The sequence below is a fragment of the Dermacentor variabilis genome, chromosome 1 (genome assembly GCF_050947875.1).
Source record: "Dermacentor variabilis isolate Ectoservices chromosome 1, ASM5094787v1, whole genome shotgun sequence".
In the NCBI taxonomy this organism is placed as follows: Eukaryota; Metazoa; Arthropoda; class Arachnida; order Ixodida; family Ixodidae; genus Dermacentor; species Dermacentor variabilis.
Genome location: NC_134568.1, coordinates 115,377,870 through 115,449,958, shown reverse-complemented (window position 1 = coordinate 115,449,958; position 72,089 = coordinate 115,377,870). Strand labels below are relative to the sequence as shown.

The following is a 72,089-nucleotide window of genomic DNA, read 5'->3' as shown; positions in this document are numbered from 1 at the left end:
AAAGTTCTGTTGTCTGCTTATGCTTTTCTGTTCCCCTGTACAGAAGTGTTACATGTAAAGACAATTTTTTATCCTGATGAATAACGGGCGAACCAGGAATGCCGCTGAAGAGCATTTCTCTTCGTGAGGGCAGATGCCGCCCTCACGAAGAGAATTTTTTTTTTGTAGAAACGTTGACTGCAGCCGATATTCCTTGTTCGACCACTGTTTATCACTTCTAGCCTCCATCTGCATGTGAAATTCTCTCATGTTGGAGTATTACTATCGCGCGTCACATAATAATTGTAAAATAAATATCACGTAAATATGCAGCTGGTCTCAAAACGAAAGTTAGGCTCTGTGCCCAAAGCTGAAAATGTTCAACTGCCGCGCAAGAAGACAAAGTTCACACGTAGCGCTCGTGTGTGTCTCCATTTAAACTTTACTCAGTTTTCTTGAGCTGCTGTTATACATGGTCAACACTTTTTCTCTCAGTAGCTTTAAGAAATAAATGGTAATTTAGGACATTGTAAAAGAAAATGAAATTTTGTTTTATTTTACACCGTAAGGTAACTGGACAGATAAATATAAAGAAAGAATAATAATAGAACTGCTTATGCGCACTAGCTTCAGAAAACAAGCAGCATCGGTATTTTTTTTTCCTCCAGGTGTTATAACAGCTTCAAAGTAAATTTCCCAGGCTATAGACGAGCTTTCGCTTGCCATGGATCGCACACGTACGCAGAGAAGGAAGAACAGAGAAAAGTACATGCCCTCTCAAAGCTAGGTAATCGAAGTAAATAAATGCGCATATCTTTGCGTATAATAAGCACTGATGGGCAAGTTACGGAACTCCCCCGACCCTGTCCGTAAATTTGTTTTGAATTAGTCACGGCATGTATTCAAGCACAAATTTGCGGCACAAAATAGCATCAAGATGGGCGCGCAGTGTGTATGAGGCATCATGGTAGGTGGTTACTGATGTCACAGTGTCCAGATATTGTGAAGTGCACATTGAAGAGATCTGAGTGTTTTCAAAATGCAGATACAATCGAATGCTTGTTTGCTGTAAAAAGTAACTGCTGCGTAAAGTCAGATATTGGTTTATATTGCAAAATAGTTCTCACTTGATAATTGTTTCACTGTAACGCTTGTCTTTTTTCTGTGAACGAATGATGGGGTGTTATGGGCCGAAACCACGATTTCATTATGAGGCACCCCGTAGTGGGGGACTCCGGGTTAATTTTGACCACCAGGAGATTTTTAACGTGCCCCTAATGCTGGGACACGCGAGTTTTTGCAGTTTTTGCACCGCGACAAGTGTTTTTTTTTTTTCTCGATCAACCGAGGAACCAGATATTTCATGGAGTCATGCGTGACAAAGAGCACGTGGCAGCAGTAACACTGTGATAAATGATGCTACAAAGAAGAACCAGGCTACAGTTTGTGCCCTACAAAAAAAAAGAAAAATGTGTTATTTTAAAGCAAGAAAAACGGACAGCAATATAGGCCACGTGAAAACAAAACACAAACAGCGAACTTCTTACTACAGTGCAAGGGAACCAGCTTTTGTATCAAACCGAATTGGTGCTGAAAAAGAACGCTCAAAGTGGTCTCAGCATTACTTCAACGAAGGCTTTTGCTTTAAAACTCAATCATGAAGACACTTGATTATGGAGAAAGCTATTGGTGCAAGGCCATGCTGCTTGCTTGGGTGCTGGTCCTTGGTTCCTCTCTCAGGGTGTCATGCTGCGACTGACCTGAAAACAACAGTGGCGCCTTAATATACATATGGCAGTAGCATCATTCTACAGAACTCAGTAAAGCAGAATACCTTTTTTTTGGAAGAGTGGTCAACAAATCCCTGCAGTTTGTGCGTATGTGAGTACCGTGTGGGAGGCCACTTCGAAATTATGTTTATTCCAGCCAGACGACTATTTCGTTTCAGGTAACTGCAGAATATTAGTACGTGGCCAGCCAGTGGCACCGCATACACTTTGAAACAAAGAACACTCACCATGGGACATATTGTACACACCCTCCCCCCCATTCCCGCACACAACACGTACGCAACACACACATGCACACGCTCACGCACGCAACACACAAACACACAACGCACACAATTCCATGTTGGCGGTCGCTGTTTGTTTCAAAAATATAGAAGCCTACACAGAACATTGCACTGACAAGCTTCATTTTATTATTGCCAATATGCACTAAGCTAGTGGAGTGTGTGAACCTCAGGTTAATGAGGAGTCTGTGGTTTTCTTTTTTGAGTACACTGAATCATATGAAAGGCGACAGATTCATAATGGCTGTTGCTTCATTTTAAAGGAACAACAGTCAATGAAGACAAAGAAAGGAAAAATATCTCAGGTTGGTCTCCCCCGGTTCCGCCACTAGAGATTACCACCCTACCACTGTCTTGGTCGCTTTGTTGGTTGTTTTCATGCGTGTCACCTGCTCATGACAATATTAACATACCGTTTATGCAACTAGGGTTCAAACATTTTTTAAACCATGCAGCCAGTTAAACGCGATATCAAAAACGAATGTGCACATTCGCTCATGACTTCCTCTTTTATAACTCTTCTAAACTAATCTTCTAAACTTTCTAAGGCAGATGTTGAAATGGCGGAATTGAAGCCGATCAGTGGAGAAGTGATGCGACGACTTGATTACTTCTTGGCCTCAATTTCGGAATCTGTACATATGCTTCAAATATAATACTTGTGAAGTTATTCAGCGAATCCTTTTAACTAGCAACCTGAACACTGCAATCTGTCGCTCATGTCCTCTTCATGTAATCCATATCAATAGGCTGGATTGTGCTATATGCTCCATACGCTTCTTTACTTTTTGAACTAAACAAAAAAGTGGCACTTTCGCGGGAAAGGCGAAGCATCGATTGCGATAGCAAATTAGTAGACAGCTATACGAAGTAAGGATACTAGTTTTATCGGCAGTATAAATTTGGAAGCATTCGCTTGCTGAACGAATTAACAAGCACGGTGTCCGCGCGCAAGCAAACACGAACACATGACACTCGATGAGCGCGGACACTCGCTGTCAAAACCCTGGTGCGAGCAAGCGCGGCAGCAGCAGCGAGCGAAGTGGCCTTCGTGCGATCTATGGCTTCAACGCAAGAGCGGCGAGAACACAGCGCGTATAAAGGCACGAGCCGTCTGCAGGTCACTCTCAAGATACGGCGCGGGGTCGCGCGCGCAAAGTACGCACTTGTTGGCAGAGTCGATGTCCCTCTCGCGCTGCCTCCGTCAGGTCCCCTTGCTCCCGGACGCGAAATGCGCAGTCGCAAACAAATTACACGTCAGCTATTTTCGTAACAATGTCTAGCAGAATGGGACGACGTAGAAGATAGTCCTGATAATTCAAAGCGTTAGACCCCCCCCCCCACATTACGTTAACGCTATACTCTATAGTATTAGTTACGTCAAACAATGACACATATTGCTTTATTCCTTTTTTTAATGAATGTGTTGCTGCAGTTCAATTTATGCAAATTTTCACCGTTTGTTTCTAATTTGTGCAGTCTACCATTCATGCGTTTTCTTATTCATCAGAGTCAGGAAGTGAGGCTAGCAGACAACGTGCGAGCAATTCTTCGTGGCCACAAGCGTGGCGACAGCATATCTTCGCGGCTCAGGTATTCGCCCCTTCCGCGATGTGCTTTTAAAATGCGCAGAGAGTACACAAAGCCACGTAGTCTAGTGTTCCAGCTAATTATATTGAAAATGAAGCGACTTAGTCAGTGGCCAGGCAAAATCATTTCCCGACGGTAACGCACTAAAGCCCTCGAACCGCAGCTAACGAAGCAACAAAATCAATGCTGAATACCATGTGCCCTCATAGGCGGCGGGTTCATAAGCCAGCATCAAAGCAAATAAAATATTACGCAACAGAAAAAAAAAGTCGCACTTTGCGTTCACTCCAACAAACTGAACACTTGATAATAGCTGAGAGCTAACGTCACTTAGTGAGCTTTGTTGAGAGCTGACGCATGCTTTTTTTCTCACAGTCACAGCAAAAACAAGTACATTTCGAAAAGGCAAAAATAGACAATATTAAATTTGTCATGCCCACTGGCTAGCCCTTACATGTGCTATCACAAAACACTAAAGCTAATTTGAATACCCAGATCCGACGTTACTTCACAAAGCGCAGGATACGCTGAAATGCGTAGCTGCTAAGTTTTGTGAAAAAATGTTCCAAAAGCCAGGGGAACTCATACTTCATGCTTTTGGTTGAAATTTTGAAGCCACTTGCGGAAGGGAGCACGTTCACGGTCAAGAATTCTAAAGAATTTGTTACCGTGGTACATCAGCAGCAGCTTCGGGATGACGATGTTATGGTATCTTACGATGTCGTGTCCTTGTTCACGAATGCGCTGATAGCATTGGCTACGGATATTATTGAGAAACGCCTGCAGGATGACTGTACGTTAGAAAGCCGCACTTCCCTGACTGTCGACGACATCATGGTTCTGCTTAGGTTCTGCTCGAAGCAAACATATTTCACGTTTGCCGGAACCATATATCACCAGATAAAAGGCGTCCCGATGGGCAGTCCTGTTTCTGTAATCGTGGCTGATCTGTTAATACAACACGTGGAAACGGCTGTGATGACGTCCTTGCCCTTGCCTGTCAAAATGTACTGTCGCTATGTAGATGGCACTTTTGTGATTGTCGAAAAGAAAAACCTGCATGCCATGCCTGAGGCGCTTAATGCTGTCCATCATGCCATCCAATTTACATGCGAGACGGAGAACAGTAGCAGCCTAGCCTTTCTAGACGTGCTGGTACGACGGAGCGACGGAGGTTCAGTGGAGACAGCTGTATATCGCAAATCTTGCGATAGCGGGAGTCTGCTGAGTTTTGACTCTCACCACCCTATAGAACACAAACATGCCATGGCACGTACGCTCCTGTCCCGTTGCGATGCGCTCTCGTCAACGCAAACTTTGAGGGAGCAAGAATTAATAAATGTTGCCGCTCTTTTGCATAAACGGAGTTACCCTGAGCGCTTTGTCAATGATACGCGGCGCCGCAAGGACAGACCCAGCGAGAGCAAGGCCGAAAGGCCAGCTTCCTTTGTGTGCATTCCGTATGTCCGCGGTGTATCAGACGCAGTGCGCAGGGCTTTGCGGCCTTTGGGTGTTCGATCTGTGTTCAAACCCTCGTACACATTGGCAAACGTGTTCCCGAAGCCAAAGGACCGCCCACCTCCGGACGGACAAAGTGGTGTCGTCTACAAGGTCGACTGCTCGGACGGTGGTGCCAGCTACATCGGCGAGACGGGGCGGCGACGTCGCACTCGACTCAAGGAACACTTAAGGGATGCTACGAAAGCTACCCATGCCACACGTGCCAACACGGAATTGGTGGATCATTGTTTAACAAAGGGACACATGTTCGATTTTGATAATGTAACCACGTTAGCCCGGGAACACCGATGGGGCCCAAGAAAATTTGTGGAATCATGGTTCATCCGTCGCAATCAATCTTCATGCAATTCTAACCGTGGCCCCCTGCCGGATGTTTACGGCAGTATCATACATAAATAGGATGTATTTCTCATTAGTTGCCATTTGTGTACTGACGATGCCACCCGCATAGGTGGCGAAACGTCTACGTTATTGTTATTTTATTGTTGAGTAAAGCCAGTGAAAACAACACGTTGAAGTATGCTAAGTTTTGTCACTGTCCGTCTGAATTTTCTTTGTGGGCTACATTGTAGTCCTCTTCTATGTCATGAACACGCGGAAAATATAGCCTAACAGAATACGCCGTGCACTGTGTGTAATGTACTTGAAAACCCCTAACATCTTACGATTTTTGAAAACAGAAACGGAGCAGTACCGACATGCGTTGACTCGAAAAGCAGCCATCTTGATTATGACACGGGGCGTCATAGCAGTACCGAAAACAGCGCGTCGTGCGTGGTATATATGCAAAAAAACGGCGTGTATGAAGAGAAAAAAAGCTCCTAAATTTAATTTTACATTTTTTAAGCAGTTACAATAAATTAAAACGGCTACAGTTTAGTTTTGACTCGATTTATAGGCTAGAGATCAAGAAGAACTGAAAATGCCTGTTTTGTTTTCTTTTAATAGGTTTCTGTCATAGAGCATTCAAAGAAAATTTCTGTAAATTTTCTTTAAATTAATAGCTTTTTTTACATTGTAGCCGGCCAACTTAGAGGCCCGTGCCTGCGAATACATTGTGCCTGAAAAGTTGCATCCAACTAGTTTCGTGCTCCGCTGCTCCGGTGTGCTGGCGCCAGATATTGTTGGTACCATAGAAATGGAAGAAGTGACAGCGGGATTTCTCTGGCAAGCTCATCCACCACTCCTTCAAGGATTTATTGCACGTAACGCTGTCCAGTCAGTGTGTGATCGAAGATGATGGGACCAACTATAGCACCTGCGTAAATTCCGCATCACGCATTGAGCGACCACTGGTACAAGTGACGAGCGCGCTTTTCCCAGTGTGAATTGAAGTCACTCGAATAGTGTGTTTTATGCAAATTTCCCTCGGCGTTTCGGCAAAAATTTACTCCATCTGTCCATAGGATGTCACTCAAAAGTCTAGTGACTCATCGGCTTTTGTATGGACCCCCAATTCGAGAAATGTAGACTATTTTGCAGGTGCCAGTCTTTCAAGCATTAGTTTAGGTTAAGGTGGTACGGGTGAAAGGCCGAGCCACGCTCCAAACTGATGATTTGGAAATTGGTACCTGGGCGGCCACGTCCCCCACACGCTAACATAAGGGTTTGAGGCCATAAATGCTAGAACATCCGTGCGTAGACTATAAGACTCAAAGATGGAGTCCTCCTCCGCTGTTTCTTGAAGCTGCAGTTTTGTCTCGGGTTTTATAATTTCTAATGATCGTCGATGCGTTTGGCGTACTGTTTCCATGGCAGATATATCAAGCAGCCTTCCTCTTGTTGCCATTAGAACTACAGATGGCCAAAATTAACCCGGAGTCACTCATTACGGTGTGCCTCATAATGAAATTGCGGCATTGGCACGTAAAAGCAAAAAATTTAATTTGAAACATGGGACGTAGTAAAAAAAAAACTTCAGCGCAAGCTAAGCGCCGTGGCACAAGTGAGAGAGCGGGAAAGTACAGGCGCAACGCTAATAGACAGGAAGACAGTGGCGTGGACAGCCAATGCGGGTTGCCGCGGGTTGCCGATATTATGTTTGAGATGAAGAGGGAGAATTCGAGTTGGGCAGGTCAGGTACAGAGCAAGATAACCGGAGGTCTGTCCGAGTAACAAAGGTGGGTGCGAATTGGTGCCATATGCACTCGATCAGAGCAGATAGTCATGAGGTCGAATGGGATTAGCAAATTTGCAGGTGGTGTCGGCTGGCGCAAAACTGTGGGATGCTTTCGTACGTAAAACAAGACGATGTTTATTGTGATGATGTAAAAGAAGGCGAGGTCCGCTTCAAGAAGTGCACCACATGCTTTGCCTTCGCACACCGAGTCGCCTTAGTTGTGTGGCGTTTTACCCAAGGGACATCGACAGACGGCTCCGTGTAGGCCACACCAAACGTATCCGTGATAGAACACAGCAAGGCTATAACCGCTCGTGCTGTATTGACGCAGCACGATAGTGCGTGAAACTGAATAAAAGCAACGCCGTTAATTGAGAAGTTGTCTGCTATAGCGTATGTACGTTGGCGACAAAAGTGAAAAGGAAAAACCACCTTTGAGGACTAGAATAAACTCGGCAACAAGTGGGCATGCCGCGAATAAACAAAACGAAGTAGCAGATTACGTTAAGCAGAACTTGCACGGGGATTTCAGCTCTTGCGGCGAACAAGAGCGATTGCGCCAACCTGCTTGTAAAGGGGGAAAAATACACGCAGAAAGACGTTAGTGTTGCACAAGTTAAATGACGCAACCACTAAGAAAAGTTACATAAGACTACAACTGGTTCATCACTGATATGGTGGAGCAGGAATACAGCAGTTTAGCAAAGTATCCATACAACAGCATAACAAGAAGTGAAAAATGATTCACCCATCTCTCCGCACGGGATGACCGCGAAAGTAGCAAAGCTGCCTAATAATTCCTTGTTTTCTTTGCTTTTTTATTTTTTTTCGTTTTACGAACGAATAAAACTTACTACTCCATAGCGCCTTCGGTGATCGCGTGGCCTCGATGGCGGTTTTATTTATGTGCTAATTAGAGAAATTATAAAGCGCCCCCGCAATATAAAAAAGGAAATTTAAAAAAACGTCTTTAGTATTTTCCCTTTTATTTGATGATGACAACGCTAATGCTTTATACACATGCCTGTTCATCGGGTGTATGCGACTTTCTTGTTACGAGGCCGCGCACACGTTACCTTTCGTACTTCTCATGGCGAGTATGGAACTCGACCCCTTTCTCTTCGTTTTTCTTCTCACTTGTCATTGCGATAGTTTGAGAAGTTATACAACTGGAACTGAAGTGTATCATCTTAGCAAAATCAAATCAAACTGCACTTTATCAAATCCAGCCAAACACCGATCATTAAAGAAATCGAGCAGCCACAATTACCGTCGTTTTCTCAATATTGCATGTTCGTAATTTCCTCTTATATCGTTTGCTCTTAAATGTAGAAAGACCAGCCTTCTGAAAGTAAGCACAGTGTAGCGTTACCGCTGAACATACGAAAGTTGGCCTGCGTAGTCTGAGCGAAGCACCGCGCAGTTCTAACATTTTTGCTACGAGTTCGGCTGGATCAGAGTTTCACCACTGGACTATAGGCTAAGCGGGAATAAATCGTACACAAATATCGCAAGTGTGTCCAATAATTTGTGCATCATTTTTACATATGTCTTCTTCACATTTGAAGAAGTAAGTGCTGTAGCGTGGTTCTGCACCCGACGGCGGTAAGGCCAATTGAATTAAACTTGTTCAGCAGTTTTCGCCTTTTTTTTATTTTTTTGATGCGAAAGCGTCAAATGGGAGCTAAAAAAGCCAGCGTCTGTAGTCTGTAGCACCAATACGGCACCGAGATTTCCATTGGCTGCGAAGCCACGTCGCGAGCGCGCCGTGACGGAGCAAAGCGGGCCACAGGGGACACCTGCTGGCCCAGTATAGCACGCCAGGGGTTACGCGAGGGGAGAGGGCATCGCCGCGACGTACGTCACCCTCGCTCTCCTTTCGGAAGCCAGCACGTGGTTTGTATCTCTCTCTCTTTCTCTCTCAGCCCCACTGGACTGAGCTGCTGCGCGCACCTGCCGGCTTTGGTGGTCACTGCTGCTTCCTCGGACTCTCATCGCGCAGGACATCGGTGCCATGCGGCGTCGGCATCGCAGGCTGCTGCTACTTGGGGGTTCGGGCAACACGTACCTCTATGGTACATTACTAGCGCCGGAAAACTCGAAGGAGCGGAGTTAAATTGGACATTCATGCTTTCGCATTCACAACTCGTGAGAAGTGCTTCGGTGTCCACGGATCTTTCGCTTTGTTTTTTTTTTCTTCTATTTTTCGTGTTGGGACAAATCTCACCACGCCTGCTACGCATGCGCGCGCTTTCCGGAAGTTTTCCTGCCAACATAATACTTATAGTTCTCGAGAGATATTCGACCATGGCGTGAAGCCACTACGCGATGGTTCACTTCGCATCTTCGCCAACTAGAGCTTTTATGGAAGCAGTGGTGGACAATCCTTAAAAGAGTGCATATCGAACTATTAATCTTTTCGCCAGGTTTAGAGGCTGGGGGCGTGAAAAAGTTTATTCTCTCGACGTGAACGCCGTGTTTTCCAATACTTGCAGTTGTTAACACACACCAGCTATTTGAATCACCGTTACGCATTCTTTTTGAGTGCGGCGCGGTGGACAACATGTAAGGGCCCATATTGCTGCTCTCCGAAGGCGCTCCGCATTAATATTGAGAATATTGTGCACTAGAGAATTAATAAAGTTGAAGTTGAAGTTGAATATTCGAGCTTGGCATTCCCAATTTACGATATCTTGGGTGTAGAGGCGGTGGTGCTGACGAGTTCACATTTCAGTAGCGCCTTGACCGAGGATAATCTGGGCTCGTATTGCAATACGATATGCCACCATGTGTTGACATTTACTTAACGAAGTTCATTTGCCCGAAGTAACATGTTTTCTGACGATGGCCAATATCACAAACGGTACGCGGCACTTTAGAAGTGCCGTGCTTTATCGTTGTGGTATGTTCGACTGGTGTTTCCGAGCTCTCTGATAGTTGTGTGAGACAACAAAGCTTTGTTTTCACGGTTCTTGCTACAACGTGCTTGTTGTCGCAATAAAGCTTAGCCGGTCTGATAAACGACCTTAAAAATGCGCAAGAATTCACGGAAATGACCCGTCGAATGTGCATTTTATAGGAATGTCAGATTTATACGCGTCCTCCGACCAAGTGAAGCATTGATGATGCTTCTATGCTTTTCTTTCGCTGCAGTAAACGTAGAAATTCTTAAGTGAATTAATTAATTGTTTCGTTCATTGAAATACGAGCACAAATTTAATTATTTATTGTGTAAGACAGCTTGCAATGCTTCATGACGTGAGACGTGCTCGCGAAACTGCACCCGCGGTTCACGATCGTGCAGTCAAAACACTATTAACAACTCCAGGAGCTCAAGAGAACCACGTGCCTTGCCTTGCCATTAAGACCTTTGTAGTATATTTTGTATGGCCAGAAACGGGGCTAGCGCTCTTACGCAGCAAATGGCCGAGATCCGGCCGAGACCGACTGGGCGAGCATCACTTCAGACGGAACACTCGCGTGTCTTGAATGTCTGGACATTGTCTGGTACTGCTGCATTTCGTCATCATCTCTCTCGCAGATACCTTTAAGGCTTCGCTGCACACAACTCATCCAGAGTAGCGAGCACATCACTCAGACCAATACTACCTGTCGCGTCGTTTCTTTGCACCTTTTCACGTCTTTCGCAATATAACTGCGTCCGCTGTAGCACAAATGCATCAGTGCTACGTCCCATACCTTGTTATATTTCGGTGAATTTTCGCAAGGCGCTCAGGAGCCGCAGCATTCTTTCAGGAAATCAAATAAGCCTAGAAAACAATTTACTCTACATATACTTTTCTGCTGGGCCCGTTTACTGGTCCTTAACCATGCAATTCAGCGACCAGCTCTTGTCTTTTCGAAATACATGAACACTTCAATATTGTTGTTTTAAAGCATTAAATGCTTTTAGCCCTCGTTGTCGGCGACGTCCAACTGACCTTGAGCCAAAAGCCAGAAACATTATCCGGGTAAGTTACGAGAACAATACGAGATCATCCGGGCAACCAGTGACAACTTAACAAAATGCGACCTCTGGCCCCCAACCCTTGGTACAGGATCACATTACATGCGCTAGTTACTGCCTAAAGAAGTTACAAAAGTTATTGCATCCAAGCTCTTTCCTAATGTTTATTCTACTATCACTCAAGCTGTAAGTTCTAGTACGCTGAAGTTTTATTTGTCATTTCCAATAGCGACGTTCAACATGCAGATACAGGGTACTATACCCTCCATTGTAATATTTTGCCGCTGAGACAGGGTTCCCTGTGCTCTGTTAAACGCCAGCGGTTCGTGAGTTCCGCGGCTCGTGTTTTGCATCACCTCGAGAGATGGCGCCGCGCTGCGTGGCCCCGCCTTTGGGCGATTTTCTTCTGCTGGCGGGGCAGTGCACTCTGTCTCCCTGGCGTCTTTCGCTGGCTGTCGTGCCGCCGGCTTTCGTCTTCTGGCTGGGCAGCGTCTATATGGCGTGATGTATGGCGCACAGTATGGCGTGACGCGGTGTGGTGGGGTGTGCTGTTGCGAACATGCACTACGCCCATTTCAAGATTGTGGCGAGTAACATCTCCAAGCAATCTGCTTTGCAGGTTGCCATTTCATGCTTGCATCTACTCTTGATTACGGAAGAACCAGCAATTTTTTTTCTTCGCTGTCTTCTGCACCACACAGGCACGGAACAGTTCATTTCTTCTGCGCACGGTCATGAAGCACCGATGAACAAATCTAGGGCCATTCCACTCTGTGAAGGTGTATGACCAGCTTCTGGTTTTCTTTCAAGGATACATTCTGAAAAGGTTGTTTTGATAACTTCACTTGGAGAACTACAAGCGGCAGCTCTGCACCTTTTGGAACGCAGACGGACCCCTCAAACGGGCTACCCAAGGAGGGGATCTATAGCCCTGCAGTAACTCCGCAAAATGTGGCACCTAAAGTAACATGCTCCAAAGCGAATTAATTAATTTCGTTCAAAAGCAATACGGTGGCGCAACGCGTGGCTCGAGAGCTTACGGACTGAGCCTCAGTTAGCCCCGCCTCACCGATTACCAACGAGTGGGAGTTTGAAGATTGAATGACCAGATTTTACGAAATTACACACCATAGATTGCAGAGGCGCACATTCCCGCCGCCGCTCACAAAATTAAGCAAAAATCAGTCCGTCGAATGATGGCAGTCACAAACCAGACCCTATCCGAGTCCAGCTATCATGCACCTAATACACCCAGATTTATACACGATTGAAAAGTGCAGGCATTGTTATTCTGGAGCCCCCTGTAGAGTATACAATGGTAATGTACGGCTATAATACACAATGACGGTGATGCAACCTCAAACAGCGACAGCCTCCGCGCGCGCTCGGAGTCAGCGTTGCTCAGCTCGGACCTGCAGCACCAACTCTGGGCCGTCCAACGAGCCGAGGAAGCCGCCAAGGGCCAGCAACCCTTGGCCGAAACCTAGGCAGAGTCCAACTCGCACCAAATCCAGGCCACTCGCACCAAATCGCAGTCCACTCAATAAAGTTAATTGAATGAATGAATGAATGAATGAATGAATGAATGAATGAATGAATGAATGAATGAATGAATGAATGAATGAATGAATGGCATGCCTTTCTTTTCATTTCGCTCGACTATTTTGCCAAATTCCTCCCAAACATGCTATTGTCCGGCAATTCAGCAAAAAAATGTAGCCGGTGCCTTTATCATACTTACCTCTTTCATACTTTTCTTTCTTTTCTGTTCGGGCAGCTTGCATACTTGCGAATATATGCAGAAATGCATATAAACGGCAGTCATAAGCAAGAGTTCTTCATCTACTTCGCCGGAACAGCGAACGTTGAATTGTCTCAATGATGCGGCTTTCAGGGCGTCTCAAGCAAATGGTGTAATTGTGTTGCCTTAGGTCACTGGCATACCGCAGATGAACGTACGTTCCCTTTCAGATGAACAAACACGCATTTCTGACAACTGAATGGCATTACCTACTATCCTTGCGTTCGTAAAACATGGGCGAATAAGCGTAGCGCTGCAATTACCGGGCGCTCTCCGCTACACCTCATTGCACACGCAAATCAATCTTTCCAAGACGCGAAGTCCTTGCAGAGCGCTCATAGCACTAGTGTTTCCAAGAAAAGGCTGCCGCCACCACACTTGACCATGTAGTGGGCATGGTGTGATCGTGCCCAATAACAGAACTCACGGCGAAGCTCGGTTTGTGACCTCATCCTGTCTAAAAGTACGGTGGCTCCATAGCCTCGTCTATGCGTAATTGTCTACACCTTATTTTGTCTATTCAGATTCCGAACCGGCTTTCACTTTCTGCTTTCCGACCGGGATTTAACCTTCCAGAGCAGGCGACCGGCGCGAGGGAGTCAACAAATGGGCCTGCGGAAAACACAGGGTCTCCGAAGGACACGCATGCAACGACGCCGAAAGAAAAAACAAGCCGCGCTAGCATCTACCCCCCAACCCCCCCCTTTTTTTTCTTTCGTCTATTTGCTCGAACAGCCGCTCGCCACTTTTCGCGCCGGCGAATAATATAGATGGTGCGCTCTTTGCGAGCCCCTTTATCAGTCCCGAATAGCCCTTTCTCTTTTCTGACTATAAGCTGAACCTTGCAGGGGAGAGTGAATAGCGAGCGAATCAGGTTGGCTTACTCTAATGAGAAAGATCGAACGAGGTGCCCTGGCTGATAACGCACGCCGCAGTGGACATTGAAAGGCAAAGTAACCCCGTGTTCGATGCTCACGCCTGGCTGTCATCGGAGAGGAGAGATTCGCGAGAGTCGCGACAGCGGAGTAACAACAACGGAGCTTTCGTGGGCTCTCCTTTGAATCTAGAAATTGTGGAATAGGTTGCGGCGGGTCTCTCGTCTAACGATGCTACTCATCGTCTACGCGTTCATCGGGGCGTTATTGCTCGTGGTGACTGCAGTTTTGGCAGCGCACGTGGCCCGGTACAAGACTTGGAAATACGTGAAGCACATGCCGGGGCCTGACGAGACGATCCCGATGAGCACGGTGCTCCAGGTGCAGCTTAAGGCGTCGGCGATGAAAGACGTGCTACCTCCAACTGTTGGTGAGTGTTGTCGCTCAAAACTGTACCGTTTCTGAGTGTGCTCGTTTGTGCGCTTTTTCCTATCCACCGAGTGGAAAGAAAGGTAACGGCGGAAAGTTTTCGTTAGATGAGAGAACGAGAATTCGCCGCCGCCTGCGACGAAGGTTCACCACTGTATTGTCTGCTGACTGCGTGGTCCGTCTTTGTCGCGCTGTTTGTTAACAATGAAGAGCAATCAAGCCGAAATGCTGACTGCTAATATTTTTTCTATTAGTACAGCCTTCTACTGTGCCATTTTCTTATGGTGCACAGGTTCTTAGCACATCGAGTTTCTTGATACCAAATGAATCATGACGAGTACGATGATTCAAGTACGCAGCCAGAGCTTTAGATGAAAGTTCAAATGGAAGCTGCTGGATTGCAGTGTTCTAATAACGTTCACTCCTACTGCTCCGAATGACTCTTGAGCTCATCCAACAACTCCAGTTTCAGCAGGACTTCCTATTTAGTTGCACCCAAAGGGCGACGATGAAAAGAGTACGATTAGAATCACGCATGGGGTGTAAGGTTATTATACCATTTAACTTGTTCGAAAACAAAAATGTAGTTCGTTGTCTCTGGCATAGTGGCAAATGAAAATACGAAATTAAAACCCCTTGTAGGTTTCTATACACCCTCGAGCAACGTACGTATGCTAGTCTACACGTCACGTTTGCTATACAACTCCAAATGTTGACAACGAAGATCCAACACACAGCGAGAGAAAAATTAATGCAATTCTACTCAACCCACATTTTTTGCACTCGTTTGCGCATTAGAAGCCAGAGTAAGAACGAACGTATGCTACGCCTAATATGAATGCACTAATGTGTATACTAGCAGCACAATATAGTGGCACAGAACAGTGGTGCAGCCAGTAATATTTCTCGTGAAGAGGGGGAACGCGCTTCACCGAAGACCGTGGGGAGACGATAATACTAAGGAATTTTGGGGGAGGGGGCAAGTGGCCGGTGTGACCCCCTTGCACCCCCCTCCCCTCGGCTAGGCCTCTGCCACAGAAGCTAGCGTCGATGATTCCGGCGGACTCTTCAGTAGCATGAGAAAGGTCTCCAAAGTACGTCGACACGTGTTGCGATACTGCTGATGGCGCCATCGGACAAAGGCGACATCAGTTCCACAAAGATTATCAGCGCTATTATATTCTTTGCACGGCTACCGAGCGATAGTGACTCACACAACCGCAATGCGTTCTTAGTGCAATGCAATATGCCATTATGCGTGCCTTTCCAACCAATTGCAGTACTAACATTGCGGAGTTCCACCTCAAAGATGCCATGTTTCATCCCGGGGCTCCGCGGCGACTGGGAATGGCAGTTCCTCTCAAAAGTCATCGACGATATTTTCACTCTTGCTCGACACGGCACAAGGAAAGCTGAGAGGAAGAAGAGAGGGAAAGACAGAGAGGTTAGCCATTTTATAGAGCGGCTGGCTACCTTGTCATGGGGCAAGTGGGTGAAGAAAACTGAAGGGGATAGAAGGAAGTACAAGCGAAAATAAAGACTGAGGGAGAAACTGCACACAAGCGCGATGAAGCGCAAGACAATTTTTGAAGTCTCACTCAGTTGACATGTCCTCAAAAAGAACAACAACGCGTTGAACGCCTTTTGTGCTGAGAATGATCTGGGCCATACTAGAGTTGTGTCTTGCGACAGCAATTTTCCAAATTATCTATTGCGGTCAAGAGCTCTTTTCTTGGAGCTCTATTTCCTCTAACGAGCGAATCACGTAACGTTTGCATTCTATTTATTTGCAAAATTAGCCAATATTAATAATAAACTCCGCAAGCCATAAATTTAAAGAAATATTTCAAATGAGGAAATTTTAGAGTGTTCTATATATAGGAAACGTCCGACTCAGCGGTATGCACATTTGTAGCTGTTACGCAACCACCTTCTTCTTATGCATTATAAAGAAAGCGCCGGAAATATGAAAATTATCCCGCGACTACGCGTTTGCTCGCCGCGATTGCGGTGCTTTGAATCGCACGGCGAATAAAAGAACAGCGCTTTTAAGCAAGTGCGCTGCCACAGAGAAGGTGGAATGGCAGCGATGATTTCAGGTTCTTCAGAGAACCATCGCTTGTCAGGAGGGGCTATACGGCAGTTTGAGTGTGCAGCGAATGTATGCTGACACCATTCGGTAGAGGAGCCACGACAGTATCATGACATTTTGAAAGATAACAGACGTGCGCATGTATCAGTGTTTACTTTAGCGCAATGCGTTCAATCAATAGAGAAAGAGAGAGAGACATAATGATGCCAGGAATCTTTACCAGTCAATGGTCCGGTTGGCTACCCTATACTGGGGGAAGGGAGAAGGGGAATAGAAAGAAGGTAAAGACAGGTAGGGGTATGGAGACGTGAACGAACAGTACTACATAGTTAATGGCGCTCGTACAAATCAGACGTTCTCAAAAAGCACAAAAGTGCTTTCAAGCTCTGTTCAGGGCCATACGCATTGCAAGGTGCACGTGTGATCTCGCAAACCGGTGGTCCTCCAGGTTCGAAGCTGGGGTGATATCTTGTAAAGGTACGAAAAGTGATGAATGCTTACACAAGGGCTATTCTGACCAATCGCGTGAAGGCAAAGTAAGCTTTCCGAACCGTTATAAGATCGCACCCCTTAACTGATTTGCCTCAAGATTGGCGGTGGATTTAGTGACCTGAAATCGGAGCCTCTGTTACTCTGCTACTGTCTGCTGCTGTCTATACTGCTGTCATCTGCTACTGTCTTGTGTTCCCTCAGTATTGCGCTGTCCTCCTACTTTCGCACCATGAACCAACTAGCCCAAGCCACAACCCTAGCATGCTACTCAAAGTGGTTTCCTCCGCTCGCTAGTCTCTATATTACTACGCTGCTGATGGCACGCGTTAAGTTTAAGCGCTCTTGCCCATAAAAGGCCACGTCTGATATTTTCGCAAGTGCAACCAGTACCTATCGAAGCCAATGCATGCGTTACTGCCCTGTCACTTTTCTAGCTGCAATCCGCGAGGCTAACATTGCTGTGCATTCATATGGGATAAAATTGAGGGCACTGCGATTGCGGCGCGAAAACAGGTAGTAACGTGGGTATTTTCGTATTTCACGGGCTTTTCTTAGGGCTTCAAAAATACGATTGTGTAATACGTACGAATTTAATAATGCCTAATCGGAAATTTCCTAGAACGCTCAACAACTTCCTGATTAGAAGTTTGTGCATAAATATAAGACAGGCGGAGTTCATTTTATGGACTACTAATTATCCAACTAAAGAAAACGTAAAAAGAAATTTGCTTGATAATGTTACCAACAAGATGCTTTTAATCGTATCCTCCTGTAACGCCTCCGAAGATTTTAAACCTTCGCTAAAGTTAGCATGGCGATCCTGCATATGTGTATACTCATCTGGACGGCGAAGAAGCAGAGAGTCTTGGAAAGAACAACGAAGAATTTGCGCTCTGACTCGCATGATCGATCCGCTATGTTGACTACTATGTTGCGTCACTTCACTGTAACTCGTCCCTTGTATATGCGTTTTCAGCACCTGTATTCCAGTTGCAATATTCTCCCAAAAATAAGAGAGCTAATGGCGCACGGGCAGCTGTTGCTTGGCCTCAGTAATGCACAGCATACTATGCGCCCCTAGTGGTTGTCAGGAGGTGGTGCTGTTGATATGCTTGGGCATGCGAGCATTCGTTGCTACAGTGGGTCTTATCATAAGAAGCCAACAAACAAAGACACCAAGAACAACAGAGGGGAAATTATTTGTACTTACTAAATGAATTAAAGAAATGATAAATAAATGGAAATAAAAATGGATGAAAAGCAACTGTCCGCACCTACAGCCAGTGGTTTTTTCATCCACTTTTACTTCCATTTATCAATCATTTCTTTAATTCATTTAGTAAATACAAATAATTTCTCCTATGTTGTCATTGGTGCCTTTATTTGTTGGCTTCTTATTATATGATTAATAAAGAATCGGGCCCCTCGGTTCCTTTCGTTCTCGTTCATAGCGAGTCTTGGTGCAGGTGGCACACCAGTTTTTTTTTTTTTTTTTATGGAAGTGAATATTAGGAGAGGTTGGCGCCTTTATGGTGGCACCAGCTACTCCTTGTCGCTTGGCAAAGGAAACAAATTTGCGTAAAAAGGGAGAATAGCGACACGAAATATGGCACTCAGTAGAACACTAGATCAATAAAAAATATACAGACCAATAGTACATCAGTCGCAAAGTTCTGTGCATTAGTTCAGTCCACGTACGCACATATATAGTCAGATATTTTGTACAGCCAAAACACACAACACATGTAATGCACTGCAAGTACAGAACAGAATTATACATATTGCGTAAAAGTTGCGATCACCACATAAACCAATTGTGAACCACGGACAACGCTTGTGTTGCTCATTTAGCGTATTCGGATCATCTGATACCTAATATTTTCCCAAAATGTTGGTGTCCTCTAAAAACTTTTTCAGAGCAAGAAGCGCTCTTTTTTGAAGGCCCGCAGTTGGCCATGGGCCAAGTACCTTTTTTAGAGTGAATGGTCTTCTGTCTAACATCAACAACTTTGTTTGCAGTACCCTTCTTTGTGGATCGTATTTCGTACACTCGAGAAGAAGATGATTCACATCTTCGTCTGGATAGCCACAAGAACACTGCGGACTAGAGACACGTTTTATCCTGTAGCAGAAGTGTTTTGTAAATACAGTACCAAGACGCAGGCGGTGTACCAATGTTTCAAATTTTCTGTTGCCTCTTAGATTTTTCGGCACTGATAAGTTTATACATGGGTCTATAAAGTATAACTCCGAGTTTTTAGTTTGCTGATCAAACCAGGGAGTTTTGCTGAGGCGACAAGATATCTCAGGAGCACACGGACTTCACTACGCAATAGAGGAAGGTTGCTTGTCTCCGCGTTATTGTGCGCCCGATTCGCAGCTGCGTCCGCTGCAGTATTACCAGGAATATTGCAGTGCCCAGGTATCCACTGGAATGCAATTACGTGGTTCATTGCGCTTGCTTTTGTAAGTTCTTTGAGTGTCTCATACAATAGCAAAGTGTTCAAAGAATTTTTCTTATTGCTCTGTAGTAATGTGAGAGCGGCTTGCGAATCGCTAAAGATAACCCATTTTCGCGAATGTTTTTCTGATGTTATGAAACGCAAAGCACACAGGATTGCAAACAGTTTTGCCACGGTGGAAGATGTCTCTCAGGATAATTTAAATGTTTGCTCTAGCGCTAAATGTGGAATGACGAATGCTGAGGTCGAGGAATTTTTATGACACGAACCATCTGTATAAACGTGGATGTACTGGGGATATAAGGAGTAAATTTGGAAGAGTGCCAGTTGTTGGTGCGGCTACTATGAATATGTCTCTCTTAGATATAATCCCTTCAACCGATAATTCTATTTGAGGACACGTTAACATCCAGGTAGGGTAACAAACATCCATGTTGAATAATTCAAATCTTGGTAATAATGTTTTATGTTCTCGAACAACATCGTGAATTTTGCTTCTGTTTCTTTCGGTAAGCGCAAGGTTTAAAGGATGCTTCTCGTGTTGGGTTAAGATGTGATAAATATGTCGGCATGTTTCAACCGTTCGTATGACTGGAAATGGTGGGTGACGAGCTTCAGCGATTACTAAAGAACTCGAGGTAGCCTGCGGAACCCCAAGACACACTCGCAGCCCTCTTGCCAGCAAACATTGAAGACGTTCCTCAGAAGTTTGCGATAAACAATGGAGAATAGGTGCCGAGTAAGCAATTTTTTGTTTTATGAGTGCGTTACGAACCTGTAATAGTGAAGAGACTGATCCCCCCCACGTTGTGCCAGCGAGTCACCGAAGTACGTTTATTACTGCATTGGTCTGCTTTTCAATTGCGCGGATGTGCGAAGCTCATGTTAGCTGGCGGTCAAGAATAACTCCAAGAAATTTATGCTCTTTCACAAACATCAAAGTTTGCCCATTCAGTGTAAGTTGGAAATTATTCAGCTGTCGTCTAGTGAAAGGAAGTACGGCTGTCTTTGATTATGAAAGACTCATGCCTCTTTCTTTTAAAAAGGTGTCGATATTATCAAGACCCTCTTGCAGCGTTGTTTGAATGTCTTGTATATGAGATCCAGAGGCCCATATGCAGATGTCATCTGCGTACAGCGAATACTGTAGACCAGACGGGAGTTTTAGTGGCAAGGCTGCATTGAGACAGTTGAATGAAAACGGACTGAGAACACTGCCGTGCGGAACGCCTTGCGTGATGCTGTGATAATTACTCTCTCCTTCGATTCTTTCCATAAATATTTTTCTGTCTTTTAAGAAATTTGACACCCATCGCAGTGCTCGACCATGTAGGCCAAGCTCTGACATACCAGCAAGGATATGTATGTGACTTACAGTGTCGAATGCTCTTTGAATGTAAAAAAATACTGCTACTGTCACATTTCCGCAACTGCGTTCATCTTCGACGCATGTGGCAATGTCTAATACTGAATCCATTGTACACCGATTTTGTCGAAGACCGGTCATGTAATTGGAAAACACATTTGTGTGCTCACACCCCCACCGCAGTCGACGGTCTATCATCTTCTCCATTAGTTTGGAAAAACAGCTTTGAGACTGACGGGTCGGTAGGAGTCAAGACAAAAAGGAGTCTTTCCTGGTTTTATAACTGGAATTACCCGGGCTAATTTCCATGAATCTGGAAGAGTCTCTCTTATCCAGATATCATTAAATATCTCCAAAAGAGCCATTCTTCCTACTGGACCTAGGTTCTTTAACATCATATACGTGACACCATCTGGGCCTGCGGTTGTCTTTGTACGGCATGACGAAAGAGCACATTTCAATTCATTTAGACTAAACTCACAGTCAAGTTGAGGATATTTTGACATAAAGCACGCACGAGCTTTTTGTTCTGCTAGTGTTGTTGAACTTTTAAATTGTAGGCAAGTAAACGGAATTCCTGATCTGGATATACGTTGACAGAATTCGTCAGCAACAGATGTTTCCGGAGTACTTCGAGCTACGGCAAGGGCTCGGAAGGGATGGCTCTGGGTAACTGGACCACTAAAAGATCGGACAATTGACCATATTCTGGGAATCGGAGTAAACGGAGACAACGACGCGCAGTATTCTCGCCACCTTCTCATACCTAATTTTTGTAAGCGTCTGGGCGAAGTTGACCGAACTTTCTGTGCCATCTTGTAGTCATCCAGCTTTTCACTGCGGCGGTAAGCCCGTTCTGCGCGTCTTCTAATTGCTCTTAGACATTCATATTCCCCGTCGACTGCAGTGTATTCATTTGGAACAGTGACTTGTTTTGTGCAGATCTCGTAGGACTCACACAATATATTTGCAGCTCGGATTTTCACGCAATGAGTTACTTAAATGGTGACGAATATTTTGCCAATTAGTATATTTTGAGTAGCGGCGGGTCCCTTCACTCCGTATGAGGCGATGTTTTACCAGGATAGGAAAATGATCACTACCGTGCGTTTCTATGTCCGTTGACCATTCAACGCCATCAAGAAGGTCTTGGGAGCAGAGCGTAACATCTATACAGCTTGAGTAACGAAACCCCCGCAAGAACGTTGGAGAGCTGTCATTTAACACAATCAGATTACTTTTTTCTGCGGCAGACTCTATAATGCTTCCACGGGAATCATTATATTCACTGCCCCAGATGACGTTATGTGCGTTGAAGTCCCCACAAACCAGTACATGTGAGTTTGCGATACCAAACCCATTCACCAAGCTGTCTACTGATATTTTGCTAGAACATTGTAGATAAAGACTGATCACTGTGAAGCTTGTATATCTAAAAGATATCTTGCATGCTACGAACTCCGGTATATTTAAATCGCTCGACTGTATTAAATAGGACGGCAGGTCTTTTCTCACGCATAACATCGCTCTGCTACTTCCAGCAATGCGCGATGATTTATATATAACTTAGTTCGAAAGACGAAAGTCATCTCTTACGCCTGCCTCCTGTATACATAAAACAGCAAAGTTATGTTGAGCTAGTAGTTTGCGAAATTCAGCTGACTTATTTCGAAGGCTATTAGCATTCCACTGAAATAGGAAAACATCGTTGTAACGATTATTCATTGTAAGCCTGCCGTGGAGCTGTTGGTGGTTGTGGACGCACCAAAGATTCCATAGAAAGCAGTGCTTCTACCTCTGGTAGGTTGTTTGCTTGTGGAATGGCACTTAGAATTGCACGCAGAGCTGTGAATAGCATGGGCAGGATCATTTGTGCTACGGGTAAAGACGCGTAATCACAAAACGACGCTGAAGCTCCATGCGTGCTCGAAGCAGGTCGCTGAAGAGTTGACTGAGATGGTCGCTGGGATGACTGGTTTGGTTGAGGCGAATGCTGAGGCAGTCGTTCAGACGTTAGATGAGGTTGCTGTCTCAGTGGCTGAGGGCGTTGCTGAGAAGGTCGGCGAATTTCACTCGAACCCTGGGCAAGATGAGTAGCATTCTCTGAAGGTGGATCATGCCGCTCGCTGTCAGAACGTTGTCGACCTGAGTGTTTTAGAGCTGCATAATAGCTCATATGGACCCCTTGCTCGTTTTCTTTGCTAGGAGTTGGAGGCGCGCATCTTACAGCATCAAGGTTGGGTGGGGGCGCATTACGAGGAGGCAGCCTTCCGTATTTTAACTCATGTCTGCGCAACCTTGAGGCAGCTCTGCTCTGAGGGCACCCGGAGTAGGAAGCTGTGTGGTTTCCACCACAGTTGGCACATTTTGGCTGACACACAGGCTTGCACTCTGAATGGTTGTGGTCTTCCGAGCATATCTTGCAGCGACGCTGACTGCGGCAGTTCTTCGATAGATGTCCAAATCCCTGGCAGTTGTAGCATCTTAGAGCAGGGCCATGGTATTCTTCTACGGGGTGACTCGTGAAACCTAAATGCACTCGTTGCGGCATTGGTTTGTCTTCTCTGAAATGGAGGATGACGGTTCTCAGAGGGCGTGATTCTACCGCTCCGTCTTCTTGGCGATTGTAGCGCGCCTGACGACGTGCTGATGTCACTCTCCAAAATCCTTCAGGAAGTCAACCAGTTGTTCTTACGTATACTCAACTGGCTCATGGCGTATCTTGCCAACATTCTTGGTATAAGACGCCAGAATGAATGGCTTGTCTTCCAAACCAGCCACTTCGCTCATCGACAGTAAATGTCTTGCAGATGAGACTGAAGTAACGTTGACAGAGAAACTTCCATCTCTATTCACGCAGAAAGACTGCACTTCTTCTTTTGCGGCGGAGACAATTTCCGACACATCTCGGTTTGGATTAACTTGCCAGAAGTTGCGTCCTTCCTGTGAGGGTCGAAAAACAACTGGAATTACCTCAGGCCGCTTCTTTTTATACGTCACTAAGGAGAACGATGTTTCATCGCAGTCTATGTCTTCATCTTCACTTAGATCATAGGAAGATGTTTGTCGTCGTCAACCCGTGGTTTCTTGGCTTCACTTTCGCTTGTCTCAGCCATATTCGCTGAAGGTGCGCTGGAAGGTAGGGCGGCGTTGAAAACTAGCGCCGCCGGCTTGATGACATTGGGCGCTTGTTGTGGCACTTCCGAGTGCGGCGCCGATTCTGTGGCACTCATATGCGCCTAGGAACGCGCTGTCGGACATATGGCTCGTGCCGGTGTTCTTTGCTGCCTACCGCCGTGGTAGGCGCAGATGCGCTGCGGAGCGCAGTCAAATCACGCGATATTGTGCGTGATCTTTAGCACACAGGAATCCCACGGGATGTCTGTTCTCCCTGGACAACAGTGAAGTCTCAACACAGCACTGATTCTTCGAAGAAAACAGAAAATAATATCTCACCGAAGAAGCAGCGGCCGCTCGGAGGGACTTCTTCCGGCACACCAGTTGTTGGATCTGTTCATTATTCTAGGCAATGTGGCAGGGAAATTAGCTCACCATGTTGTGAGAACTAGTGGCTGTCAGCATATCATGCGTATATGGCTAAGTGCGTTAGCGTGCGTTTTGAATATTCGTGCTGTGTAGGTGGCGCACTTATGCGTACCATCTACGCCCTGTTGTATGCACTAGGGACAAGTCTTATTACTATGAAAGAGTAAATAATGCGTAAAAAGCTTTTAGTGTGGTTGTATTTACCCACATTCACTGAATTTGCGTCATAAAAGAAGTGAAAGTGAAGGAGGCAGCATTGATGGTGTTTTGAACGAGAAAGGAAAAACGAAAGGCACAATAAATTATCATGTAATTCTTCTGGCAGCCTTCTCAGCGATAAGGACACGCTCACTAGTGGAAACGACTTTGAGATCACTATAATCTCTGATGGAAAGTGGCGAACTTGTCGGGGTGTTCATATATGCTCCCCAGTACGAGTTTAACCTGTATTTATTCTGATGAATTTAGGCAAAAAATATGAGTAATATGGGACTTACAATGACACCCGCTGTGGTGGCGTAGTGGCTTTGGTGTTGTGCTGCGAAGCTCGGCGCGCGATCGAATCCCAGCCGCGGCGGCCGCATTTCGACGGGGCCGAACTGCAAAAACGCCTGTGTTCTGTCCATTGGGTGCACGTTAAAGAAATCCAGGTAGTCAAAATTAATCCGGAGTCACCCACTACGGCATGCCTCATAATAATATTGGGATTTCGGTACGTAACAGCCAAAAAATTTTTCCGTTAATGGAAAGTTAGTGCGTCCTGTACTCCGGCAAGTGCGGGCGGTTTGCCGTATGAGCGGGGGCGTAAACCTGAGCGGCCAAATCGGTGGCGCGAGCTGGTGTCGTAAAACTCAAGCAAACGCAGAGCAAAGTACTTATTCTTGGCTGCTGGTGTAAATATTCGACAGTGGCGTAATCATGATCATAATTACGCCACTGCCGAAAATTTGCACCATCATCGAAGTAGAATATACTTGGTTACTGCAACGTTAGATCTGTTTTTGTCTGGTTGATTTCTACGACAGCAGGTGGCTGCACCTCTCCAGCCGCTTACGTTTATGCCGCCCGCTCATCCGTCAATCAGTCCAAACCGCCCCCGATTGCCGGAATGCCGGACACGCTAAAACTCCAATCACACCATGGACGCTGTAACGTAAAGCTGTTCCAAACTTTTCTATTCCAATTCTGGAATCCACGATTGGTCAAAACATTTTCGAGCCACTCCCAACTTCGCCTATATGTCACGCGGCATCACGAAAACCACGATAGCTCCCCGTCTGATATGACGTGTACACACGGATTGTGCATGATTAAACCGGACACAAAAATTATTCCTGATTCAACGCCTTTTCACCATTAGCCCTCTGGTATTCGTCAAAAGTTTTCGAGCTGCGCCCACTTCGCCTATCTGTCACGTGACGTCACAAACCCGCGAAAACTCACCGTGTCAATGTGGCGTGTACGCGTCAGAGATGCATTAATATGCCGAACAAAACTGAACATTTTTCTGAATAGCCCGACACTCCCATTCCGAAAGGAACAGAAAATGGCTTCCCGCCGATCGTTCAGGTACTCGCTACTCGCACTTGCCGGTGAGCGTGGATTTATTTCCGTATGGGAGCTTTTTGCGTGATAGTAAAACGTTATCGAGCCCTTTCGGCACGTATACGACATCGCTCTGCCAACTGTTCCTTGCTGAAAATCCATTTTAGCGGCATTCTTAACCTTCCATTGCACGCCGCCGTGATTTCCGATCAGCCACCGCAAACTAAGGCGAAGCGGACCAATGGCAGAAGCCGGCGCCACCCTCTTCATCCGGTTACCTATTTTGACTGCGCTGGCTGCGCCCCATCGAAACCCTCTCCACTTCAGCGCGCTCCTCGCCTCTTGTCAGCCAATTTAGAAAAACCGCTCAGTGTAGGCAATGTTATTCGTTTTGAAAGCGAATAAAGGTGACCTTATATGCACGAGGAGAGCGTTCAGACAACGCTGCGGGTCACCGCCCGATGCTTGCATCTGCGGTTAGATAAGTTACGCGGAATAAAATAAAGGATTTCGCCAATAATTTTAGCAAAAAAAATTAGATAACAATTCCAGCAGGGCGTTCAGAACCCTATCGTCATCACCGGCCTCTGTGTGCCATTTGTACGAAAATTTAAAAATATGCAAGTGAGACGTAGCTGGACAGAACCAAGCTAACATTGTGTGCCGTCGTTTGAAGCAAGTGAGATAATAACTTGTATTTCGCCTAATTACATAACTAGTTATTAATTAATCAACTTCTCAAATATTATATACGGAGTAAACGTGTCCAAGAGAAAATTCTAGACCCTTCTAAAAAATTTGCGATCCAGCTTTATCTTGCTCAATACGTGTAACATAAATGTTTTGTTTTTTCAAGCCTAATGAAAGCTCGCGAAACACAAAAAAGACAATATTTTATGTTTTGTGGGCCTTCTGTCCAGCTACCTGGCACTTTCACACTTTTTTCTTTAATTTTGGCCCAAGTTGCGTCGGACACATGGTATAACAGATGCAAAATAAGTTCACAGTACCGTGTTTCCTGCTTGGCGCCTTGTTACAAACCATCAAAAACTCTCGGTAATGCTAGTAAATGCACAGCCTATAAATCTACCTAAGCCGGTATTTTTTTTTTTTTTTTGCAGTGCAGCAAACAAAGGCAGAAAGGAAGCAATGCAAGCACAGTGCTGTGAATGTTTCCTCTTTGTTCTCGTGTTTGTTTCCTAGAGCTTAGCAAAAATGTTCTACTAAGCATTCACAACCAACGCTTTGTTCCTTCACTCCCGGCGTTTTTTATCATTTCAGTGTACATGCAATCACGTTTCGCGCTAACGTTGAAGTATCAAAAGGAAGGGTTCTTCGCCTTTTACCTTGGCACGAGACCATGCATCACAGTATACAAGGCAGAGTATGTCGAGGTAAGTTTATTTGAATACTTTCATTTTTAATAACCATACATATATCACCTAAAGTTATAACACTGCAATTGCGTGAAATGTTAGAAGGGAACCTTCCTTTCCATTTCCTTTTTCTGAAATGCAACAAACAAATTGCATGAAGGAAACAACACGGTAGGTTGCTGAACTAACTAAATTTTTTCATGATGTTGAGGCATCATGCGTAGAATACAGAAAAGAAAAACAAAACAATGAAAGGTGATCCACTATTGCTGATCTATACTCTTACTATCATCCAATCGAGTTTTGGATATGTTCTTATTTTATTTCTCAATGTGATCAATATAGGACTGACACGATTTTCCCTGTTTTCTTTGATGACGAAGGCTTCTAATATGTCACGTGCCGTTTCAGCTACCTTGAAAGAGGCATTTGCCTGTCTGATTTATAGTATAAAGCCTACCCCATCTTGCAATTTGTCTGCTGAATTATCGTAAAATATGAGCCAATTAACTCAACTGCGAACTTTTTTTTGTTTCCATGTCGAGCAGTGTTACATGCGATCTTAGCGCCAGCGAGGCGCAGACTTCACGGTGCATGTAATTTATTTTGCAAGCATTTTTGAACACGTTGATCAAACCAGTTACTGCCAAGTGCGCGGCCTGAAAAATTTCAGCTCTGAATAAAACACATCAACGCCAGTAAACTTTTTTCGACCACCTCCAAAACCACGACTATCAGATTCGGCGCTGTTACCGAACACATTGCCAGTATGCGAGCCGTCACGCTCATTCATATACCTGGGTAACCGACCAGTTTAAGCACAGCCGTTTGCTGACTTGAAACGTTATGGCATGCGGGTAAGCTGCTACTGCTGCTGCTGCTGCTGCTTGGCGAATGCATTAAGCCAGAGAAAGAGAAGCAACTTTTTTTTTTTACGAACGTAATAAAGACAGCAGATATACACAAGTTTGACGAAGCCGTATCTAACGCAGGGAATTCATAGTCAGCAGATGTGGAAATTGTGAAATGTTATTCTCAGGTCCTGATATTAAAGTTCTTTAACATTCTGCTAGTAATTTGTGAAACTCAGCTTTGGGTCATTACGGGAAACAAAATTTAAGTGGATTAGGAGTAAGTGAAAGACCGTCTGGTTGAAATCCTAGTTTTATCTTATATCAAATAATGGTTCACGCAACAGAAACATTTGGCGGTCATGCTGGACAACTTGTGCCTAAGTGTCATATGTAGCGCTGTGGGATCACCTTAGACACGACAGAAACCGATGGTCTCTGCTCAAAAGCCACAAGTTCCCATCCAGCAATACTAGGTGCCCCCATCTCAAGTAAATATTTTTACTCCACTCACAGATGCTAACTTTCAAAGTGTTCAATGCGGCAGTGAATGATGCAGGTCGAATACGCTTAAACTAACACCTGTTTATTCCGGACTGTTTTCTCACTAGAAATGCACAAACTCGTTTGAATTGCTCATCTTGCGCCTATCATCAATCAACACCTAGGTCAAATCAGATGCATTGACTGCACGGATTAACATTCCACTTGGTTGCTTGAAAATGACAGTTTTTTCGGATGGGCCCATGACTTGACTTTACCATGGAACTTTTTTTCTCATATCTGACGTATCGCTGTTGTTTCAGCCAAAATTCGCTCATGTTGTCTATTCTTCTGCTTGTGACCCATTGCTCCGTGCTGTCAATAATGTAGTTTAAATAACGACTCATTTTCTTCCAAAGACCAAAAGAGTGATCAATTTAAAGGCGTTTAGTAGTAAGCTGAAACACAAAGAGACTCAAAGCAGGACTTGCTGTTCAATGTTCTGCTTTTTCAGACATTCTTGACTAATCGCAACACACAATCAAAGTCTTTTCATTACGGGCTCCTTCATCCGTGGCTGGGAACTGGACTTTTGACGAGGTATGTGGCAGCATACGGTGAGCATAGGGTTTATGGCACAATGAAATAATAACCATTGTTGCAGAACCGGCTACAACACAAATTGGTACTGTTTGTATTATCACGTGTAATTATTTTAGTCATAATTAGCTAAATAAATTTCTGATAACTGCAAACTAGATTTCCTTTTGTGCGTTGGTAATTCTCTAGTGAGAATGAAACCTGTAAGCGCGTGCTTGACGCCATAAAATAAACGGTTGGCGATTAGACATACGTGACCCAATTGTAAAGGTGCTAAATATCGAGTAAATGTTTGACCCTTTATTCTTTTGTGTAATTACGGAAGAAGGGTATTTATCTCCCTAAAGCCAATGCGTAGTTTTCAGATAATAGAGCAGAGCATTACGGTGTTTGTAACTTTTGATTAAGCCTAACTTGCACGGCGTTCAAGCACATCTACCATTTCTTGGTGTTCAAAGTTCCTGCTGCAGCGATCCCGATCCTGCATGATGATGATTACTAATGTCATCTCTAAATCGGGGCCGCGATTAGTAACCGAACCTAAATGTATGGATGGATGGATGGATTAATGAACGGATGGATGGATAAGGCTGAACCCTTTAAATCAGGCGGTGGCACACGCCACCTAGCCGTGAATACCGTATTTACTCGATTCTAAGCACCCCCTTTTCTTCACGATCGCGATGCCCAAAGTGAGGGGGGGGGGGGTGCTTAGATTCGAAAAATCTAGAATGACCCCCCCCCCCCCCTCCCTCTTTTCGCTGCGACATCACGGCGATACGGGTGCGAGAAATAACATTTTATTTTGCACACATTCAAAATAAATCTCGGTGCAGACAGTGAACCCACCGCATGTGTCGGATGCTCAGTTACTATCACTGCCACTCGAGTTCGTCGCACCGCTTGAACCGCCGCTCTCGGTATCCCACAGCAGGTCGTCTTCCGTTCCGTCGAAGTTTTGGGATCGAGCACTTCTTAAGATTTGACCACAACGTTCACTTGGATCCGCTTCCACGCGTCCGAAATTCACTTTGCCATGGCCGATGGGGACGTTTTCTGCAGCTTTCGCCGTACAGCCGTACAGTCCGGCTGTACGGCGTACTCGAGCCGCGGACGCCGTGCCACGTCGGGACTCCGACAGCTCCGGCTCCATGACAGAGTGAGCAAGCGCGCTTGGTGGCCTTGGCTACACGCTCTTCGTAACAAATAGAGGGGTGCTTAGATTCGCATGCAAACTTCTTTCCCATTTTTCTCGCGAAAATAAAGGGGGGTGCTTAGAATCGGGGGGTGCTTAGAATCGCGAAAATACGGTATGTAGCTGTCCTGCAGTCGCTCCACCTCTTGGGGGCAAATGACATAAAACACTGACACTCTGACATAAAAAAAAAAAAAAATATGAGGAATTCTGCCTTTCCGTGCATTTTGGGTAAACCGGCATCTCGGTACAGTGGTACTTTTCAAATTAGTGATATTTACTATTGCTATTAATTTTGGATCTCGTATATGACCCGTGTACTTTGAGGGGTTACGGAGCACCCGAAAAGAAATGATCCATGCGTGATGCCTGCAGTAGATAAATGTGCATGGCTTCATGTGACCTTGGCGACGACACTTCCGCGAATGTTGTCTATTCCGATGCTTTTTTGCGCGTTAGTTTTCACTGTTAGCGGAAGAAGGGGGGACACAACAGTGAAACTATAAGCTTAGGTTAATTAGCCCGTAGATTTTTATGCGGTTATAGCACTACCAGTGACACCGGTCTGACATTGCTCTGCTTTTTTTTTGCAGCGCGGGACCAAAATGGAAAAGCCGCAGACGAATGTTGACACCGGCTTTCCATTTCAAGATTCTTGAAGACTTTGTAGCGCCGATGAATAAGATGGCCAGGCGCACAGCGGCCCGAATCGATGACCAATTCAAGGAGCCTTGGATCGACGCTGTACCTATGGCAGCTGCATGCGCCTTGGATGTCTTGCTCGGTATGGATATTGCTATGGAACTTTACAGCGACCACATGGTTAGAAAGGATGTAACCCGAGCTTTACATGAAGCATAAAAGAGTACAAATTTAACACTCGTAGCTCTTGCACGGGAAACTAGGACGGCGATCAGTGCGTGTGCGGCCGCTAAACATGCTGAATCCGGTGGAACGCTCTGCGTTCGTGTTTAAATCGCGCCAGTGTCGCATACATTGGCGCATAAAAAAAAGTGAACCGTTATACTTCGTTGCATTGCATTTGCACACATTTGTAACACAAGTTGGGCTCATAGTACCAGCGTACCCAATATTACCACCGTCGATTTTTTCTGCGTGTAGCGTGGAAGAAGAAAACAGCTCCCTTTTTCTTCTGTTCAATGTTCCTTAGTGCAATACGCGAAGCTAATGGTCCTGCACTTCAGAAACAAAGTTTATTATTATGGCGCTTGAGCACAGTGATTCGGCGTCATGTAACATCGTCACTAATGTGGTGGTGCTGAAGGTCATGTCATATCGAAATATTCACAGGACAGAATGCGACATATCCAAAAGTTGGTTGACTTCAACGTGACTTTTCCCGCTAATTTTCTTCAGCAAACGTTTCTGAGAATCCAATGCGCCGAAAGCGATCGGGCCGAAAGCTATAAAAAAAATTTGCTGTGTTAGCCATTTGAACACGTTCAGTGGTTTCGCCTCTGTAGTGCATAAAGCCCCGTTTTTTACCCGTGTCATGTGTCTTACACGATTTAGAAAATCTGAAACCTGCCGGTCTTGGACAGATTGGGTCGTCTATAGGACGCTCATAATTTCAGCTTTCTAGGCAGTTCAACACAATGACCTTGCTGCGGCAGCAAATAGCCGAATATTTGTCACTTACGTTCCCTATAGCATTTACTTCGGCAGACCAAGGCACGAATATTTTTGGATGACTGCCTCCCTTCAGGTCCAGTGGCACAACGATGGTGAGTGCCACTTTGACATCGTTCGAAACAAGGTGTTGTGAAGGGGCAGTGCGGTCAGATCAAGTGTAACACCAGACCGCGCAGCGAAATTATATCTCATTATCACCAGCGAGCTCGCGAAAGAAGCCCATCGCTCTTTTAGCTGTGTCGCCTCGCCACTAACCGCCACTGGCATAACACGTGGTACTCTGTTACCTGCCGATCTACTCTGCTGACGTAGACTGGCGTTGCGAGAGACGACGGTACTGAAAAAGAATTGTGAAATAATTTCCGGCCACGCAAAATGTCCCCAATGGCGAGCGCGCTCGCTATGTCTACGAAAACCGGACGCATATTATATTGACCGCAAATAAAGACGGGGACAGAGGGAGAGAACACATAAACATATGTAGAATGTTTATGTGTTCTCTCCCTCTGTCCCCGTCTTTATTTGCGGTCAATATGATATGCAGCAATCACCAACTAGGCCAAAGTTAAGTTCTTCTGAAAACCGGAGGGTTTCAATATTTCGCTATGTGTGTGTTCTGTCAGCGGGAACAGCCACAATTACTGCGCCTTGTTGGATGCTTTGGGCAGCTAGCTGCAAATTACTAACGATGGCCCTCGGCAGTCGCTACAGGCTGAAAACCGAAGGCGTCCGCTTTTGCCACAGGTGCCGCACCACACAAAACGCAGCTGCGGTCGTCCGCAAAGTCAGAAGCTCGAGTAACAGCGGCCTGCCCATGTGCCAGAGTTAGCACATCGTAGTTTAGCTGTCTCGAATGAGACCAGCATTGTGTATTTGAATGCGGTGCATGCTGTCTCAGAAATTTGTGGAGACATGTGCCAGAGGCCGCCGTTTCCGCGGCCTAGGTAAGTGGGACAGCTGCCTGCACTTATGTATGACAAACTAAAAGCAGCATGGCGGGCTCTCTATGGTTCGACCGGTAAACTTTGATGTCTCTGTCGTTTAAACCTTATCTATAGCGTATTTTCACATCGGTATCTTAAGTGTATATGTCTGTCACTCAAAGGGCCCGTAAAGCGATATCAAGTTCTTCTTGGACTATTTCCCTGAATCCCATAATTTCGGGAAAGCCTGCGATTTATTGATGAAAATTATATTTCAGTAATAAATACTTTACGTAGCCTAACAGCAATATCTTCGGTTTCGTGCATTTTCACATTTAACAGTTACCCTTTTAGGTTTGTATACCTTCTGACTGCATGCCCTACACAACGAGCCTTAGAAGCTCTACGAGTAACGCCGACTTGGGGCGCCATTATTCTTGAACCTTTAGCTGTTATGGTCGATTCGTAAGGGAAATAAAAAAAAATATTCTTCCTTAATGTTAAAAGAACAAATCGCATTTATTCTTGCCCACTATCTTGTTTTGTGCGAAGTATTTAGTTTCTGCAGAAAAAGAGGTTTTGCAATAACCTAATGCGCAGGAATTTAGGAAACACTTTCTTTGTCTCATTTTTCTTGAACTTTTCAGATACCATAATGGGTGTCTCGAACTCTAAGATCGATAGCGAATGTCAGCGCTACGTGCAAAACGTGAAATGGTAAGAGTTTTTCTTCACCCTTATATTCGCGTATTACATTTCTATTACATTTGATATCTGCGAATCTTACTTAGCTATAGTATGACAAGCATAGGACATATCTTCCGTTTTTTCTCGTAAAATTACTTCAAGGGGCTCGATGTTAGGCGCAAGTCAGCGCAGATGTGATTTTTCTTTTAATTTAAGCCTACTGCCAATCGCATCCAGTATTTTTGCAGGAAAGGCACAATAAACATTGAGCATTACATAATAGAATCATTACAAGCACACACAATACAATGCAGAATAGTACTACAAGTGTTGTACAAGTAAGTAAGCCTAATTTTACAGCCGAAACATTGTCGCCCAGGTATGCTTAATGTCCACGTAACTATCTGACAATTAGGCCATCTGAAATTTTTTCCATCACTTCCTATTAGTATCAGCATATCCCCAGGATTAAACTTTTGTTTTACGTTCCAGTGTGGCGGAGCGAATAATAAAAAGGTCGCAGGCTCCGTGGCTTGCACTAGATTGCCTATACTACAGAACAGAAGACGGACGACAATATCGAAAGAACGTGTCTGAGATTCACGCCTTCACAAAAAAGGTAAAACGAAGCATTGAATCTGAAGTTGAGATGTCTTTGTGCGATTTGAGTGCAAATGGCATAGCGCAAGCTTTCCAGCTTTTTTAGTCTGTACAGGGCACCCGATGGAAGTTCAGAGAATGGAGAGGCAAGAAAACAAAGAAACGCAGGACAGTCTTCCAGAAAAACGTAGGGTTGGATACCTCGCTCCGGGGTAGGGGAATAATAAAATAAATGGAAAAAAGAAGAGAAAAAATTTGTCTCGATGGAAAAGCGATGTCTACAGTGCGGCTATAAGTGGTCTCCTCTCGTGTCACTTGATTTCGCAAACATCATTATACAGTTCGTATCCTTCTTGAGAGAAGGTTCAGAAATTGAGAATTCTGCAGGCAGGGCAACGTTATCGCAGTATTCTTACGTTTGCACAATTAGTTCGCCGGAAAGAATTAACCACTAAATACTATTTTTGCCCGAAGCGGACAAAGAAAGCAACATTTGTGCCGCATAGATAAAAAAATTGGTCTCGAATAGAAACGTTGGCAATCGCGCGAGGCCATGAGTACGGTATGTTAAGTTTAATTAAACATTTGTTTTGCCTGTATATGAGACGGCGTCCTTTCACTTGGTAGCGGAGGTAGGATGCGTATAACGTGGGGGCTGGTGACCTACTTAAACGCAACTTAATTGCGAGTCTGTAAGCGTCGAGTGCCTTCATAGAGGCTTCTTCAATGCCGAGTCTGCCTTGGATCAGTTATGAAAAAGAAAGTTTTGGAAAAAAAATATTTTTTGGTGTAACCAGTGGCAAATGCCCATAAATTTCGCAAAAGCTGTTTTTATGAGAGTTACGTATAAGAAGGAACACCTGTTGTTTAATTATAGTTCTACTAATCAAGTTCTTTCTGAATAGAGCAGTAAAAATGTTTAGGATTTTGGATTACCAACAAATTCTCTTGTAATAGACATATATAGACAATAATAATAATAATATTTGGGGTTTTACGTGCCAAAACCACTTTCTGATTATGAGGCACGCCGTAGTGGAGGACTCCGGAAATTTTGACCACCTGGGGTTCTTTTACATGCACCTAAATCTAAGCACACGGGTGTTTTCGCATTTCGCCCCCATCGAAATGCGGCCGCCGTGGCCGGGATTCGATCCCGCGACCTCGTGCTCAGCAGCCCAACACCATAGCCACTGAGCAACCACGGCGGGTACATATATAGACAGTCTTGAAGCTAATGCCATACGCAAGTTATCCTTTTAAGGCGAACGCTGAGGCTAGCTACACCCCGCGTGCTTACACTTGCCTACAATCAAATAGCATCCTCCCTATGGTAAAATATGCTGTCATAGTTGAAGACCCGTTCGCTAAAGTCAACATTCAAAAATTAGGGAGAATACAAAAAAGGCTCTTAGATCAATTTACAACTCATATTGTCGCAGTTCTACAAGCGCATTAATAAAAAATAGTTGAATTCCCTTCAGTTAGCGAGAAAAATAGCATTTGCAGCCTTAATTATTTTGTCAATTAGTCAATGCTCATTACAACACCGACACGTCGGATATTTTAACTTCTTCTACTGGTTCTACAAGAAGTTGACACTCTCAGACAGTTACGCCCTTAACCCAAAGTATCAATAGTTTCAAATACTCATTGTTTCCACGAACTATCACCAATTAAAACCCTACTAACAATATTGAGAGCCAAAACGTGTTTTCAATAGTCAATGTGTATTAATTCTCCTGCAAAATGACTTGCTCTTTCTTTTTGTATGCCCTTTATTGCTGCCATGATATCTTGTACCACCCTACTATCGTCTCTATACCGAGATCGCATTATGTATAAATATGTAAAAAAAAGGTAGCGGGCAGGAGAGGGGGGGGGGCGTCGCCATACAGCGGCACCATCAAAACAGGAGTTCTTGGAAAACCGATAATAAGAAAGTATTTTTTAATGGCAGAACACACCTTCGCTAGCCCAAAAGGAAGATGGACACATGAAACACGTAAGAGTTGAAGTTGCGGGCAGGTATAAAAGAACGGGTTCAAGACTAAGCCTAGTAGGAAATGTGACAAAATGTTCACTTTGTTACTAGAAAATAAATAAATTTAATCCTTAAAAAGCCCAGTCATAATCACTGTTAATGAGATCACCTTTTTGTTCTGGTACCATTACGTCCACACGCCACCGAGCAGCGAAAGCGCATTTTTTTCTATCTGCCAGACTGCACCACACTCTTTGGCGATGTGGAACGCCCTGAGCGCTTTATTCTTGATCTCGTCATAAATTTATTGCTATGCCCAAGCACGCTACGCTATGTCGGCGTGCGGCTACGGAATACGGTGGTTCCTCAAGGACACGGCGCATGCTAGGTGGGCCTTCCGAAAAACCTAGCACAATAACGTACCAAGAAAATCTAAGCGATTTAATATACCTGCAGTTAGCACTGTTAACCATTCACCTGATATATAGGAATCCTGCGAAAGTGAACGTTGCATGACTATGAGAGGGCCTTAGAAGTTCTAGTGAAGCATTGTTGTGCCAATAGATTGCAGAAGAGGCTGTATACCGGGTGGCATACAAACACATATTGTCACGACGTCATAAAAAACAGGACGCTGGACCAGCATGCGAGAAACCAGACCAGCTCTGTATTCAGAGACCGCACGAGCCGACGCACCAACTTCGTCTTCTTTCAAAGGGAGCGTGGTCGCGGCACATGTCCCTCAATTCGTTTCCTTCCGTTTTCTTGCTAGTCTTTAGCCGTGACATTAGCCTCTCTTCCTAAAAAGCATCGCCCCGATGCTTTATCATCACGGCAACAGAACCGGGACACTCTTGCGGTGCCGTGAATTCCCTCGGATAAATAGGGCTTCATCCGGACCGCGTGCACAACCTCCGGTAGATGCCGTCGACGCCTTGAGCAATGCAGAATATCGGGAGTAACCTCATAGTTGACATCATTGAGTCGCCGAAGAACTTTACACGGCCCGAAGTATCGCCTTAACAGTTTCTCCGAAAGCCAGGACGGCGAATGGGAGTCCAAACCCAAACTCCCTCTCCAGGCTCGTTATAGCATCTCGAGTCGCAATCCTGCTCCTTATGAATACGTATGCGAGCAGGTTGTCGGGCTTCTTCAGCACGCTGAGTGAAGCGTTCAGCATCCGTTTGGATGCCATCGCATTCATGTGGCAGCATCCATCTAGCATAGTTGTGACTTCACGACCATGTAGGAGACGGAACGGTGTCATTCGTGTTGTCTCTGGCTGAGCCGTATTGTATGCCAAGGTGACGTACGGCAAGATTTCATCCCAGTCCTTGTGCTCCACATCCACGTGCATGGAGAGCATATTCGCGAGCGTCTTAGTAAGGCGTTCTGTCAGTCCGTTCGTTTGCGGATGGCAAGCCGTTGTTCGCTGGTGAGCTGTTCCACTAAGTCTTAATACTGTTCCAATAGCTCGGCTGTAAATGCACTTCCCCTGTCAGTTATTACTACTGCTGGAGTGCCGTGCCTCACTACAACATTCTCTATAAAAAACAGGGCTGCTTCACTTGCCGTGCTCCACTCCAGAACCTTGGTTTCGCGTAGCGAGTGAAATAGTTTGTGGCTACGATAACCCATCTGTAACCCGCTGCAGAAGTTGAGAATGGGCCTTGAAGATCCATACCGACTTGAGTGAATGGAGTTTCGGGCACTTCAGCAGGATGGAGGAAGCCTGCTGGTTTGACTGCTGGAACTTTTCGCCGCTGGCATTCAAGGCATGTCCGGACGTATTGTTGAATGGGCGCCGTGAGTATTGGCCAATAGTATTTTTGCCTCACTCTGCACAGCTTTCGTGTGTAGCCCAAATGACCAGATGTTGCTTCATCATGGCATGCCTGTTATACTTCACTCCTGAGAGGTGTTGGGACGACAAGTAAGTTGATGCTTCCGTTCGGAGAGAAGTTCGCTTGATACAGGACGTCGTTACGCAAGCAAAATGATGGCAGTCCTCTTGTAAAAAGTCTTGGAACAACGGAAGTGCGACCCTCCAAGAAATAATAATGGGTTGCAATTCCGGATCGTCGCGTTGCTGCTGTGCGATTGTAGCTGTGTTGACAACTCCGAGAAAGGCTGCATCGTCGTCATCTTCTGCCTTGGCAGATTCGAATGGGGCGCGACAAAGGGAATCGGGCTCCGTATGCCGCTTTCCCGATTTATTCCCGAATTCTTGAGGCTGAACGCTCCAGTGCGCCAATCGTCCTGATCTTTTAAGTTCATCAGCCAACAAAGGGAGTGGTGGTCACTGACAACATTAAAGGAGCGGCCGTACAAATATAGGCGAAATTTCATAATGGCCCACGCCACCGCAAGACACTCTTTTTTTGCGTTGTGGAATAATTCAGTACCGTACGGGAAAGGATTCTGCTTGCATAAGCTATTACTCCTTCAGCGCCATCTTGCCACTGCAGGTGTACTGCTCCTAAGCCGACATTGCTGGCATCGGTTTGAACCGCTGTCAGGGCGTCTTCGTCAAAGTGTCCGAGGACTTGGGGCTTTCGGAGGCGTTGCCGCAGCTCGTTGAACGCTTGTTGCTGTTCTTCACCCCATACGAAGGCGACGTCTTCCCTGGTGAGGCGTGTGAACGGTGAGGCAATTCGTGAAAAGTTCCGAATGTAGCATCGGTAATAGGCGCACAGCCCTAAGAATCGTCTAACTGCCTTTTTGTTAGATGGCGCTGGAAAATTTCAGGCCGTACACCTTCATTGCTGACAACATGACCGAGGAAGAGAAACTCTTCAAAGCCAAAGTGGCATTTTCCCGGCTTCAGCGTGAGACTGCCAGATCGGATGGCTTGAAAAACCACATGTAGTCGCCTCAGGTGTTCGTCAAAAGTTGCAGAAAATACAATCACATCACAGTTTGTTGTTTTGCGCTAAACAATTAAGTATTCATACAATCACGTCGTCCAAGTATACTAAACATGTTAGCCACTTGACGCCTGAGTGTACTGTATCCATTAGCCACTGAAATGATGCAGGCGCGGAGCACAAGCCGAAGGGAAGTACCTTAAATTCATAGAGGCCATCAGGTGTCACGAAGGCTGCTTTTTCTCGGTCTCTCTCGTCAACTTTTATTTGCCAGTGCCGGCTTTTTAAAACCATCGATGAGAAATAATGTGCATGTCGCAGTCTATCGAGGGAATCGTCTATACGAGGTAGCGGGTAAACGTCTTTCTTGGTGATCTGATTGAGCTTGCGGTAATCAACGCAGAAACGTAAGCTGCCATCCTTTTTTTACTAAGACCACTGGCGACGCCCACTCACTCTTCGACGGCTAAATAACGTCATGTTCAGGCATTCTATTTTCCTGACTTTCTATCGCTTCGCGTTCCCGTGGGCCACCCGATATGGGTTCTGCCGTATGAGCCTGGTTGCATCATCAGTGTTAATTGGATGTTTGGTCAACGGTGTTCGACCAAAACTCGACGTCGACGAGAAGCAGTACTGAAACTGATGTACAAGCTCCAAGAGGCTTTGTTTCCGCTCAGGCAGCAAGCTTGGGCCAACATCGATGGATAGATCTCGAGGCACGGTAGGCAGGCTGGTGGAACCACCTTGGCCTACAGTGAAGCAGTCTGTGACCTGAGTGAACTCTTCGACGTACGCGACTGTCATACCTGTTGTAAGATGCCGGCGCTCACGGCTAAAGTTTGTTACGAGAGCGTCTGTGTGTTCACAGTTAATGTTGACGACGCCTCTTGCAATGGATATGTCATGGCTGAATAGTAGCACCGGAATAGTATGTCGGTATGTCGCATGTCACCGACAGAAGGGAGCATGAGCGCGGTGGGATGCTCACGTCATCATCGGCGACGCGTAAAGGTCTACGTTGCTGCTCTGTACAGAGTACAACTGAATCTGGGCATATGCTAAACGTGACAGACATGTCCGGAATATTTAAAACGGTGCCGTATTCACGATTAAAATCCATTCACAAGATCAGGTCTTTGTAGCACTCCGGCAAAACGACAAAATTAGCAACGAAGGCCGAGGCACCGATAATAATTCTAGCGATAACTTTGCCCCCTGTGGGCGTCATCAACTGTTCTCCTGAAGTTCTTATGTGGGGACCCGTCCATGAGGTCTTGACCTTCTCAAGGCAATCGGCGAGTTTTTGGCTTATTATAGAGAAGTCCGCACCAGTATCTAGTAGCGCTGTCAGTGGGCGTCCGTATATGTAAACGGCGAGGTCGGCGCTAACAATTTCCATTGTAGTCGGCAACGTCGTATCGTCCGGTCGTCCTGATGGCGCTGGGGGTGTTGTAGCATCTCGATGGGTGGCAGCCTTCTCCCCAGAGGTCGCTGCTTTTAGTTTCCCCGACGAGGACTAGGAGACCTGCCCCGGACTACATTGGCGTAACTGCGATGGTGTGGTGAAGTGCTCGGTGCAGGTGACGGATAGCGGGGTCGACGATACGGCGGAGCGAATGGCTGTGCAGGCATTGATACACTGGTGTCGCCTCGGTTGCCCCAACGAGCGCGAGGGAAGATGGTTGCAAAGGTCTGGTATTCATGGTCACGATACGGGCAAAAACGGTAAATATGGCCGGCGTCCCCGCAATGGAATAAAAGTGGACGTCGGTCGACGGAGCGCCACAAGTCCGTCTTGCGAACAAGTGGTCGAGTGGTCGACTGATGGGCGGCCTTTGCGACCAAGTTAGAGTAGTCGGCGCAGGGTAGTAGGACGGCGTTTCCGCGGGCACATTAAGCTGCGGGGTCGGCAAAGGCGGCGGCAGGTACGGAATGATTAACGACTCGTTGTAAGGACGAGGCAGGGACGACGAGCTGTGGTACGCTGGGGTTGGATCACGTACGGCCGACGCGTAGCTTATAGACCGCTGGTCTGGTCGCAATTCAGGAAATGAAAACGCTTGCCTGATTTCCTGCCGTACAACCTCTGCGACAGAAGCCACCACAGGTTCTTGCGGAGTCACCACAAGGTTCCGAAGCTCCTCCCGAACGCCTCACGCAGGGAACACTCACTGCCGGCAAGTCAGTGCAAAGGCGCTGCTCGGTCGGTCGTACTGGCGGCATGCACCGTTGTTGAATTGCTTGCTCGACAACAGTTGTCGGCGGGTTGCGAAGGAGACGGGCGAACAGTTACTCCCTGACGGTTCGCATCACATGTCGGATTTTCTTTGTTTCAGGTATAGCGGGGTCAGCTCGGCGAAAGAGGCGGGTCATGTCCTCCGAAAACATGGCAACGCTCTCATTCGGTTTTTGTATACGCGATTCGACAAGTTGCTGAGCCGAATCGCGACGATCGTTGTTAACGAAGGTATCGAAAAGTTAATGCCGAAATTCATCCCAGGAAGACCATGTGCCTTCCTGGTTCCTGTACCACGTACGAGCACGGTCCGCCAGGGCGAAGTACACGTGCGAGAGTTTCTGTTCCGAGGTCCAATTATTCTCCTTGGCGACTCTCTCATATTGCTCGAGCCAATCCTCGACGTCCTCAAGAACATCACTGTGGAAGGTCTCGGGAATCCGAGGGTGCTCAACAGTCACCTCTGAAGCACGTGCCGACATGCAATATTTGCAGCTTTGTGGAGTTTCAGAAACCATAAGTTGCGCTAACTAGAGGTGGTGTAAATGTCCCTTTGCGGTAGTCGTTATTTCCAAGGTTAATTCCATGAACTACGATGCAATCCGAAATTAATTAGTATTGAAGGAAACGCCATGGCGTTAATTGTGTATATTTACCAAAAGCAAAGAACATAAAAATTATAATAGGATCGAGAACGGCCAAGCATAAGGCTTGGTGAAGAAGAAGGAAACATGTATTTATGGCAATGCTTTGTCTGCAAGAAAACTTGTTTCACGCAGCAAACTTATGGCTAAAAACTAAATTTACATGCAGTATACAAGACTTGGCTCGAGATTCAGTTTTCAGAGCAGAGAGGAAAATGAACTTTGAAAGCGAAACAGCAATGAAAATTTTGTTTCGCATTTGCTGTCTTGGAAAACGCCGAAAACATTTGCTATTCTGAAAAACAAGGACCTCTAGCGAAAAACATGCTTTACAGATGTGAAAAGTATCTTCTCAAGAGTATCTTCTGAAAGCTGCGGTAAGGGGGAAAACAGCACACGTTGCAATGCATAGCATCGGTATATGTCCAGGCAAATTGGGTGACAGTTACGCAAGTGATTGTGTTTTGCGATTAAAAGTGGAGCATAACCGCTTTCCAGTCCTTTAAATCTGCAACGAGCTGATAAATGTCCAGGGCGTGCGTAAATAGCTTCGACAGTGTATTGGATGTATGCTGAGTAGCATATTCTTATTAAAGAAGAAACGCAGTAATCAAAACGTTAGCTTCGCTAAGTCCTTAAAGCATGGATTACTTTTTCTATATTGAAGTGCTTATTGGAAGAGGAAAACCGAAGGTAGAAAACTGCAGCTCATAAACAATTGACGAGCACGGACAAAAAAAATAAAGCCTGATTTGCGCAGCATGGGTATACGAACGCCGCTGCATCAGTTGCTCCCGCGTAGCTTGCACAAACAATACTATTAGCCCAGCTTTGACAAGCACCACATGATATCGCTAGGCAAGAGCTAATGTCGTTCTGTGTGCCGTGTCCGGGCAGATCATCACACGCAGAAAATAAATCTTATTTCGCAGCTACAGCTACATGTGCATAACCCACCCTTAGATTTGAATTTCTCGGAGTCATGTCAACGGTGAAGTCAACCAACATGGCACGGTGCAGACAGCAAAGATGATTCGTGGCAACGCTATAACGAGAACAACGAGATAACGTGCGCCCGTCAGGTGGTGAACTATGCTTAATTTCTAGCGTCGCGAGCAACTCGACAACATGTGTTCAAGCTTGCATGAGTTATCAGCAACTGCAGTATGCGTTTACTTTAGTTTTTGCGAGGAGTTGTTATGCGAGCCGTATTTTTTTTCACGAGGATGTGCAGTGCAACGTATACAATAAATGATCGCTTTCAACCATGTAGAAGCTGGTGATCTTGAACCACGCTGGTAATCGGTGCACATCGAAAAAAAAACCTGATTTCTTTAACAGGTTATCTCCAAAAGAAGAGAAGAGATAATGAACGAAATAAACTCGGAAAACAAGGACAAAGAAGCAAGCCCTACAGTTGAAGACGACCTCCACCTAAAGACGAGAGCATCAAAGAGATTGACTTTCATTGACATCCTACTTCGTTACAGCATACAGGTCGACTCTTCCTTGACAGACGATGACATAAGAGAGGAAGTGGATACATTTATGTTCGAGGTAATGTAGTGGTGGTGAGCTATAGAGCGTGAAGACGGCTATAGTTGTTATAGGTGGGGTAGCGTAGGCCCCACTATTCGGAAAACATGCAAAATCACTTCCAGGCTTTGCTAAGTAATTTGGGCCTGCTTTTGAGTTGTTCAGCCGTGTAAGATGACTGGGGCGACCGAATATTTATGTGGCAGATAATGCACAAAATTTACGAGTAATCGAGTCCGAGACGATATGACGCAGCGATTACAGTTCCAGTCTCATCGCTCTTGTTCAGTGTCTCCACAACGTAAAAGCAGCTTTACCACCGGGAGTGACCAAGTGATATAAGCGACAGATAGAATGACTATCATAGAAGCAAGGAAAATAAAATTGTTGGATTAACCGGCCAGCAGAGCGGGTAACGCTTGGAAGAAATGCACGCGTGAGTATAGATGTACTGCATCTAGGGACTAATTTTGTAACAATATAGAGCGGTCATGGATAAAGAAAAACAAAATAAAAGATAATTGAAGCAGTTTGATCGGCAACAGACCGCAAGACGAGACCTATTTCTGTATGCTCAGTGCAGCTCCTGTACGGCATGGTCCAGAACGGGCGATGTTGCAAGCACTGGAAAAGAAAAGAAAAACTAGTGCGAGAGGTAGATCGAAGTTATTATTCAGGAGCACTAAACCGTGGAAAATGTTTTTGGCAACCACAGAAATATTTGTTCACGTGTTTAGCTGTTTACATATACAATGATAATTTGTTAGGCCAAGAGTAGAAATAAAAAGAAATGAATGGAAAAAAAGCTCACAACTTTTGACAGTACTGACAGCGTCACATTTTTATCGTATATTTTACTACTTACATCTGAAGCACGCATTCTTTTTTTTTTTCATTGCAACCAGTCACGCACGCATTCAACGAATGTTGGTAAAATCATAATTTCATTCTGACGTAGTTTCGTCTTAGTTCAGCTAAAAAACGACTTGCAGAAAGTTGCCTTGAGTCTGTCTCAAGGCTAGGCGTGTCGCATTCACTTACAAATACACGCAAACAGTTCTCTCATTCAAAGCCTGAAGATGACTAAAAGAAGTGTCAATTGTTTTTTCTCAGCGAACAAGTTTTTGCTTAGCACTATATTATTGGTATTGCAGGTAATTTCTTTTTAATTTGAGGAAGCGTCAGTATGAGCTTTATTATCACTGATTTCGTTCGTCAAGATATACAAATAAATGTGCACAAAAATCCTGGTGAGGTTAATGCCAAACTAGCAACCTGACAAAGCCACACTTGAAGTATAACAGTAAATATAACGCGTTTCGTATCATTGTGTGTAAAGTATAGCGCCATTCCATGAAGAAAACAAACAAATAAAAATGCTTTGGGCTTCAATGCAAAAAACTAGATGAAGTAACTCGAACGCCAATGGATTTCGTTGGACACTTTGAAAATTAATATCTCGAAACTGGTGTAGTCCAGAGGATTCGTTCAAAGTGGATACGACTGGCGAACTCACTGGCTACAATTCGTAGATTAAAATATGTGTAGGAATATAATTGCTCAGTTATGCAAAACAGCGCAACATAGCATAATTAACATATCATTATTATGTTAATTATTTAATTAAGTACTTTAATTTCTCCTTGAATAAATGACCACCCGATCCAGCAAATTAGATAAACGGTTAGAATTACGCTATCTGCCACAGGCAACTATAAAACACCCTGCATAAAAACATGCTGCCAGTGCAGCCTTCAAAAGGTTATGGTATATTTTTTCAAGTCTGAAATAATTTGCAAAGTTTGCAGTTGCTCTATCACTTAGATCTTTAATTGCATAGTAGACCTGTTCTCCCCAAGATAAATTAATCAGCGGGCCACCACAAAGTATTTAAGCGCCACTCCGCCGTTCCTACATTTCAGCCTTACGCAACAGTACACTTTCCTCATTTCAGGGTATGAGCAGCGATTGGCAAAAATGACGCATAAGCTTCATACAGGCACAATTATTCAGAATGAATCAGCTGCGCAAGAACCCACCAAAATATGTCCCCCATCAAAAATAAATACTCTGAAAGACTTTCGTTAAAGCCATTATCAATATCAGTGCAACTCGCATTTTCTCTCTTTGATATCAAACAGTGAACTGTACTTTGCTTTCAAGAACGTTTACCCTTTATCCAAGTTTCCATGTCACTCCATGACTCTAGATTAACATGACATGAACCATGGCCTTGAACCAATGATTTTTGTACGTTGACCAGCATAACAGAGACACTAGGGAAGTGTGTGCTGAATTAGATAAGACAAGACCGTAAGTTAAATGATGTGAGGAAATGCTCCTCAGCTATAGAAGCAGCTAACTGATGGGCGCTGCGGCACAGCTGAAATCTCGATACGTGGCTTTGATCGACACGTTTTAGCAAACACGCGTTGTGGCCTTTAAACCTCGCTGTATAAATGATGTGCTTTCTGCTTACACTGTATGTTGTGAAGAGAAATATTTTCAGTACTGCTTAAAGAAAACTTCACTAACCAACGCATGTCGCGCATTGCAGGGACACGACACAACTGCGATGGGCATTGCTTGGTCCCTTTACATGATTGCATTGCACCCGGACGTTCAAGCTAAAATTCACGAGGAATTGGAGTGCGTCCTGCAAGGCGACCTAGATGCTGATATAACGTTGGAAGATTTAAAGGAGCTCAAATACCTTGACCGCGTGCTCAAGGTAGGGCGCAAATTTAAATATGTTACAACGGAAGGGAGGAAGGGATCGTGATAGAGAGGTTTACCTGTTCCCTTTTACAGGAAAGCCAACGCCTATTTCCATCGGTACCCCTTATTGGGAGAGCGGCAGCGCAAAATGTTAAAATCGGTAAGTTGACTGCCCTGTAGTGCACGCAGGCTCAATGCTTCAGTGGGTAAACACGTCCTGCCTTTTCCTAAATAAACCACGGGACATATAGAGCCAAGCACATGCCAACTTCTATAGGGTATGGTACGCCTGAAAAGTATGTGAATGAAGATAAAGTCAGTAGCTGAATCCGATCTTATGAGTCCCCAAGTGTTATGAGACCCCAACTGTGAGAAAGTCACTAAATTCCTATGTTCCATCTGTTCACCTATAGGCAGTATAATATAGCAATAAAAACGCTACAAAGAAAAGTGAGCATGCTGCTTTGCGCCCTCTTGCACCAGCCTATAGCGTCATATTTTTTTGTTTCTTTTGTTAACGATGACTACAAGGTATTGTCTGTGTTATATGCGCGCACTGTTTCTTCTGTTGTCTACAGACCACCGCGAGGCAATCTCCAAGGCTTTTTTCTCTTTTTAGAGAAATTATTAAAATACATTGTTGAATTACAGTATAAATTGATTTGTGGTGGCGATTTCAATATAAACATGCTGGGTGACTGCAATATCACACGTGATTTCGAATTGCTTTAAAAACGTATGAGTGTTCCAATGTTATCAATACTCCTACCAGAATTACCTGCGATACGTCTACATGCCTTGACTTGTTTATTACTCACTACGGATCAAACAGTGTTCAATGTGGCACTATTTCATACAGCTTGAGTGATCACATGCCGGTATTCCTCATTCTGAAACGGAAAGATAAAAGATCACCAGAACGAGTTTGCTTCTCGCAAATTATAACTGAAGAACGGCTAGTGTGTTTTCGCGATGACTTACGTCACGTAGTGTGGGACAGTGTTGTTGCTGCTACAAGTGCTGATCGCGCTTACGGTGCTTTTCTGGAAACGTTCATCTCTTATTATGTTAAACATTTGCCTTCCGTTCCTAAATTATCCGCTCCATCAAGGATACCTAAACCCTGGGTAACTATTCAATTATTTAAAAAGATAAAAGAAAAGGCTAGGTTATTCAATAAATACATCACATCTCGGGATCCTGATGATTTAGGAGTGTTTAAATCATTTTGAAATGGCTTAACTAAGGAATTACGTGCTGCGAAAACTACATTTTAGAAGCAATCCTTCGCATCTTGCAGCCATGACAGCAATAAGTTATGGCATTGGCTTAATTCTTCGCTGAATAGAGTGCCCAATTCAGCGGCAGGGTTGCGTATAATTTCTGATGGAGCGGACATACCTGACGAGAAGTTGGCCGACAGTTTTAATAATTATTTCACTAATCTACCTAAACGCAATGTGAATGAAAACGCCTGCCGTTTCATTACAACGAAATGTGTGCACTCAATTCTTTTGCGTCTCACAAACACTTCAGAAGTAATTTTACTTTTCTCCGCACTAAACAATAGCAACTCCTGCGATGCTGATAACATTAAATCAAGCCTGTAAAATTTGTAATAGATATAATCGCTCCAGTACTAGTCCATATTTATAATATCTGCCTTTCTACCGGTGTGTTCCCGTATAAAATGCAGATGGCAAAAGTAGTTGCATTGTTCAATAAAGGTGACGAAACTGCCTTACCTAATTATAGACCTGTGTCTATTCTCCCTATATTTTCGAAGTGCTTGGAAAAAAGAATTTTTTTGCAGAATATCAGACTTTCTGGACAAGCACAACTTGATAACTAAGCATCAGTACGCTTTCCGGGAAAATATGTCAACACAACTAGCTTTGCTTGAACAGAAAGAACTAATTCTAAATAATTTTGAGGAACGTTTGCTAACATTGGGAGTATTTGTCGATTTTTCAAGAACCTTCGATTCTATAAATTATTATCTCTTGCTTAGTAAGTTAAACCACTACGGTATACAAGGCAGTGCACTTGACTTGATTAGGTCGTATCTTGGTCATAGAAAGCAGTTTGTACAAGTAAATAGCTTTAAATCTGAAGCTCGGTCGGTCAATATGGGTGCCCCAGGGCAGTATTTTAGGGCCCCTCCTCTTTAATATCTTTATTAACGGTTTAGTAAACATTGATGTTGATACGCGTTACGTAATCTAGACTGATGACACTACGTTATTCTTTTCATCTAACCGCCCTGCCGAATTGATTATAAGAGCTAATGCAGTTTTGAATAAACTATACACATGGTCATTTGACAACGGTTTGACTATTAATTCGCAAAACACTAAGGCGGTGTTATTTCGCACTAAGAACACGCAAATTACTCTAGAGGAAGATTTTCTAATGAACAATTCTAAAATTGAACTTGTGCACTCGGTAAAATCGCTAGGTGTATTTTTTATCATACTATGACGTGGCAGAGCCACATAGATTTTCTTGCTATTAAGCTTTCACAAATCACTGGATTTTTTTATTCCTTCAACTATATTCCTCGCTCTATTAAGAGCTTGTTATATAATTCACTTTTTCTCAGCCATTTAAATTATTGTTGCTTTGTCTGGGCTACCACATCTGACGCAAATATCAACAGGCTGTACATACAGCAAAAGAAGGCTCTTCGCGCCATTTGTAATAAAGCATACGATTTCCCTTCAGCTTATTCATTTCATAAACTTAACACACCGAAAGTGCAGGCCCTTATGAATTATCGTTTAGCGCTTGCGTATAAAAATGAACACAATAAGAGCATAAACTACATTACTTTTATGGCTAATTTAAAGCTACACGAAACTCCATACAGCACAAGAAAGCCACAGTACTGGCACGTACTAAAATCGCGCACAAACTATGGATCACAAATGCTTTGCTCCAGGCTACCTCGGTTATTAAACGATCTTATTGTTAATAAAATTGATATTGCAACTTGTTCTGCTCCTGATAATCTTGACTTTTCCTCTCATATGTGAGTTGCACAATGCCTATATGCTTTTGAGATGCAGTGAGATTTCGTGTTTTTGCTTGCTTGCTCACAACTTGCTTTTGTATCTTCTTCCTCGCCTGATTTGCGATGCGTATGCATGATATGTTGTAGTGCTTGAATATGTAAGTACTTGGGAAAACTGTATTTCCGCTCTGCTGCTCCCTTCTTTTTTTGTATTAGGGGTATTTGGGTTTGTCAAGCTGCTACGAGCAGCTTTTTCCCCCACTTTACCCCCCGCAAAGCTGTATTTAGTTTTTGTGGAAATAAAGCATACATACATACATACATACATACATACATACATACATACATACATACATACATACATACATACATACATACATACATACATACATACATACATACATACATACATACATACATACATACATACATACATACATACATACATACATACATACATACATACATACATACATACATACATACATACATACATACATACATACATACATACATACATACATACATACATACATACATACATACATACATACATACATACATAATACATACATACATACATACATACATACATACATACATACATACATACATATTAATTTCAACTGCTATCCATTCATGACAAGCGATGACCCCTTTCTCGAAAGTTTTGCTATGGTCACTTGTAGATTTGAGGAGCATGCATGTTTTTTTAGGGATGCGTTTGAACGTTACCCAAGTGTGTTGTGGAATCGGCGCCGCTCTCCGCATTCACAACGCCTTCGACATTGCTTAGGAGCTACATCTGGTCGTTTTCTCCTCGGGCGTCTGTTTCGGCCGGTCGTGTGGGAGACGCTTCGGTTTGCTTTCTTTCAGGACAGCATTCTGCTCAACTTTGAACACGGGCTTGGGCAACGTGTATACAAGGTTATCAACGGCGACAACTCAGTTTGCTTGTCGCGCCATCTGCTCCAAAAAAGAATAACCACTCCTCCTACCCTTGCAGACTGTAAACGTTGCGTTCTTCAGGCAGTGTGGGGATGCACTGAATTATCCAGTATTTGCCTCTTACTGCATTTCAGACTCGCCTGCAACCTTTATAGTTCTCTCACTTTTAGAACCGACATACGCGAACGTCTAAAAGGGTGTGAGAAAGCGTCAAACACAATCCGGCCACGGTCGCAGTGGGAAGAACTTCTAATAGGCACTGCAGTAATCTTGCATAAGCGTTACTACTAAAGACAACAAGATGTCCGCGACAGGCCGATGCATATATATATATATATATATATATATATATATATATATATATATATATATATATATATATATATATATATATATATATATATATTCTTGGGCGAATGACAAGCCATGTACCGTTTGACAGGTGGCATAGTGTAGCTAGCCAAGCAAAATTTTGTTAATATAAATCGTAGTAGAAGCCCGATTGCTAAATCGCCGATTCAAACGCGGTGTGTTCACTGCAGTCCACGTGTTGATGACGAGCATTTCTTTCCAATAGGCGTTATCTACTGGCTCCTATAATAGCTGCATGACGCACCGCTGAGACGCGCACACTTTTTATCCATGAGCACGCGCTCGTGATTTTATCGGCTACCTCCACCAAGACTCGCTTCATTAATCTTCTCCGTTGTAGGCTGAGAAAAAAAAATACAGAAACACGGCGCGTACGTACAATTATTTACAAAGATGTAAACGACTCATATGCACTTGCCCTGCTGCCGCTTGGTGGACGACGCACACGTGTTAATGAGAGCCGAAGCGATCATTCGCCGCTGTGGGTGACCTTCGGGACAAGTATGCGCACGCACTTCACTGCTTTGGTAATGTGTGCGCACTTGGCAGAAGCGTCGTTGCAAGTTGCAACTTGCTTATGCACATCACGAAAAGCTGGGAAAACGTTGCTAGCAATCTGTGCTCGTCAACGCTTGTCACTGCCATAATTCTTTAACGACCTGAACCTCACTGAAAAGAATCGCTGGTGTCTCAGAGGCTAGCACATTTCCCTTGGGACTTCTCTCTCTCTGCTGGTAACATGGTTGCAAGTTAGATTCTCGACTTTTGCGACTGCGTTCTCACGAGGCCAGAAAGCAAGAAGGCCTGAAGTCCTAAATGTGAGTAAGAGATCAAAGCGAACAAACAAAGAAGTATTCTGGCACCGTAGCCCTCATAACCCAGTTGCATCTCTGCGATGTAAATACGCACTACAATTATCATCAGCAATAAGCGTTCCGCTCAGGCAGCCGTACATTTCGTTATACTTAGTTTCCCATCACTCCATGTTCCACGAGGCTATTTTCTTGTAACAGCCAGCTTGTACCAATTGTTAATTGCGTTTGATGCACTAAATTAAGATAATTTATTTGCCACTACGCAATTTATTCTCTGCACGCAGGTAAACACATCGTTCCAGAGGAGAGTGACGTTGACATCTTCATATATGCTCTACATAGAGATCCAGGTGTGTTTCCAGATCCTGAAGTGTTCGATCCCGACAGGTTTCTACCAGAAAATGTTGTACACAGACATCCGTACGCGTATGTGCCCTTCTCCGCGGGTCCCAGGAACTGCATAGGTAAGGATCGACTCTGTATTTCTCTCGTCAAATGAACAAACACAGGCGTGCTACATACCAAGAGGCGCCATGGCGCACGCGTACACACATCCATGTGAACGCACACGAAGCATCAGACATCCTCACTGCTGCCTATTCGTTTTGAATTTAATTTCGTTTTTTTTATTTATCATTTGTAAAGGTGCGCCCAACACTACTCTAATTCGGACTGCGTGCGAATGTTCGCTTTTTGAATGATATGGAAAGTTTTATGAAATGTTATTACTTTTCTAAAACGGTATACGTAACCATTGCTGTCGGCATATTGGCCATCTTTTCGTAATTCTGACTGCCGTGTTTGTTTAAGTACGAGCTTTGTTTCGCTAGTTACAGTGCAATGAAGGAAAGCGAAATGTTTTGGATGAGATACTTCTAGAAAAAGGAATATTGGATGGCGGGAAATTTTTCCCTTGCTGAGTAGCATAGAAGCATTAGTAGCATTCATGCCGTAGAAAAGCTAAACGAAGGGAAGGTGACTGACATTTTTTCAATCATCTCTCGAGCCATGGGGTACCGAAACTCTCACAGGCGTTTGGCAGCGCTCCTTAGGGACAGCCAGCTTGGTTAACGGGCACCAGTCGCGTCCGATTGAGGTTTCTCCGAATTCCGGAAAATACATGCAGCATTGACGCAATAACGGAAGCGTATCAAAAGCGAATATGCTCCAGCACGCCCAGAAAAGGAAATTATAAAAAATAAAAAAGAAAATCAGACTCGCTAGATTGCACAATTTCACTTATTTGTTTACTTATTCCCAAAAGAAAACTAAATGCAGACAAGCAGAGCCGAAAATGAAATGCAGGTGTGAACTATTTCTTTATCATGCTACTTTATCATGCCCACCTTCGGGCATCAACAGCTTGGCCTCCGAAATAAAGTTTATTCACTCACTCATGCTACTTATGTAATTCGAACAGATGGCAAAAAAATGGTTTGTTACTGACAGACTAGTCATTCTATACCTTTGAAGTCTAATTTTAAATTAGCTGGCTAGAACTTGTAAAGCAACTCAAAATTATTTATTTATAATCTACAAAGTTCCAGTAATTAACATTTTACTTGCTGAGAAACGCTACTGTAGTGTTCAAACTTGTCATTTCCCAAATCAGAAATGTCCTTTATTCTTCTAACACAATCATCCGTTAGCTAAAATGACTGACATGGTTTTCATTTAACGAAGTTCTGTGTCATTGGTGTTGGTTAAAAATTACGATTCCAATTGACAGTGTGTGGGTTCTGAAGGGGCCCCCTCGCTAGGCCACACAGTAAATTTTAGTTATACGCTGGAAGTTGTAACGTGCCCTCTAGGAAGTGCTCTAGCTTAAGAATTTTTCAAATTGGTTTATTAATAGCGCAGATAGAAATATTTCGTTGCCGCGAACCCATGATTTCGGGAGGCGAGCGTCACCGCAACCATAGTTGTTCTCTCCACTTGCGCCTGTCTACCCTTCCCAAGCGAAATTCCTTCCCTGCGTTCTCCCATACTGGAGCTGGAGGATCGCGTGACGCAGGCGTCGCGGGCATCACCTTCTTTTTACAGCGAAGCTGTCTATAGCTACCCTCCGGAGAAATCTTGGCGGCGAACAGAAAAAGCCTTAAGGCGAAGCCAAATTTATCGCAAATGCTCTGCAGCTCTCAATCTAATGCAGGTATCTTAGAAAAAAATAACGCTGAAATTGGCCGCTAAGACGACTCTGTCATTACGCCGAGTTTCATTTACGTGTCACAATTAGCTAGTTCACGGTGAAGCTGTAAACGTTACAGAATTCCTGTCTGCCTTCATACATGGGCATCTACACAGGGAGTATGGATACAGAAAACGGCTGTAACTCTTGTTTTAACAAAGCTATCCCGAAACAAATTGTATGACAATTGGCTCCTAAGACGACTATAACGTTACGCCGAGTTTCATTTACTTTTCACAATTAAGTAGTTCCCAGTGAAGTTGTAAATATTGTGAAATTCCCGTCTACTGTTAATACATGGGCTTCTAAGGGAGGGAAACGGACAGTCCCATGCTTGACCGCTAGAATAAAACTCTAGTCCTTCTAAGTTTCATTCAGCTGATTAACTAGGAAGTGTGCTCCATCGCAAATTACAAACAAATGTGTTTCATTTCGCGCACTCCTTTGGACTGCGCCCCGGTTAACGCATATGGTCGGTGGCGTCGAGGATCGGTTTAACGGCCACTTGCGTTTAAACGGCGCGCCGTCATGACGGCGCCTTTAGAGCGACGTCGTAAAAGCCCTGAGGCGGTAGCTCTGTGTATATATGACGTAGTGCGTGACGTAGTGCGCCTGATATAGTTGTAGTTGTAGTGGAACTGATGTAGTTGAGGGCATATCTGACCATAGCATACCTATCTGCTTGCTGCCGCTCGGCTTTAGCTTTGCAGATCAACAGCGTGGATCAACTGTAATTGATTTTAAAAGGGCAGACGATAACAGTGTGCTAACCTATCTCGCACACGAGTTTGAATTTTTTTCACAGCTAGCTTCCGACGCAGCCAGTGATACTAATCTACTTTGGCTCAGGTTCAAATCTGCTGTTATCCACTCTATTTCTAACTTCATACCAACTAAACTGAGGAAATCAACAGTGAACGATCCTTGGATAACACGTGAAGTGATTCAGGAAAAGCGAAGAAAAGCTGCGCAGGGTGGTGAAAAACACAAACTGTGAGCCTTCCATTCGGCACAAACTACACTGCGCCAAAGCAGAGGTCAGACAGAAAGCAAGAAATGCCAAACAATACTACTTCAGCGTCACCCTTCCTAGTTTTATTAAAAGCATTCCTAACAAGTTTTGGAGGCACCTTCACACTAATAATTCCACGGCGTCGCACACGGGTCACGAGGAAAGAGAGGAAAAAGCTAATGCATACAAGTTTTTCCGCTCAGTTATCACCACAGATAACGGTATCGTCCCTCCCATTTTATCCTTTGGTCCATCAAGCATCGATTGCCTTCAAGTCACAGATGCAGGAATACTCTACCTACTACTTAACTTCGATCATAAAAAATCCAGCGGCCAAGACGATATTCCAAACGAGTTCCTTAGAAAATATGCGGAATGGTGTAATAAGTATCTTGGGCTAATTTTCCGCAAATCACTTACTTTGTCTCAACTACCAGATGACTGGAAAATTGCAAAAACAATACCCATTCACAAATCTGGAGATAAGTCTTCAGTACCAAATTACCGTCCGATATTTCTTACTAGCACTTCGTGTAAGGTATTCGAACACATTGTCCTAAAACACATAACCGTTTTCCTTCAGAAACTAAATTCCTTGTCTCTAATCAGCATGGATTTCGTAGCGGTTTGTCCACTATTACCCAGCTAACCGAGGTAGTTCATGACCTCGCACTTAACATCAATAATCGCGGCCAGATGGACATGATTTTGCTTAATTTATCGAAGGCCTTTTATTGCGTATGTCACAAGAAATTAATCGCAAAACTAAGAAGTGTAATCGGAGAGGGATCCGCTCTTTCATGAATAAAATATTTCTTAACAAACTGCTCACAGTTCGTGTTTTTCGGAGGTGTTAAATCACAAACAATTCCTGTAACCTCAGGAGTTCCTCAAGGTTCCGTCCTGGGACCACTATTACTTTTAATCTTTATAAATTATATTACAGAAAACATTGACTGTAGTATCAAGCTCTTCGCAGACGACTGCATTATTTATAAATAAATTCACAGCATCACAGACCACCTTAAACTCAATGCATCCCTTGATGAGTTAGTAGACTGGTGCGCTAAATGGCAAATGTCCATTAATGTAAATAAATCCGTAACCATTGCAGTAACACGTAAGCAGAACCCGTCCCAATTCACTTACACTATTAATGCTAAACTACTAGCTACTGTGGAACAACATAAGTATTTATGCGTTACGTTGACGTCTGACCTGAGATAGGACAAGCACGTTGCCAACATTACGGCAGCCGCACTACGCAAGCTGTTCTACGTAAAAAAATGTTTAAGAATGGCACCCGCGTCCACAAAGCTACTGGCATACACTACATTCGTAAGACCAGTGTTAGAACATGCTAACACAGTTTGGTTCCCTCATTCCCTAACTAGTATAACAAAATTGGAGTCAGTACAGCGCAAAGCCATAAGATTTGTGTATAACAAGTATAAGCGCACGGACTCTCCCACTAACTGTCTAGCTTCTTCTGGCATTAGGACTCTATCCACAAGGGCAAAACAGGCACGTCTCAAGTGTTTGCACCAACTGCTGCATGACATATATGAGATAGATGTGTCTAAGTATACCGCTTTTTCACAGTCGCGCCCGACTCGTCATAAGCATAAATACACGGTAACTGAGTGTTGCTTCAACAATAACTCGTCTGGGCAATCGTTTTTTCCACTTATAATACGCGAATGGAATCGGTTAAATCCCGATGTCACGGATGCCGAAACAGTGCCCGCTTTCACTGCAAAGTTAGAGCATACATCTAAACTCTAGTACCATCGCCATTGCCGCGCACTCTCTCTCATTTGAACGCTAGTTACCTTTTCTTGGATTCCTGCACTTTTACAATCTGTTTCCTTTCCTAATATTTGCTGGTGATGACCGTTGAAATGTGTACCGGGTGTCTTGGTGTAAGAGATTGCTTATGCTATTGCACATAATTTTGTTCTTGTACTATCACTTGCTTACTTTTTTATTCCATTCCCATTTTTGTAACAGATTCCAATCCTGTGCCTGGTTGTGCTTCGCTTTTTTTATTTGCAATATTATTTTGTGGTGCTTGCACATTGTGCATGATCGATAGGGCATTGATTTTCCTTTCTTGGCAAACTGGTTGTAAACCATCCTCATGGTTGTGGTTCATTTCGTGTGCGCAGCATGCCCGTTTTCGAAATGTTAATTTGAATTTGTGGGTGATCTTTGCCTTAAATTTTCTGTATAGAAGCTTGCTTTCTGCTCTTTTTTCTCGAATAATATTTTGAATTTTGAATTTTTTTCACAATGTGCTTGATTGTGCACTGTTGGACTTTATTGTAATATTGATGTTCTTGCTTGAAAAACTGCTTAGACCACATTTATTGCTTTAATGCTACCCTGGCGGATATGCTTCGGTATTTCCTTGCCAATTCTTTTTTGTTTTGTTTTTGTTTTCTTTTTCTTTTCAAACATGATTGTCCTTGTAATGCCCACCTGCTATGCTTTCAATTGAGAGTACCAGTATTTAAAATAAATAAATAAATAAATAAATAAATATTTGTATTTCGCATAATTATACGCATAATTACATATCACCATAGCAGCTTCGCTGATCAACCACCTTAACAGGGTAGAATGGCTCCTCAATTTTTCTCTCGCTTTCTTGTCTCGTTTCGAGCTGCACACGATTTTGCGCGCTATGCACGAAAACACCTGACTAGGGGTATAATTCGGGTAGAGGCTTGGGCGAATTGGTCGTAGTTCATAACGGCGCTGTTTGTGTAGCGCACGAAAGTAGGAAAGGAAGGACGGAGATTCTTTACTCGTCTCTGTCCTCCCTTTCCTACTTTCGTGCACTACGCAAACACCCCCGTTATGTCGCGGCATAAGTCAGAGCTACACGAACACTGGGGCAGATGGAAGCGGATCACAGAGCATGATCGTGCGCTGGGACAAGGTAGAAGATGACATAGTTTCGCTCTCAGCGTGCGCAACGGCACGACGTGGGAACAAGCGGAACGGAACGGAAGTAGATCTCTCTTGCTGCGGTACGAAGTCAAAGAAAGACATGCAGGCATTCAGTTTGTGTGTTTCATTTGCTTAATTGACATAATTCTCAATCATGATAGTTCTCACTCACGTGCCGCTTTGAGTGACGTCACAGCACAGCGAGGTATTTAGGCGCGCTCGCGCGATTGACGTCGAGTGCCTGGCTGGGAGCGCGGCACGCGCGAGTAGACGGGCGCAGAGTGTTTGGTTTGAAATTTTAGCTCTTTTCGCGGCGCGTAGCGGTGTAATACTTAGCACGCACGATCGATAGCGCGCATTGTATGCACTGCGATTGTCAGTTCGAAATGCTCAGACTTGGGAGGGACCCTTTACAGAGTGAACCCCACTGCGATTGCGCTAATCGACTTTAATGATCCGTCGACTGGCCTTCTTTCTCAGTACAGCCGCTTGCCAGTCGGTATGTTTCTTTATTTTTCGTTTTATTTTTGCCGATGCTTACCACAGGCTATATAAAAATGTGTGCACAAATGTGGTAAATGAGCTTATCGTAACTCCATCTTTATGTGAAATTATGATGCCCGACGGTACGGAGCGACGTACCACTGTTGCCATATCGCCTGCTCACGTCACGCTTCCATTAAGAAGCGAAAACTGCCATTTTCCTAAATGAAGATCCTGCACTGACTATACCACTGACGACTGCACTGAAGCATCGTCATGTTAGAAGGGGAATCAACGCCTTAGAATATTTTGGCGAATTGTATGCAAACATCTACGGTAAACTTATATGCCATAAACTGACTATACAGAAAGTTAAGTGATATTTTGTTAAGCAATTAATGATTAGTGATTGGTGCATTGTGCTGTAGCGAAAGTGCGAGAGGTCAGTTAAAGGTAACCTACAAATCTTTCGGCGTGATGGAGTATCGCCAAAACTGAAATGATAGCGCTGCAACAAACCAAGTGGATGTAGCGTAGTCGCACAAATCCGCTGACCGGAAACTTATCGAGAAGTTGTAATAAGAGTTTGTTTTATTTGTTCTTGCAGGTCAGAAGTACGCTTCGATGGAAGTTAAGATCATCGTCGCTACCCTTCTTCGACGCTTCTTTTTGAAGGCGGTTGATCGGCGAGACCAACTGATGCTCACGTGCGAACTTGTATTGAGACCAGTGAATGGACTCAGAGTTGAATTTACGCCGCGGTCACGGGGAATCTGAGCGCATTCCTCTGGCCTAGTTCTTGAGTTACCGAGTTACTCTTTCTTGAGTTACCGAAGCGGCAGCTGTCTCGCTGGTCTTTCCGCTAAGAAGTACAATCGCAGCAAGATCATTGATTAGGAAACAAAATGGGCAATGCTTACCTCGCACACTTGCAACCGTATACGAATGAAGATGTTCCCATTTGTTTCTAGAGTCCCCTGGGTATGGCACTGTAAGTTTTAGACCGAGGGTTGACCATACGCGTACAGCGTTGGATGATCGGCCATGAATCCCCTAGAAACTCTTAACGTAGATGGACATAATAAATCTACAATGAAGTAACATTCCTTTACAGGCTACGTGGTAACCCAGAACAACGTAGTTAAGGTAGAACAAGTACTAGTTAGTTAGTGAAAACATTATCGAGCTCTAGTAATTATGTTCTTCTGCGGCTGGGGCGGATTCTTCAGGGGAGTCTTCCTCCTTGTGTCTTCCCCGGAGGTCTTCAGCCGCTGCTTCGTCCATCCTCCATCGCAACGGTCGGCTGCCCTTAGTCCAGGGCTCCGCTGGCTTCCGGTGTCCGTCGTGCACGCCGCACTAGAACCAGCGTTTCGCTACAAGACTGCACGGCAGTCAAGGCTGAAGAAGTGGCCGTTGATCTAGCGGCAGCGGAGGGCTATCGGATCGGACAGTCGCCAACAATAATGTCGGACTCGTAAACAGCCTGCCGCAACTACTTGCATGGCAGAATCAGTCACCGAGCACTCCGCATACTCTGCTCAGCAAGTACTAGAAATATTGTGATGGGGAACTGCTTCAGAGATCATCATGGTTACATGCGCCACTGTAACGAAGGACAGTTGAACTTCGCCCTGAGTTTTTTTGTTACAGCGAAGTGATTCCAAATACCATGTAATACTGCCCAGACCGTTTTTACCAGACCTTGTGTATTCAATATTGTTACCTTGTTACAAAAACTTTCTCTCTATATGCACAAACTTGTACGCAGCGCATCATCGTTTATTCGTAGAACAAATGGCTACGTTGTAGCGCCTTGAATCTAGCTGCTATACTAGGAGTCATAAAACGCTCTTACCAGCTGCAAAGGGACATAGACCAAAGAAAGATACCATGCTCCCATGTTTTAAACCACTTATTGCGAAGGGCAGTTGAATATACCATGATTCACTGAATATAATAGTGTCTTCTCTCTGAGTTTTGTGGTCCGAGCGTTCCTGGAAAATGGCCCTATTTGCCATTTTGCAATAGGGTTGCGGTTAATATTTGCCGTTTATATAAGATACTTAGATTTTCGAAGATTTTAATGGCGTCAGATACTCCTTTTCACATATGGTCACTACAACAAAAGGCCACATAAATGGAAAATTTGTATAATAAGCACCAACGCCTAAACTACACTTGCCTAAATAAATCGCACTATATGCTGCACTCAGTAAATCCAGCTGACAAAAAAATGCCGCAAAAAGATCCTTAAAGGTAAAGTTCAGTCACCTTAATATACTCTGGACAGAGCACAAATGAAAACAGGGAGTAAGGTCGTACGCTAGTGAACTTTCTTTTTCGTCTCAAGTATGTGGCTTTTTTACTATACAACCATACAGTCTGGCCATCTTGGGCACGTATTTTTTGCCTCTTATAGTGCTGTGCAGTGACTACTTGTGCAGTTTGTTTCCCAGCATGTTCTCTGTCAGAGGCGAGGAGGCTGCACCACGTTTGACTATACGGCTGACTGCAGGTACTGCCAAGCACCACCCGTGTAATGCAATCCAAGCCACGGTATCGTGCTGGGCCGAAACAATTATCTTATCCACTCTGCAGCACTTATGGCATTGCTTCGAAGATAGCTCAAGGCTTGAAACACAGAGTCATGGTGGTATAGACGGCTGCGAGCTCATTCTGTAAAATTGCGCTAACCGAAGCAGGAAGCGGGGGGTGGAATTTGTAGTACTTATAGTTTTGTCGCTGCGTGCTTTAAAACAGAGAGATGGACTCCATAACATAATGTCACGGCCATTGCTAGAGCTTTGAGGCGTAAGACGCATTGCTTTGGGACAATTGCACTGTAGGAAGTGACTGGCGGCACGGTCCGCGTCGTCAAGTATTTACTGTCATGTGGGCTTTCAGCAAAGACTGCAATTACGCTACGAGCACTTACTTTGCGAACACATTCAATTCCCTTTGCCATAGTTATTAATGCGTGTGCGTGGATGCGTGTGCGTGTGACAACTACAGTCGTTCAGCGGGCGCGTCAGCTGGCACCGAATGAGCAATATCGCCAACCCGTTTCTTTTCTACATGCAGATCAGTAACAAATTATGTACTGTTAAAACAAATGGCTCCCGCTTAATTAAGCTCACGCGCCCTCGTAGCTGTTATATGTGCTTTTTTGCCGCTAAAGATTTCTTCTATTCCTCCTGCATATCCAGATTTTCTGGACACGTAGCAACTAGCGCCCCAAGCGGCCGCGGCATGTAGCTAGCGCGTCTTCAATGTAAAGAGCGGGTTTCTCACGAATAATTAAAGCTGCAGGTCGAATATTGAAAAGAACAGGTGACAGATATGTTCTAGAAGACAATCCACATGAGACAAATGCAGTGATCGCGCTGTGGGAAGCTAGAATTTTGTTCCCAGAGCGGGTAAATATTCATCAATGGAAGCCTATAGAAACGACGGAAATTTGTAGTAGGTTTATTAACTTGGCATTTACTTTAAGTTCACACTGTACATATATACACAACGATGTCATACCCGTCGTCGACGGCCTGCCTGACTGGCCTGGTCTCCCATGGTGAAGTTGCGCAGTGTGCTGCTGTCTCCTTGCTCTCGTCAAACCTACTCAAACCATACTTTCTGCAGCATCCACGGGACCCGCGGACAGGCGGGAGGCGCAGGCTTCTCCACTATTGGGATATTTCGACCAATCAGGCAGGCCGACAGCATCCAATAAGAGCCAGAGTTTCGGAGTTCAAAAATGGTCGCGTAAACACTCCGCATACAAAATCAATTCGTCCATAACTAATCAATTTTTGACGCCCGATACAGCCGATCGTGGGAAGAGGGCGCGACACGTGCACGTAGTGACGTCAGGTGCGGCGGCGTCGGCCGGGCGGGAGCACATGCCCGAGGCGCCGTCGCTGTCATTTCTGCACAACGGCTTCCACCGCATCGAGGAGCCCGCAACATTCGCGGAAAGAAAGAAAAAGGGCCCGCGTTATACCCTTTTCGCGACGACTGTATGATTCGACGCCGCGCTGAGCTACTGGTGTAATTGCCGTTAATGGCAACTTCACTAAGTAATAGTTGAATGTTAGCTTCACATTGTTCATTTCTCACGGCAATAAAGAGCCTGCGAGTCCCAAACATTTTTAATAATTATTTGAAGGGGGCGTTCGAAGCGAGGGCCCACAGTGCCTTGCATTTTACGCCTCGATGGATTCGTTTCTATCTAATGGTTCGGGAGGCGAGTGGAAGCCGCGCGTGCCTTCCAACAGCATGCCGATACAGGCACGGCATCGAGGCGTAACCGTCAAGGCGCGCCGAAAACGGAGGAGGAGGGAAGCAGTTCGCCCTACTTTCCCTTCAGACACTTTAGGCGTTTTGCGATACGCGATCCCCTTCGCCGCGAACGTCAGCAGCAGAGCAACCGAACGGTGCACTATCAAGCGCGATAAGCACCCACGCGAGAGCGAGCAAGGTAAATATACCTGGTATCGAAGCTTCCATAGGAGCCCATACGTTCAAAACATGGCGGTCCATCGGCGGTTCATGGGGCTTAGCGCCATCTGTATGTGGTGGGAACACTTCCGGCGGAAGAAAAAATAATGTGACGCCATGTCCGTTAAAAGCAGAAGTGACGTCATTTTGTTTTCGAAGGCGCGAAATTTGTTTTGTTGTCCTTCCTTTGGAGTTATATATTCAAATGCCCCGCCATTCGACTTGATGGGCGTTTCGAGCTTTCAGCGTGGAAACCGATGCAGGAAAAGCCCAGCCGTACGGTTGTCGAAATCACATCCCTGCACAGAACATACTTTCTTTGAAGGCCGACGAAAGCTTTAGGTGTCGAATGCTGATCCTATCGTCGGATACCAAGCCCGTCGGCAAGCGCAGTCGCACGAAAACAACTACACAATTATCTGGCGGTCGTAACTCACTACTTCTGACTGAACAGATTAAGAAGCGATGAAGCTACCCGCGTCACCAAATTCAGACAAACTTCGACAAGCAAAAAAGCACGAACTGCGAGGGGAGCGTATTTCAACAGGTGAACTTTACGAGTGCGCTTTTCTGCCCATTTCAAGACGTGCATTGCATTGCGAGTGATAGTGGCGTCAACGCCCCCTGTAGCGATGGGCGCTGAAAAGAAATGCATTTATTACTAGCAATAAAATTAAACTTGTATTTTCTTAACTCGTCACGAATATATAAAATTGACTAGGAATTTTATTTTCGTTGAATGAATCTAACTGTGTCTTGTTTGAATTAAAAAAACTCTTTTTCTTTCCCAATGTTTGTTCCCTCTAAACATAGTCGCGCTTCAATGGCTGCTCCCATAACCCCCCATGCTGATGTCGGTGAGAATCTGTACTTAACCGCTTTTCGCCCGAAGCTTCGCGACCTATTTGAATCGACGTTGGAGCGAGCGTGAAGAGTGTCGTCATTCAGGGCACTCGTAAAGCGAACCGCGGCGCGAGATAGCAGCGCCGCGTAGCGGCCCCGCTGCCACTCCGGCGCCCGAAGCCGTGATCTCTCCACTTGTGCTCACGACTGTACTTCAATTAATATATATACATGTGCGGGGTACCTCGGCTGCAGTGCTCCTTGATTCGATTTTCAACCAGTTTTCCCACGCGATCTCACGCATGTATTTCTTTTCATGCCTCTGCCAGTGTTCTGTTTTTTTACACACACACCCATTTCACCGTGGGAATTTAACCAGATAATATCGCACGACACCCGTATCTCCACGTCCGTATACATATTTTTTCGGGATTCCATATTTTTCTTTCTTTTTTCGCAAACTCGGCGCCCCGAGCAGTTTACTGCTAGCTCTAAATGCTTTCTTTGCCAGCACCATGCCTTTCGATCATGCCTTGTTTTCCTCCTTAGCTCAATTTATTTTTATGTCAAACATCGCGCCTTCTATTCGATGTATTGCTATTACGTTATTTTTTTTTCTACATGCTTTGTGACCAATCCGGCCTAAGGCCTGTTACGCGACGCTGGCAGTACGCCTAAAGTAATAAGTAAATTACAGGGCGTTATTTTCCATAACCACGGTCTGGCCAATCCAGAAGCCGTATGGGGGCTCAGGATTAGTGATGACTAGCTGGGATTCCTTACAGTGCTCTCAAACTTGGTAAACAACGCCTTCTGCATTCCAACCCCTTCAGAATACGGCTGTCGCTGCCGCAAATTGAACCCGCCATCCCGCTTTAGGCAGCAACGTAGCTGCTCATCTCTGCAACAGCTTCGCAAATTTTATTCATTCTTTATTTCAAGATACCGTCACTCACTCTTGTCTCTTTTTTCCCCTTTCATTGCACTTTCTGTTGATTTTTGATCGCATCAAGGCTTTCGGAAGGCGTCAAGCATAGTACATGAGGTTTAAGGCCCGAAAACAATACAGGTGGTATGACAGACACCGCAGTGGCTAGTACGCAATTAATGTTCAGTTGCTCTCGGTGTTGGGTTCTTCCACTCACTGCCATGAAGTACGACTGGAAGGTAACCACCTACCTGCAGTTCCCGGCAATTTCTACTTGGAACGGGACGACAACATCCCTGTGGTTCACGAGTACGCTGGAGCAAGTCGATTTGCACTGACCGCCAACGCTTCGTCAGTGATCCAACAGTCATCCACGGCTACAGATCATCCAAGAACATGCTGGGCAGTGCCCAGTCTCAGATAGAGCGCTCAATGTGCGAGAGCTGGCTCTGCTGATCTTCGGTTCTCCGTCAGCATCGTCATCACGCAACGCCTAGTTCATAAGCTACTGTCGTCACCCGAGTGGTTTCAGTGGGCATGGCCGAGCAGCAGCAGTGCTGTCGACTGAAAACCCGTTTCTTCTTACACAGGGCGATAATTTTGATTCCTGTCGCTTTAAAAAATCAAATAGCGTGTTTCTGCTTCTCGTACCGTGCTCACGCATTCTTTACTTATTTGCAAATGTTCTTAGGTAGAAAAATTGTTACCTTTTAGCGCTAACATGCAATCTAATCCGGGTCCCGTTGTTTGCAAGTCTTCTTAATGTACTGGTTGAAGTGCATGAAGCAATTAAAACACACTTAGACGCACGCCATAATGAATTAAGGGGACACTAAAGGCAAATACTAAGTCGACGTCGAATGTTTAAATACCATTCCAGAAACCTCGCAACGCTTGCTTCGTGCCAAGAAGAGACTTGGTTTACGAGAAAATTGCGTGTGAAGGGTCCGAATACCTTTTTCGAAATTCACATCTCCCGGGGGAATGGTGACGTTACATACGCCATCACGACCCTTTGCTGCCGTCGGTGAGTAAAACGGCCCCCGACAGACGGCGATACTGAGCCAAGATGGAGCGGTGGACTCGCCGCTGCAGCTGCTTTTTGGTAAAATAAGTGGCGTAAACCGTTCGGGGATCCCGCGACATCACATGGAAGTTGAATCCTCCGCAACTTGCAGTTTGTGCGAGTTTCGTGAACCAGCAAAACCAGCGTAGCACTACGCGATAACGGAACTACTGAAACGCGAAAGCGTGGGCGGCGCGAAGTCGAGCGAAAACGAAACCATTCTAGCACACGCGTCGTTGCCAAGGGTAACTACCATGAGTTCGGTTTTCTAAAAATAATAGAGAACTGGACAAGTAGCATTTTATTTCGCCTTGTAATACAATACAAGGTTTTTTTTTTTTTTTTTGCAACGAGTGGTTGAGTACTAGTGGCAGAATTTAACTCAGTGGGGCTTTCATCATCGGGCAAGTACTTGAATGTTTCTGGGGAGTCTCTAATCATGTGCCGCAGTTACCTCAATTTCTCGATTATTAAGTCTCTGTTCGCGATAATATTGATGCCTTAGAGATTCTCGAGCACTAGTCTATCACTTTAGCTTGACTTAATATTTCTCTTTAATGTGGCTTTAAAACGGGTACTTGACGAGGTGAAGTCAAGTCAGGCGATGTTAAAACAAACGGCCTCTGATGTCAACTCAACATTAGTTACAGTAGCTGCCGTAGAACTTCGTGTAAATTCTTTGGAGCGAACTCAACCAGGCGACCTGCAACACGTCATAACCAGTGCGTCGGAACGGAACGAGCACAAATTATATTTTTGACCCGAAGGGAAACGTAACCGAAACGTAATTTATTGTTTTGTTATGGAGTGAAATCGAAGTATTTTTTATGGGCTTTTGGTTTAAGGCATATAGTTTCATATTAGTATAACTAGAGGGAAATCTGGCGCTGCGATCGTTCAACCATCATGTGAATGATGGGAAATACAGGCTAAGGATTTACATTCTCTTGACTGCCCAACTAGTCTACAAGTATTTTTTGGCAGTTTTGGTTTCGCTCCAAGCGCAGTTGCTATAACCTGCAGTGGGACAGTGCAACGCAAAGCTCTCTGCCTTTCTGTTGCTCGAAGTGGCGATAGCGCGCTGGGCCAGCAGTTGGGACGATGTTTGTGTCGCGGTGTGGTGTCGAAGCCCTGACGAGAAAGCGACGACATCGTAAACGTTGAAAGAACACGTTTTGACCGTTTGGACCTTGATTTGTTAAGTGTGTTAGGTTGGCACCATAGCGTGCCAACCTAACCAACCTAGCATGACGTGCTGCTAACCTAGCCAACCTAGCCAACCAACCTAGCATGACGCGCTGCTTTATGAAACTCGAAAATAGGAAAAAGAAGGCACTACTGATACAAGGCATACACAGTTGTACTTCTAGTGGCTTGAGAATCAAATTTTATTGAGGGCTTCATTATGCATTTTTCGTTTACGTGCTCATTGAAATGCGTGTTTTAGGACTTTGAGAACACAAACTTACTTGTGGTAAAAAGGTTGCTGCTTCCTGGCTGTAGTTTAGTGTCGCAAAATGGGTAAGTGCAAAGTCACGCCATAACGCTTCGGAAGCGGTACGTCAATATAAAATATAATGAAGCATACTCGTAGGAAGCCACAAGCGTCCTAGCTAGCACTGCAGCAGATGTGCTTAAATGTACTTGAAGACATTCAGCAATCGTGACAGCCGACGCAGCCTTTCGAAAGAGCGAGACAGTTCGCAAGTGCCTGTCGTCTGCGAGAAAAGTCTCGCGTTTGCAGCGCGCGCAGGCGTCGTAGCAGACGACACTTGTAGCATTCCTCTCAAGGGCGAAACACTTTCTCACAATACAACATATTTATTTCCATAGATACTTGATGAGTATTTTTATATAAGTACCTGCACGGTTGTTATTGCTGTTGTAAAAATAAATAAATAATTATTCTCTGGCGCTAAATCGGGAAGAGAATCGCAGGAGGATGCATACCGTGGTGTGCCCTGGTGGCAAACCATAGTAAACAGTGCTTCAATATCAAAGTCATACAAAGTTTACGTAACGTGTTGTGCATTATATCAGACACTGCGGAAATAAAATTAGATTTTACGCGATGATATTTGAGCATAGCTTAGTTTACTGCGCCGCAAGCAAACGCCCCTAGTCTAAAGATCGAAGTCAATCCGGAGCCTGTACTTCCCATCATTCCCATGTAGGTTGAGGCAACGCTCATGAGAGCCCCCGTAGACACTAGCACCACATTTACCTCTAGGGTATTTATTTAGAAACTCTATGGTTTAAGGGGAAAGTTGGCCATCCGAAACAACCGACGTCAGGCAACGTCAGTATCAGCGCGTATCTCAGTCATGGATGGTGCGAACGATAGCCGGTCCAGGGCTCCACCAATCTAATCTTGTCGCTCGGTGGACTAGCAGATCGGCGCTGTAGCAAAACCTAGGGCTTGCACTCTCAAGAGTACATCGTTTCGTTTTCTATGCATATAAAGGTTTGTTACTGAAGTTTTATCATTCGTCTATGTTCGTTTAAGTTCATTTTTTCGGAACAGCGGTCTCGCATTCCTGCGAGTACACTCGATGACGTGCTGCTTCTGAGATCATGCTCGGTGCCTTAACTGAAGGCTTTGAGCATGATCTCAGAATTCATATTGCACTTATTGAGAGAAATAAATGCGATCTTTTTATCATTACTTTGCTTCGAAAATTTCTTCCATGCGAACAAAAACCGTTATGAACCATTACGGATAATTTTTCTTCGTTCAGGAGCAGGGCCAGAACGTAACTTTTTTTTAGTGGAACGACACTAAAACCAGAACGAAAAACACTTCGTTCCGATAACCTGGTCATAACTTATCTGATACTATTCGGGAGGGGAATGCTGAACTGTGGCCATGCCTCAATGATCTTGAGGCCAGGTCACGGCGTGAGAAGCTTATATAAAATTTTCGGCTTTCTGACACTGCAACTGAGACTTGGGCTCAGTCGGGAGATAAACTTCGCTCAATTATGACAGCTCTTGGCATTCAGCTGCCGTCTGACAGCATTTAACGCGCGCATAGGCTGGTGTGGTACACTTCTTCAATAAAAGTGCAGTCCCGTAATTGTTAAGTTTATTTCTTCTAAGATAAAGGAAACTATTATGCAAACAAAGGCAAACTGAAAAGTTGTGGCCTAAATTTAAGAGCATATTTTTGTAAAGAAACTAGGAACACAAACAAAGAATACGGAAGATCGATTGGTTAACAATATATGTTGCGCTACAATAAGTGCATTATAAACAAAATCACCGTCCAAGCACTCCACAGGGATGGTTAACCAGCGAAGCTGGAACGTGCGGCCCCGGTGTTTATCACTGGGTTAAGGGGACAGGGTAGGTCCTATTCTTTCCATGCATTTTAGGCTATGTTCGTGACCCTTTTTCTCATGATCTACTGGGGTTAGAACATTAACCTTGGTGGCATTGCAATCAGCAACGTTAGGTAGTGTTACTGAACCAGGATTATTCTTTTTTAAATATTAGTTTTTTTGTTTTCTTTTTTTTACTGGACCCACCAAATTTTAGAGCCAAAATCTGCAGTAAATAGCCTGTAAACAAAAATCCCCTACAAGAAGATTTATAACCCTGGTTCAGTAGACTGTCTGTAATGTTTGCTCAATATCTGGAAAATATTATCTCCCTAGCTCTTGTAGTTCCTGAAAAAAAGGGTCAAATGCAGCAAAATTTGGTGTTTTGAGATAATTGGCTTTGAAGTGGAAGAAAGAGCTTTATTGCAATATTGGACTCTAGAAACAAATTCTGGCGCATTTTTTCAATAGCCACCAGCCTGGTAGTCCACTCCATCGTCAACACTTCTTTTCTGTGCTAGCTGCCTTGTTTTCCGGGCCTCCTTAGTTACCAGTCATGTAGCCCTCTCAGCAAAGTACAGTCGCCGCCGATCAGCTTCGCGCAACCACTGGACTGTGAATCGTCCTGGAGAAACTCCGAATGACCTCAAAATGTCGGCTCGAGCAATGCTGCAGTCATTAAAAGTTAGCACAGCATCCATTATCTCTATTTTCAGTGTCTTGAGGCCAAGAAAGACATTCTTCGGAGCGCGCTCCCATAAAACGTTGTTGAGCGCCTTATTCGCGTTCTAAGTTTTTCCATGCACATTTCTGGAGAAGCTCAGGCTTTGAGAGCTGCTGAAACATCGGCGTTCCACTTCAAGCGTTCCACCAAGCGCGAAAGCTTCGATGCAGACGCGCACGTGGTGGCCGCGGTGCCCACTCCTGGATTGCGTTGCGGAGAATTTGCGTCATTGAAAATCGACTTATGCCGGTTTCCATGGAAGAGACGCTCTTTAAAGCACTTCTTTGGCTTCGTCATTGCATTACCGCTAAATAATCAGCACCAAAGTATGAACAAATTCGATTGTCCGTGAAAACACGCTGAAGCACGAGCAAAACGCCGTGCATTGCAAGTAATCCAGCTGCGTCTTAGGATTCGTTTTGCATAGTGAAATATGCTAGCTAGGTTTTCACTGTTGCCAGTTGAGTGGCAGCCATTCCGCTAAACTTGACAAAAATAGGCAGTGAAAATTTTTCAGTTTAGGAGAGGCACAGATCCCGAGCATGTGTCAAAGGGGGCGTGGCTGGATGCTGCCTAGGTTTCGAAAAACCTTGATTTTGAGGTAAATATTTCGCGTGCGCGCAAATCAAACACTGGGGCATGTTAAGGAAAGAATAGAGATTTTAAATTACACAAAAACATAAAATCGATTTTTTTCAGAAACTTTACCTACCCTGTTCCCTTAATCCCGACGGTTCATTAAGCGACGGCTTGGTAGGCTGCTGGATCCTTGGTACGCAGTTGCTTCGTGCGCTCGGTTGCACGAGCCTGTTCTTTTGCCCGGGCTGTAGTATCGGCATGGCGTAGACGAGCTAATTCCCAGTTCTGCTCACGACGTTGCTGATCGAAAGCTGCCTGTTCCTCAGGAGAACGTATGACGCGTGGCCTACCTATTTCGTAGCCAGAGAAAAATTGCTGCCCGCGCGCTCCCCTGCGACGGAGAGCAACGACTTCACTACTGGCGCAGCCAATCGCACGCCTGTCTTTCTCTTTTTTTTTCGCACATGAGCATGGAAATGCGCGGAGGAGTTGTCGGCGACAGGCGACAGACGAACGGACGGACGAGTTGGCTAGTCATATACAGCTTCCTGTAAAAATGTTTTTTTTTCTGTTGCAGTCAGACTGATAGCGTTTACGAGATTAACCAAGTTATCGATCGGAGCCTTCACCTAGGGCATGAGGTTCCATGTCACTAAACAATGTTCCGCCCACATCATAGCAATCTCATCCTTATAAAAGCGTTACAGCGTTATAACAAGTTTCTTTTCCACAAATATTATAAGTGTTCTTATTAAACGCAACGACCTAAGTGATGACCGATGACCTTCCGATAGTACCGTTCCTTCTCTTCTACAGTGCAACCTACGGTAATTCTGGAGTGTAGTTATTGGTCTGATAAATCAAAACATACAGCTTTGTGACGATCATGGTCCAGTAATTCCAAGAGACAGGTTCTGTGAAGCTTTACAGAATGTATATAAATATGCGTTTTCAATTTATCTCTGTAATGACTTACCGACCCTAATTAAGCCTCATCTTCCTTCCGTAAACTCAATCATTATTGATAAATTAGGGGTTTTCATTCTCAACTTAACATAAAGATGTCAGCACCTGGCACGGACGGGATCACTCCTCAATTTCTAAAAGAGATTGTAATTTATTTCTCGGTTATTTTTTCGCTGATTTTTGCACAGTCATTGGAACGTGCAACTATGCCGAGCAATTAGAAGGCGGCGAAGGTGGTGCCTATTATTAAACCAGGTGATATAACCAAACCATTGAACTATAGGCCGATTCCTTTGGCTAGTATCCCATGTAAGCTTCTTCAACAAATTATCTTCTCTAACCAAATCATGTTTCTGGGACTGCACAACTTTTTTTCACAACAGTCAGCATGGTTTCAGAAAACATTCCGTGTGCGAAACCCAACTATTCCATTTTACTGCACCTCAACACTGCAGCAGATGGTGCCTCTATTATCGATTGCATTTTTCTTGACTTCCAGAAAGCTTTTGATACCGTCTCTAATAGTCTTTTTCTTCCAAAACTAAGCACGTTTGACACTGACCCTAATGCGATGCAATGGATGAAATGCTACTTATCTAACAGGACCTAGCATATAATTGTTGACTGTTTTAACTCGCACATCTGCTCTGTCACTTCTGGCGTGCCACGAGGCTCCGTCCTCGGACCCCTATTATTCTTTATCTACATTAATGACCTCCCCAATTGCATTTATTTAACTATCAAACAATTGGCCGATAATTGTGTTCTTGACAGCGAAATAACTAAACCACATAGTTCTACTCAACTTCAGTCTGTTCTTGACAGCATAATTAATGCTGATGCTATCCGTGGTGATCTGGTCCATGAAATTCAATGTTGAGGAATGCACAATAATGAGTATTTCCCGGAATCTTGCACGCAGTATTACCCCAGATTATTCGATTACCCATTATCATTAGTCTTCTGTAAATTCCTAAAAGTACCTTCGTGTCCATATCGATAGTAATTTCTCATGGAATACGCATATGAAATACGTGACTAACAATGCGAACCGCATTCTCGATTTTCAGCACCGAATATTTTTAGCCCCTGTTTTCTTAAAACTGCACATTTTTAAAAGCTTAGTCAGATCAAAATTTGAGTACTCTTCGTAAATCTGGGTCCCTCAC

The 72,089-nt window shown here is 44.5% G+C and overlaps 1 protein-coding gene across 1 annotated transcript; it reads left to right on the top strand.

Annotated features, from left to right (window-relative positions):
• Nucleotides 1-13,844: 13,844 nt before the first annotated feature.
• LOC142583331 (cytochrome P450 4V2-like) lies at nucleotides 13,845-59,101 on the top strand. The gene is made up of 11 exons (XM_075693754.1): nucleotides 13,845-14,356; nucleotides 27,140-27,252; nucleotides 29,083-29,168; nucleotides 30,957-31,147; nucleotides 33,587-33,656; nucleotides 34,119-34,245; nucleotides 43,302-43,517; nucleotides 46,054-46,227; nucleotides 46,308-46,374; nucleotides 51,647-51,826; nucleotides 58,608-59,101. The coding sequence occupies exons 1-11, from the start codon at nucleotides 14,158-14,160 to the stop codon at nucleotides 58,775-58,777; spliced, it is 1,593 nt and encodes a 530-aa protein (XP_075549869.1). The 5' UTR covers nucleotides 13,845-14,157; the 3' UTR covers nucleotides 58,778-59,101.
• Nucleotides 59,102-72,089: the final 12,988 nt, after the last annotated feature.

Coding starts and splice junctions, on each gene's coding strand:
- LOC142583331 (XM_075693754.1), top strand. CDS start 14,158: ATGCTACTCATCGTCTACGCGTTCATCGGGGCGTTATTGCTCGTGGTG. Junction 34,246..43,301: donor TTCACGCCTTCACAAAAAAG/GTAAAACGAAGC, acceptor TTTCTTTAACAG/GTTATCTCCAAAAGAAGAGA. Junction 46,228..46,307: donor ACCTTGACCGCGTGCTCAAG/GTAGGGCGCAAA, acceptor TCCCTTTTACAG/GAAAGCCAACGCCTATTTCC.